The sequence below is a fragment of the Lepidothrix coronata genome, unplaced genomic scaffold (assembly GCF_001604755.1).
Source record: "Lepidothrix coronata isolate B3197 unplaced genomic scaffold, Lepidothrix_coronata-1.0 Scaffold6, whole genome shotgun sequence".
Classification (NCBI taxonomy): Eukaryota; Metazoa; Chordata; class Aves; order Passeriformes; family Pipridae; genus Lepidothrix; species Lepidothrix coronata.
The window spans coordinates 5451068-5523156 of NW_016690186.1; the positions used below are offsets into that span (position 1 = coordinate 5451068).

Consider the following 72089-nt stretch of genomic DNA (forward strand, 5'->3'; position numbering starts at 1 on the left):
ACTGAAACGAAAAGTCACATCTGATATTACACAGAAGGAGCACTTGATTACTCCTTCTGACAGAGATGGTTAAACTCTTCCTGATTTCAAAGAGTCAGGACACCAATGAATTTTAATAGAGAGGACTGACAGCTTCTGATAGATCTCCACAGAGCATTTCCTGGGCAAAACACAAGGCTGCCAATAGACTCTTCACCTTGAAAAACAACCTTTCCACACCAATTTAGAGGCTAGAATATTTGCTAGAATAGCATTTATTAATCTTAAGATTCAAAATTCAAAAGATTGTTTTTCTGGCAATCTGAGGTAATTGGAGTGAGTCCAGAGGCGGGCCACCAACTTGATTAGAGGGATGGAACACCTTTCCTATGAGGAAAGGCTAAGAGAATTGGGATTATTTCAGGCTGGAAAGGAGAAGGCTTTGGGGTGACCTAATCATGGCCATTCAGTACCTGAAGAGAGCCTTCAAGAAAGATGGAAGGAGACTTTTTACAAGCGCTTGTAGTGACAGAATAAGAGGGAATGGCTTCAAACTGAAAGGGCGTAGGTTTACATTAGATATTAGGAAAAAAATTTTACTGTGAGAGTGATGAGGCACCGGAACAGGTTGCCCAGAGAAGTCGTGGATGCCCTATCCCTGGATGTGTTCAAAGCCAGGTTCAATGGAGCTCTTAGCAGCCTAGTCTGGTGGAAGGTGTCCCTTTCCACAGCAGAGGGGTTGGAAATAGGTGATCTTTAGGGTCCCTTCCAATTCAGGCCATTCTATGATTCTATGATACTACCGAAAATTTATTTAAACCTGCTGTACACTTCTCACAAGGATTTGTAACACTTTGAATAAAATGGACATTTAGAAATCTTGGTAGATGTGCCACAAACTACACTTTTGTTTTGAAAAGCCCTAATATTCATGTTGATGTATAATGTAACAGGCATATCTTCATATATCAAATGTCTAAACCACTCTGTTGCATATGTGCCAGTAAGTTCAGTGTGTGTGGGTATGTTGATGTGCATATGTGAGTGTCACACGAATGGAACAGTATAGCTTACTTTACTTTACAATACTTTACTTGCCAAGATAAACATTTGTTTTGGGAATATACCATAAAAATACTTATTTTTATGAGGGTTGCAAGTGGAGATTTCTGTCATCTTCAAGATTTTCTTTATCAAGTAGAGGACACCTTTCTCAAAGGTGTTCTTTTTAAACATAGCCAATTCCAGAATCACAGAATTGTTAGGTTTGAAGGGACCACAATGATTCATCTGGTCCAACCTCCGTGCTCAAGAAGGGTCATCCTAGAGCACATGGCATATGATTGCACCCAGTCAGTTCTTGAATATCTGCAGTGAGAGAGGCCCACGACCGCTCTGAGGAATCTGTTCCAGTGCGCAGTCACTCTCACAGTAAAGAAGTTTTTCCTCATGTTCGGGTGGAACTTCCAGTGCATCAGTTTCTGCCCATTGCTTCTTGTCCTATTGCTTGGCACAGTTTCTGCACAGCTGCTGAGATTCAGAATAATATGACAGCCAACAACTCACAATAGGACAACATACATTTAAATGTTGAATATGTAACATTGCTTATTAAGAAATGTGGAATAACTTCATCCTTATTAAAAGCAGAGTGCAATTGACCTTTTCTTAGGGGGCAAGGTAGATATTACTGTGTGGCTCTATCTCATGCCTGCAATAACCATGTTCCCAAAACCGTTATCCCAAAAACTTTCAACATGCTATGTGTATTTCCAATTTTAATACTGGACACATTTCTTCCCTTCTGTGGTGAGTGGGCAAATCAAAGGCCATTATTGCTTCCTATCATGCAGATATCAGGGAGTGTATGGGACTACTTTTGTATAAGAATACATGTCTTTTTAGGAAAAAGTTATACATTTAAATATACTAATAACTGCCTACTTACAACTGAGTATATAAGCAGATAAATGTTATAAAGATCAAGAATACAACTGTAATCTGACTTTGGTTTCTGAACTCCAGTTCTCCAACCAAATGCAATGCAAGTGTGGATTAGTAGAGTAGACAGATAATTTTCTCATTAATCCTTAGATAAAAGGAAGATCTAAGTTTTGTGCTGTGCATAATATCGCCAATGACTCCATTTACATTAACGGTAAAACTATTTGCTTAATTCACAATACTCAGATGATGTGACAGCAGTGCAGTGCTCTTGTCTATCCAAAAGGCAGCTAAATTATTGATCAAATACTTCTTCTAGTATTACATTAAAAGCGTAATCACTTGCCTATTTTTTAATTGAAAATCCATTCTTGACTGTAACCTCTAGTTTACAAGTAACTATACCATGGCAGATATCTCTTCACATTTCTCTAACAGTGAGAAGAAAAAGAGTTTCTGGAGTTGTATGTACCTAATTTCAAGGCACTGCAGAATATTTCTCATTCTTTTGTTATTACTAGTCATACGAATGTGAAATGCAACTATTTTCAAAATGTCTCAGTCCCTCTGTGACATTTAGGTTATGTGTTCCACACAACATTTTTTTTTTTCATCACTACTCATTTTTTGATTCAAGTCATGATAAGAAAGGCAGATATTTCAGCATGGATTCTCACTGGGTACACATGTTCTGCCAATATCTTATTTGGCTTTGTATGTTATGCAATATAAGAATATTTGTTAAGCATATGTAAATAATCTTTTTGAATTCCCTAACCAAAAAAATGTCCTAATCTTGAAAACATTTAGTGATGTGCATAAGAACTATTAGTAATCTCAATGACTTACAGTTTAGCACGTGAAGAAATGTTTTTGAAGCTAGAGGACAAGAGTGTGCTTGAATTTAAAATACATTAATATTCATGGCATATAATATATGAAATGTATAAATTATATAATGGACTATGCATAAGCTTTCACATGTGTGAGCTTGCAGCTCATGGGAAACATCAATAACAAACTTTCTACCATACCATGGGGCTGGTTTCTTGCAGGAAAAGATCCTCAGCATATTGTGATTCTTGTAACTATTCATCTGACACTGGAAAAAACTTTCAAATCAAGAAGGTAGTATGTACAAGCATGTAATTGTTGGACATTGTTTCTTCTTAGTCGATAAAAAGTGTAATTTTTCATATTAGGTTTTTTACATTAAGTCTTCACTCCTGTCCCTCAACAATAAATCCATAGAATGTTGAAGAAACCTCAGTTCTACAAAACTTCAATGAATTATAAATAATGGCTAAAAATGTCTTGCAATGATAGATTCACTATGTAAACCCAGTTGCTGTGCATATTTTTTTCAAAAAAAAAGAATATATCAATTATGGTGCTTATACTGACTACAGGAAAAATTTTCTAAAACTCCTTCACAATTTCAGTTTATTCATATTGCAGTTTTAAAACCCAACCAAATAGAAAGAAAGCAGCAATTGATCTTTGATCACAGATCCACTTAAATTCAAAAAGTAGATTAAAACATGAATTATCACACTACGTTTTCATCTTGTTTAGAAAAAAATTTTAGGAATTTAGGAGCATGACTGATTTAAAGGCATCAAACTATCATAGATTTTAAGGTCAGAAGGGACTATTATTTCACAAAGGTCAAACTCTGTAATCTGCATCAAGCCCATTACTACTATTTGAAATATGTTAGTGTCAAATAATCCTTAAATTAAAAGCACAGAAGGTGCTGGCTATTAGGACTAGGACACACTGAGTGCTTTAATCACTAAGCTCCCGCTTGATTCCTTTCATTGTCCATTCCTGAACAAGTTGGGCCCAACCTCAATAGGAAAAGTAGCTCCACCCCAATTAACCTGATATTTAGGACAGTTGCAGAGGAAATAAAAAATATGTGGCCTTAATTGTGCTAAGGCTGGGCAAGGCATTAATTTAGGATTCCCTACTACTATTTTAGTTAAGTACATGCCTACTTGCCTTGGTCTTCTGTGGGTACAGTGTGTTGTCACCCCTGCTCAGGTCATCCATGGAGCACTTAATGTGCCTGCTCCCAGATTCATCTTGGCATGAAGGGTACATCACATTTGAAAGCTAGAGTGTGACTTTATAAGCTGATTTATTTATACATAGCCATGTGTTTATTGCATAGCCAGCAACTTTAGCTATGGTTTGTTATGAATGTTTTGAACTGGTGACTGAGTGTCCAATAACAGGAATTCATCATTTTGTTTTCAGAAAATACTGAATGCAAGAAACAGTACTATTTTTTAAATTTATTTTGTGTGAAGAGAAAGCTCTCCTGAGGGCATGCAAAAGTAATAATTTAGTATTCATACAAATTATTTTCAAAGCACTAGCATTTTCAGACTATTAAAAGTATTTACAGACATAAATGAAAGCTATTTGGAGAAAGATGATACTGAACTACCTATTAATAGAATAAAAAAATAAATTAGAAATATGCGTTGCATTGAAATAATGTAAACTCACGTACCTTTCCTCTTCTCCCCTTTAATCACACAATATTATAGCATGCATATTTCTGTGCAGGTATATAGTCTTTAATACCATATTTACAACATAAACAATTTTAAAATTGTTCAGATCTCATAAGAGACAATAAAAAGAATGATGATATTAACTTTTCTATTTTTGGGAAAAAAACTCACCAAATATATTACTACTCCGTTGGCAGTATAAATGTGCTATTTTAAAACTGAACACTTCCAAATGACTACATTTTTCCTAAAGAATAGTTCTTCTGTTTAGAGTTATTTTTTAAAGAAAGTAAACCTTATATATTTTGTCAATTAGGAGAACTTTTTTGAAACTTTTTTTGCAATGGAAAGCTATTCAGTGCTAAAGAGTTGACAAGAAGGAAGCCAATGAAGAGATGGTGGTTGAAAGGCAAATGATTGTGGTATATCTGATGCAATTATGTATTTTCCATTCAATATCAGATTTTAACTGTTCCATTTCTATCCATATGCTAACCTGGATATGCAACTTTCCTTTCACTGAAAGGTATTTTATAATTTAATCCAAGAAGAAACTATATAGTTCAGCCAAAGTTTTAAAGGGTACATGGATACTATCATGATAACTAATGGAACATTAATACATACTAAACACAGAAGACTTCATCCAAAAATCTGTACCAGGTGGTCTAGCCTTTGCACTGAAGCATACTACTGCCAGGTAACTGCTTAGCAGCAGCATTTTAAAATAATGATGCTGATGGAAAAAAGAAACAAAAAAGAAAAAATAATAATAAAAAAAGTTGCTTTCAAATTACACTCTTGTTATAATTCTGATCTTTAATAAGCATTTGCATTCACCTTCTTCCTGCAATCAACTCCATGGAAAGAGCCTATTATTTTGAAGTGGCTTTTGAGATTTTTCTGCCTAACTGTAGTCAAACAATTGTGTTTTTATCTCACTTGAGATAATACTATGATATTCGATATTGCTGATATTAGTAAGGCCTTGGAATGAACCTACATCAAGCAGTTACACATTTCATAGGAATGTGATTTACTTTAAGTCTTAAGGAATGTTTCTTAATACAAATATATTGAATTTATTTTCAAACAGATATGTCTGAATATTAGCTTTTGACACTGAAAACGTGAAAGGATGATGACTCAAAGATTTGAAAGATGACCCAAAGAAGTGAAAGTTAAGAGAGTATGCATTAAACCAGGTTTTTTAATTCTGCCCACTCAGTTATATAAGTCAAAATCATAACTACCTTGCTCTTATTTTTCTTAATAACATTGCTTGACTACTTTGTTGATGCTGACCTGTAAATACTTTTCTTATGTACCTACGTGATTGCCCTGGAAGAGAACCAAGTGTTTACAGGTGTTTAGGTAGTTTCCACAAAAATTCTAGCTGCACCTCAAAAGAAGGACTTAACAGATAGGTTAGTAGTTAATCATTCAAGTGAAACTATAAATCACTGGAAATATGGCAGCTCTCAAAGATATGCTTTGGTCACATTGCTCTGCATTTGCAGTAAGCCTCTGCTAAAAGTTACTTCTAAGTGCCATAAATACCTGCCTGAATGTTTCATCTTTTTTTTTTTCTGGAGGACTACTTTACCACCAGACTGCATCAAAGTCAGCCTTCAAAACAGGGAAACTTGGCAGCTCTGCTTCTTACTGTTTTTGTAGAAGGCTAGCTCTTAGAACTGTTAGTGGCGCAGACTGTGTTTACATGCAAGCAGGTGTCTTGTAAGGAGTTGGTGCTGTTCTTGCACCAGAGTTGTGTTTGCCTCCATTGCCACAATCTGTGCTGGTCCTCCCTCCACTGCCACCACAGGTGGGGTGAGCCAGGGTGGCTTTGCAGTGGGAGAGCAACCCCCAGCCCCTCTTGTACACCCATGCAAATCCTGGGCATGTTTCATGTACGCAGAAATGAATGCTTAGGGTAAAAAAATAACCACAACATTTAAGCTAACTTTAAGTAGATTGTTTTTTCACCCATACCAAGTATTTTGCTGTTTTAGCTACAATGATTGCCCACATTCAAATGTAATTGCTCATCATGCTTTGAGGTTCCAGTGCAAAATCTCACAGCTGGGTGAGGTTCAGTTTTCTCACCCAGCTGGCATGACTGAGCTTGCCTTGCTGAACTCATCAGAAATCATATCACTTGCTGCAACTCTCTTAAATTTATTCAAAAAATCTTTTCACCAATTGGATGCATTTGTTTTAAAATGATATATTTTAGACAATTAAAATAAATAATACAATATACTTATAAAGTCTTATCAAATTATTCTGCTGTTAAAGAGTGGAATATTCAGATGCGACATAGCACATTCAAAAAGAAGATAAGCTTATGGGAACCATCTATATATTTTCCCAATTCTAGTAAGTGAGATGACAGGTTCACTTGCATCCACACGCCTGAGGTATGTGGGGAGTTTGACGTTCTTATGTGACTAAACACTGTTCACATGAAGATCAAGCAAAAAAAACATGAGAAAACCCACACAGTATCATGTCTTTCTTTTTTTGTTTGTTTGTTTGTTTGTTTGTGTATTTCTGTTTTGTTTTTTACCTAACCAAAGTCATAACAATATATGCATGTACTAGATGAGGGTACAGACCCTTGAATTTGCCTTCTCTAGACAAGACAAGTCTAACCTGAACTTTGTTTTCTTCACAGTCTACTTACCTGCTTACAGACTGGAAACTACTTAAACTAAATCAGTTGGACTGTTGAATAATGCACAATCACTGTGTTGGCCTAATTCTGCTGTGCCCCGTTAGCCAACAGAGGACATCAGTTGAAGCAAAAAGGTAATCACTACCACAAGGACAGCAGTTTTATACCAGCTGAGAACAGCACAGGTGATGAAGAAAACTGGGCCTCCCCATTCCATTTATAAACATGCTCCAGGAGTCAATGTTAAACACACACAGGAGAGAAGTATTGAGAGCTTTTTGTGGTCTACCAGCAACTCTAAGCCACCTTTTCTTGATCCTGTTTAGAACAGGAGGGGAGCATGAGTTTTGGTATGGAGGTGTCCACCCCTTCTTCACGCTGTGCATGCGTTGGGGTTCTCCTGGAGTCTCTTTCCAGTCTGTGAATACCACTCCTGAAATGGAGAGAGGTGCTGGCTACCGGGTGAGCTGAGGCACTCCTGTCTGCCCTGGGGCTGAGACTCCATTAGGCAAACTCTCCTGGCTCAGGGAGTGACAGCTTATTACCAAGGAAAGGAGGAGGAACAAACATTAAAAAGGCCTTCACTACTCCTCTACCTTCCATTTTACCTTTTTTTTTCCACCTGTGCAACTTTCCTCCTTGTGTTTTTACAATTTTCCTGCTTGTTTTCATATTTCTGTGTTTATGAATCATGTTTGTAGCTTATGCTGTGACATTTCTCAGACTAGTATTTATTTCTACTTTAGCACTGGAATAAAAAAATATTATTTCTTTTAAAGCTGGCTTTTCAATATAGCTTTATTTTTCTTTGGTTCATTTTCTTTTTGCTTCATAATTATTTTTGTGTTTCTATATTCTTTGATTAATTTCATTATTTTATTTTGCTTCTTGCCCAATCTTGTTACCTTACTGCCTCCATTCATTCCTTTTGTCTCTTTTATGGATTTCTTCCCCATCTGTCCATTCAGCTCTTCCCTCATGTTCCTCTTTTACTCTTTTACTCGTTTAACTGTCCTCTAACTACTCTGTTTTTCATAATTTTCAGGCAGGGTCCTGGATGGCTTGCTCAGCCTTTCAAGCCCTGGGAATGGGAAGGGAGAGGACTGGGAGGAGAGAAAATGAGGAAGGAGTCTGACTTGAACACACTGTTGTCCTACAGAAAAAAAAAAACAAAACTGCTATCTTTGCAAAGTCTGTAAACACAGTTTGACTGACTCACTGTACGCCATACTGAGTAGCAACCTCCTTTCCTAGGATAATGAGAGCCTTGGAGGGATGGTGGTTCCCTGAAGTATGAAAACATGAAAGAGGACTTCCCCAAAGCCATTGGGTGGAGCACAAAGGATGTGGAAAGACTGGAGGGCTGGAGAGTAAAGATGATGATAGATAAAAATGAGGAATTCAAGCACCATGAATATCAACAATTGAATAAGTTGGCACTATAAACATTTTGGCCTCCATTGAGTATCAACTGGTGAGGCTGTTTTGTATCTGTGAGTCTGAATAAGTCTAATGCTACAAATTCTAGAATGAATACATAAATCAGTATACAATAGCCAAGCACAGGATGAGTCTATTACAAACTCAGTTCATATTAGCTTAACTGGAAAAAAGACTTTTTTATTCTTTAATGTCTGAGAGAAAAACTTTACTGCAGGCATAGTTTTTACAGGTGGATAAGTGATACTGTATAAAATACCTCAGTAATACTGATAAGTCACTTCATGAATCTCTACTCGTGTTTGAACACCACCATTTATGTCAATAATGTCTGACTTCTGTATTCATAATTTTTATTTCTTTTTCCCTTTTCTAATACCAGTTCTTTGGATGGTTTAATAAATCCAACTGGATGTTATTGATTACCCACCCATATTTTCTTCCTTTCCTTCCTTCATGCATTCTGAGTAGCACATTTTCATTGCAGCTTATTGTAATGGAAAATTATGAAAAAATGTGTCTCCCTTTAAAAATTGTTTGCTAATTTTTTGATAAGAAAGAAATGTGTGACAAGACTGTACTCTTCTGTGACCACCTTCGTGTTTTTACTTAGTGTTCTAAAAAGTGAGGACAAAGTCATAAAACAAGGAAGTCTAATTTGCATTTATTTTACAAATATTTGAATTTCTATTAAAAGTTCCAAGAAGCAATGTTAGGCCCATAAGGAGGATTGTCATGACCATACTTCTGATTCCGAATTCCAGCAAAATAGTAGTTGATGATATCACCTGAAATCTGTAGGACCAAACCTTTGTTCCCATGTTTAGCTTAATTATTCAGACAAAAACTCAAGAAGAAGTTTCAAGATGGAAAACCCAGGAAGGTTTGCCCTGTAATGGACAGCTCACGCTCTCTGTATAGTTGTCCACCCTCATAATGCGGGGCTCTGTCTGCTGGATCTGCACACATCAGTGAGAGGTATATATGCTGGCAATGCTATAGATCGTATATGATATTCTGATATAATAGGAACTTCAGTCTGCTTAATTTTCACGAAATTAGCTAACAACAATACAGTGATGTACCAAAGATAAAAGCTTCTTAGTGTCATTTGCTCATTGCAACACAAAGAAGGAAATTAAAACTATTTAATTTTATTCTTTTTTAATAAGATGCTTTTTCTTTTGAATATCAGACAAAAGCAGAGATCAAATGTAAGAGAGAAAAGATACATAAACCCAACTGATTACAAGAAAGAGTATACTATACAAAAAAGGGTATATAATATATATTAATTAGACTGGAAAGTATTTTGGTTTTGCAGCCATCTATCTTCATAACCTCAAAAAACATCTAAAATAATAAATGTTAAACATGTGCCGAAACTAATGTACATGTATCAACTTGTCTATGCTTACAAATGGAATAACTTAAACAGAACATGGCAAGGGAATTAGAGAAATAAAGAAACAACCACACCTATCCTTGTAAAGCATGTAAAACTGAATAACATGAAAGAGCATGAGTGAGTGAAAAAAAATTGTATGAGCGTGTGTATAAACTACTTAAGGTGGTGATACTAAATTAATGTATCACTAATGCAGGGTGGATGAGGTGGACCTGGTCAGCTTCCTCTTTCCCCAACAAAATAAGATCTGATCAACGCATTAATTAGACAAGCGTTTCATCTGTTAATTACTCTGTTATTGTCAGAGTTTTAACATTTCTTGTGAATGCAAGCCACAATGCTGAGATTTTACAGGAAAAATCCTTATGACATCAAACTGCTAAAATTTCAAGATTTTAATAATCGACGCAGTCAGGATGAAGAAACTCAAAGTGAATGTTTTTGGGATTATAAATTTCTCCAAAATGTACTCTACAATATAGAAATCACCAACTACAAATCTTTTGTAGTTTCTGTAGCCACCAAAGTAGAACCTCTTAACAAAATTATACAGAGCTTGAACATGATCTTAGTAGGAAGAGTGTGTCTTCACCAATGCAAAAAGATCAAGCAGACACTGAGATACTTAATTCAAAATTTTTCCCTAGTAATGCAAGGCAATGTTAAATTTTTTTTTAAGTTGGATACATATTTGCAGATTTTTTGAGCATTATAAAGTAAATGGAAAAAAAATTACCAAATGTAAACGATCTGGCAGCAATATGCAAAGTGAAATATGTGAAATTATCAATAAATATATACTTACTATGCAATTTGAAAACATCTTTTGTAGTCTAACAATTCTATGTATATTTTAGTACATATAGTGAGACTTGAGAATGTTCCAACATCAAGCAGAGAAGCTCAACCACATCCTGATGAAAAAAAAGCATCCCACCTTCCCACCATCTCTTCTCCTCCTCCGTGTGCTGATTTTCACTGGATGAGAATTTGTGTCTGTGCACAGCCCCTTGTATGACATATGCTACATAATACTATGCCACATATTTCTTTGGGCAAGCCCAGGGCCAAAACTGCAGGAAAAACTGTGAACACCCAAGCTCACCAGTTAAATCATAGAATCATAGAATGGCCTCGGTTGGAACAGACCTTAAAGATCATCTAGTCCCAACTCTCCTGTCGTGGACACGCCAGGTTGCCCAGAGCTCCATCCAACCCGTCTTTGAACGCTCCCAGGAATGGGACATCCACATCGTCTCTGGGCAACATATTCCAGTGCCTCATCACCTTCACAGTAAAGAATTTCTTCCTAGTGTCTGGGCAAAACCTAGTCTCTTCCAGTTTGTAGCCATTCCCTCTTGTCCGGTTTGTAGCCATTCCCTACATGTCCTTGTACAAAGTCTCTCTCCATCTTTTTTGTGGGCTCCCTTCAGGTACTGGAAGGCCGCAATTAGATCACCCCAAAGCCTTCTCTTTTCCAGGCAGAACAAACCCAGTTCTCTCAGCCTTTTCTTGTTAAGAGAGGTATGCCATCCCTCTAATCAACTTGGTGGCCCTTCTCTGGACTTACTCCAACAGGTCAATGTCCTTCCTGTGCTGGGAACCCCAGAGCTGGATGCAGTACATAGGGTGGGGTCTCACCAGCCATAAATGTTACCAATGCAGCCATAAGTGTTACCAATGCCTGCAGAATTGCATGTGGATTTTTACTGAACAATACAGAGAATGTGCTGCTAAAATTATGTCAAGCATAAAAGTGTTTCTTCTTTCTGCAATTGTCATTAAAAGTTTCAGTTGGGGTAATTTTCTTTGGTGTCATATAGTATACAGAACCAATCTCCATTCAGAATTAGAAGAACTTAACCAGAAAACTTTTACAGTATCTGATCTTTTGACCTTTCCTACATTATAGGTCAACTCCTCTACCAACAGGCTCAGTAATTTGTGTTAGAGTAATACTTAGGCATCCTTTTGGGCTTAAGAAGCAATTATTCTGAAAAGTCTCTGGTTTTGGTTTAAGATCTTCAGCAGCTTGAGTCTCCAGCTCCTTCACTCCTCTTTTTTTAACATGATGAGCTTTTACAACCTCTCATTGTGTACAGTATTTACCAATTTTCAAACCCTATGTGCAGCTCACTTTCTGTCGCCTTCAAATTCTTTAACATAAGAATTAGGTACTTCGTTTTAGTACTGTTCTCACCAGTATTGGATACAGATGTAAATTTTCTGGCTTTTTTCCCCCAATCTCCATATATCTGAGGATCATATTAACTCTTCTTTGTTGACTCCTAGCATTGGAAACTTGTGTTCAGTTGCTGCTTCTGTATATTTCCCCTACCACAACATGAAAAAGGCCAAGGTGCTCCACACTTCCTTTGCCATTGCTTTTGTTGGTAAGACCTGCCTTCAGCAGTCCCATATCCCTGAGACCAGAGGGAAAGCCTGGAGTCAAGAAGGCTTACCCTCAGTGGAGGAGGATCAGGTCAAGGAACATTTAAAGGTACCGAACATGCACAGATTCATGGGACTGAGCGCTGAGGGAGCTAGCTGATGACATTGTAAAGCCACTTTTGATAATCTTTGAAAAGTTGTGGGTATTGTGGGAGGTTCCCTAGGCTTGGAAGAAAGCAAATGTTACTCCTATCTTCAAGAAGGTCAAGCAGGAGGATCCAGGCTATTATAGGCTGGTCAGACTCACCTCAATGCCAGGGAAGCTCATTGACTATGTAATCCTGGAAGGCATTTCCAAATATATTAAGGATAAGAATGTGACTGGGAGTAGTCAGCATGGATTTACGAGAGACATCCTGTCTGACCAACCTGATGAAGTGACTACCTTGCTGGACAAGATAAAAAAACAGTGGATGTTGTTTGCTTTGACTTTAGCAAGGCTTTGGACACTGTTTCCAATAAAATTCTTTGACAAAATATTTAAGTATGGGCTAGATAAGTGGACAGCGAGGGAGACTGAAAACCGCCTCAGCTGATGGGCTCAAAGGGTTGTAACCAGATGCACAAAGTCCAGCTGAAGGCTAGGCACTACTGGAGTATCTCAGGGATCGACACTGAGGGATGTGATACTGCCTGGCATCTTCACTACTGACCTGGATGGTGGGACAGAGTCATAGGTAAGATGGAGTCTGTATCCTCAGAAAGTTTCCAGATGACACAAAACAGAGGAGTAGCTGACACAGGAGGGTCGTGCCACCATCCAGATGGGATGGGCCAAGGTGCAAAGGAGTCCAGCAAAGGGCTATAAAAGTGATTAATGTGTGGAAGTATCTGACTCTGACATGAAATCAGAGGGTGAGAGACTTGTGACTTCTGAGTCAGGAGAAGTCTCAGGTGGGATCTTGTCAATGTATATAAATACCCAATGGCAGAAACAAAGAAAGTGGACCCAGGCTATTCTTGGTGATACAAGAGACAATGAGAAAATGAAACAAAGGAAATTTCACTTAAATGAAAGAAAAACCTTTTTACTATGAGAGTCGTCAAGCACTGGCAGAGGTTACCCAGAGAGCTGGTAGAGTCTGCATCCTTGTAGATATTCAAAATCCAGATGGACACAGTCCTGAGCAACCTGCTACACCTGGTCCTGCTCTGAATACAGGGTTTGGATAAAATGATTTCCAGACGTGTCTTCCAACCTCAGTATTCTGTGATTTTGTGGTTCTGTAAATCACCACTTGACAGGGTATAGTGTTACATTATTAGGTACAGCATAACTGTGTTCTTTCAACAAATAGGCACCTTTGATTTTAATGAAATTTTTTTTTTATTATCCAGATATGGTTCAAGTAGAAGAAACTTTAAAAGCCTCCCAGGGGAATTTCCTTAGTCTTTATTAGTTGGTGATTCCCTTCACATACCACATCTTATATTATAATGTTATTCTAGCCCTGGAAAAATTGTTACAGAAATACATGGAACAGTGCAAAACGATCATGTTAGGGCCAGAATGAATATGATAATGTCTTTATCACATGATAGTGATAAAGACAGAAGTTTGAAAGAGCTTTAAAGATGGGTACCAGATGCTTCTATGTAAAGTGACAGGGAAAGTAAGAGTGATAAATTACTGAAAGGGAAAAAAAAGGTTTATACTTTCATTTTTTAAGACTGTATCATTTTATATACTGCTCCCTCTCCCCTTCCCCCAATAATCAAAGACAGAATTGCCTGGTTTTATATCATGTAATAAAGGACAATAAGATGAGATCCCTAGACAAGCAGTGACTAAAAGTAGAGAGGAGCATCTCCCAAAGGCGAATCCCCTCATCGCCAAACTTTTTTGCAGGGGGACCATCTTACCCTCCAGAGGAGTGAAAGGAACTTCATAGACTGTGTTCACAGCTTACTGTGAATTCAGTATTTAAAGTGCAGAAGACTCTTGGAAAGTCTTTCAAACCAACACGCACTGGAGTTTAAAGCTTCTAGTAATTTCAGGTGATTGGTAACAAAATAAATGATTCATAGTTCTATGAATGCCGTTTTGAGATAATTATTTATCTGAGTTATGGTAGGATAAAGACTGGGTAGTAACATGTTTCTGGGCATGTATATCTCAAAACTAATCTCAGAACTGGCTTGAGGCACCTCAACAATGTAGGCAAAACTAGATGGGGGCAAAGGGCATTTCACATGAGAGTGAGCTGGGATAGGGGAAACTGGGAGTTCAATCAGACATTGGATATCTGGTGGAGTAGGAAGGCTAATGGGTTACTCAGGAAGCAGCAAATGAGGGAACAGGAAAGGGCTGTGTGGATTCTGGGGCCTGGGAGAGCTCAGCGACTTTCCAGGCTATGAAGCTGGGAGAGGCCTGGGAAAGGAAATGGAGTTTTCAGAAGGCTGTAGTGTGTCAAAAAGTTCTGGAAACTTCTTTTTTCTTCCTATTTTTTCCCTTGAAAAATATCTCATTTAGAAGGTGTTTTGATTTAAAAATCACAGACAGCAGCCAACTTAACCTCCTACAGAGTTCCATGGGAGGGTTATATGCGTTATCGTCCTGTACTGGGTGCCATGTTGTGCACTGGAAGGGTCTGCTGAGGGCCAAGGGACAGAAGTGCGCTCCTGACCTTCAAACAAAACCTGAGAGATGAGCAGAGCAAGATGAAACAGCTGTTAAAAGAAGGAACCAAAACCACATGCCGGCCACTGATTTGGACTGATTCTTTGGAGACAACTGTGCAGCCACCATGTTCAGTGTGAGTACACAGGGCTGTACACAAGCACACATCCATTTCCTCTGTCTCTTTCAAAGGCTGTCTAACACTGTCCCAGAAGTGTACCTGCTTATTTTGCTCTTTGCTAAAGTCAGCTGTGCAATAGCATTTGTAAAACTTAGAAATAGATGCAATTTAAAAAGAAAATCAGCGGAAAAACAAATATGCTATATGTACTCCTGTGTGTAGCGAAATTTGGCAGGAGATCAATACGGTCTAAACACCAATGAAGTCACCCAGGTATGTCAGTTAGGATATTACATGGCTTTCAATGTAAGCTACACAACACAATACATCTTTATGTAAATTTCTAAGAATGTATGCAGGTTTCAAGATTCCATTTTATTGACTCTGAATACTTATGACAGCATTGTCTTAGCTTCCGAATAATTTCTACTTTTCCTTAAATAATGTTAAAGAGATATGCCTAAGGAAAAAGAATTTCACATTTCAATACAATTTAACTTTTTTTTTCATACTGCACCCCTTTCTGGACTAGTGTTCATCATGTATATATGACTAGTATCAGTTCTGGCAAACTCTACTTTGTAATGTTGAAGTCAACTAAAGAGTCAGGTAAATATATAGAGACAAAATTGTAAAGACTTAAACAAATTCTAAAAGTACATATATTACTGGTTATATCCAACACCAAACCATTCAAATCAAGATTAATAAAACAAAAATGATATATTATGTTTGCCTTTCTTCAATCAATACTGTAAACAGTTTTTTTGTTTGAAATGAAGTACTCTCTTTAAATATTTTAATCACTTTTATTCTTTATTGGCCACGGAAAATTGAGAAGAATACAAATGTAAAAAATATAAGTAGGAAGTTTTCAATTAGAAACATCAGCTGATCAGGTATGCAATTTTTTCATATGTTGTGGACACTGTAGTAACCCTACTGAGATCACAGACAATATACATCGTCTTAAAATGTTCATTTCAGAACAAAGAATGAAACTTCACATAGTTCAGATTAAAGAAGGTATTATTTAAAATTTTATGGAGTTAAATCCAGAAGGTAATATATAAAAACTTTCTGAAACACTTTCCCCTAAAACTTGTCACATAAGAGTTTGACTGTGAGTGTATACTTTCAAACAGAGATAAAGAGAGTGCTCATCTCAGTCATTATCTAATCCATACTCTAGGAAAGTTCCAATAATTTCATCCCATATTTAGTGAAACAGCACCTCTTTTGCAAACCTTGTCCATGATTTTTGGTAGCAATTCTAGATTCATACAGAATAGCAGCAATAAGAAAGCCAAAGTACTGGCAGTTTTTTAACCTGCCACCTGTATCTGTACGATTGTGTCATTTAATTGTACTCACAGAAGCTCCAGTTGTCATTTGATTAAAACAAATTTGCCACTGGCATTTTGCCTGCGTTGCTATTTCAACTAACTGAATTGGCCTAATTAGTCAGACTAACAGACTTACAGAAGTTCATATCAGCTAAAAGAAAAAATATTTAGGAAACAAGGAACATTTTGCAATAAGTCAAAACTATATTTGTGAAATGAAAGTTCACAGCTTTATTTTCAATTTCAATAGCACAACTTTGGAAATTGGGTTTCAAAATTTTCTGTTCCCATCTTTTTCTTCTCCTTGAGTTTAACAGTTATCCATTTCCTCATTTACAAGAAATAATACTGTCCTTTCATAATTCCCAATCCTCTGCACAAAGACATTTTCAAATGTTGCATTTCTCAAAAATCTTTTGTATCTGCATTTTTTACTACTCTCTAGGAAAAAAAAAAGTGAGTAAACCCTTGGAGTTTACATTGTTCCCAATAGGAGGGCATATTCAAGGACACTTTGGAGACATGTCCCAGGAAACTTTTAAATGCAAACATCTGTGTGAGACGAAAATGAAGAAGTAAGCTAGAGCTGTACAGATTTCTAAGTCAAGAGAAGCCACAGGAACATTGGGACTTACCTCTTTTCTTCTAACAAAAAATGAAATGCTGTAAAACAATTCCCTACCAACATCTCCATTTGCTACCTTCACCTATATACGAAAAAGCAAGATTAACAATTAGTGAAACAGAATGAAAATAGAATTAAAATGTCTATGCACAGCCATCAAAAGAAAGACCTTTCTGGGTTTCCAATGCAAATGACTATTTTAGAGTCTCAAGGCTAGTTTAATGCATGTCATTCATTAGCTGAAGCTTTACATTTCTGTACACATTTTTAATTTTCTTTATACTGTTTGCGTATTTCTCTCTAACACACTATAAATTCCCTTCCCTAGGATATTTGTATTCAGCAAAGGAGAGCAAGGAAGCAGACTAGATGTACCAGCAAAAGATGCAGTAATAGAATTACAAAACAATAAAGCTACAAAACTAGTACGAGCTGTAGTAATATTTTCAAAACCTGTTTAGTCATTCTACTTTCTTCCTTGTGTCTGTAATACTATTTAATTTTTTTCTGACATGCCATAGTGTAAAAATACCACCAAAAGCCTGTTTTTATTCCAGTATTCAAGTTTTATTTTTTGATTATAAGAAAATTAAAGTTTGAAGACATACTTATTTTAGATTCATACTTCCATTTGTTAAAATAACTCTTTGATTTTTTTCTAATTAATCAGATGAACACAAACAATAAATTTACACAGAAAAAGAAAGGAGGGAAAACCATTTTCAGATCATTCTCTGTTTGTATATAAAATCCCAAATGGTTGTGAATAATTTTTGTTCTGGCTTTCATTCTCATTGGCAGTTCCTGAGTTTTTTCTTATATTACTGATGTATATAAAAATGTTGAAAGTTGTCCTAGAGAATTTCCCTTACAGGAATGTTCATCTTCCAGAAAAAGTTTTCATCTGATGCTGTAGGAAAGAGAAGAGAGGAACATGTCTACAGTTCAATCACTTTCACATAGAATATAGCTCTGTCTTCAACAGAAACTTGTCTGAATGATAGACTAATGTATTGGGAACTTAGACACATCTTTTACCAGAAAAATAGGAACATGCAACTTTGAACCAGAGCCTCTCATTTGCCTGAACAACTTGTGTTTGAGTCATTAATTGGAATTAAACAATAGCTATTGTGGACAGCTTTCAATGTCAGAATGCCTCTTTTGCCTTTTGTTGTATTCCAGCAAGGTTCTTTCATTGCTTCTATAGCAGTTATCACACATATTCTGGTCAGAACTTTGTATCATTAAAATAGATGTAGAGATTTAGGTCCTTGATGTTATATCCTCTTACCCTCTGTTCTATTTTGTCCACATCACCATACTTTATAACTACTGCATCAATTACTACATTGCTACATAGAGTATAACCAAAGAAAAGCAATTATAAAAAAAGTGTTAGTGAATCAATATTTTCTATTAAAAGTGATGCCCTAATATTTACTGTCATGCTTCAATTGGAAAATTTTCTACGATGATCTGCATTCTAAAATCATCTTTATTAATATAATTATATATTTTAGGTCTAAATATTTGCCCAAGGTTTGTTAAGATTACAGAAAAATTTTAATGTTTATATGCATAGATATATAGATATTAACTCCAAAAAAGTACTGTTGACTTAATTTTTGCAGAGCTGAGAACTAAAGAAAACTTATATCAGGTTCTCCTCTCAGATTTCCTGAGTTTTCACCATTGCAAAAATCAAGGTATTGGAAATCACACTAGGCTAAATGACAGAGGAATACAGTCCTTATCTTTTATGTTGGGAAATTTAATGAAGCCCAGAATACATATAATGTCATGAATGCAAGACAGATAAATCTCATCTTATTAGTGAGCTGAGAGGACACACTGCCTGATGTGGTACCATCAGCAAATGAGCAAGAATATGAAGTCAAAAGTGGAGGAAGTCAGAGGGAAAGAAAGAACATAAGGTAGGAGTCAGATTTAGTCAGTACAGAGTAATTGTTAAGCATAATTTCACAGAGGTAGCATAACAATGTTCTATCACAGTGGTAGTATTACATTCCTACTGTTTCAGTCCCCTGTCTCAGTTCTAAATCTGTCCCGGTAAAGCTTGACTTTCTATGGCTTTTGGACCCAAGGAAACTCTCAGAGTTGCTCTACCATATCACTGTGTTTTCCAAGTGAATGCTACAGTGAAAGCACAGGAGAGAAATCCTGGGATTTTTGCCACTGATTTCAGCAGGGACAAGTTTTCACATCGGAAGCTATGCAGAGTCTTAACCATTGAGACACGTGCAGCTGGATTTCAAAGTACAGAGAGCTTAGGGAGCCATTCCTTCACCTTCTGTCACTGGGCATGACTGAAAAGAGTCTGGTTTTGCCCGCTTTGCACCTTCCCTTTAGGTGTTTATATACACTGCCTTCTCTTCTCTAGGCTGAGCAGTCCCAGAACTCTTGGCCTTTCCTTGTATGTGAGGTGCTCCAGTCTCTTTATGACCCCTCAGGCCCTTTGTTGAACTCCTTCCAATATGTCCATGTCTCTCTTGCACTGGTTATCCCAGAACTGGACACAGAACTCCAGGTGTGGTCTTATCAGAGCTGAGTAGAGGGGAAGGAACAACTCCCTCAACCTGCTGGCAATGCTTCACCTAATGAAACCCAGGATGCCATTCACTTTTTTTGCATCAGTGGCACTGCTGGCCTATGTTCAACCTGGTGTCTGCCAGGACTCCCAGGTCCTTTTCTGACAAGTTGCTTTCCAGCTGGGTGGCCCCATGCATGTGTTGTTGCATGGGGCTGTGCTTTCTCAGATGCAGGACTTTGTGCTTCCCCTTGCTAACTTCATGATGTTCCCATCAGCACATTTCTCTAGTCTGTCAAGATCTCGGTGGCAGCACAGCCCTCTGGTACATTAACCGCTTCTCTGTGTGAATGATGACACTTCCAAGACTCTGAAACTATATATTAAGGGGAAAAAAATATCAGTATCAGATGTTATATGGGTAAAATATTTTTACAATTATCTGACATATATAATACGTACTTGGTCAACTCAGTACGAAAAAATCACTCTTTTGTGTTCAAAGTAAAGCGGTAGGTTCTTCATGACTGAGAGTAGCAGATAGTGCCAATGAAGTCTTTTACTTTAATAACAAGGTGGCTTTCCTTGCTATCACTATTTTCACATGCTCGAAAAATTCAGTAACAGCAAGGTCAACAATTGCTGTTTACTGGTTTTTTTCTCTCTGCCCAGATCTGTTGGTTTCTTTCTCACTTGACTCTCTTTGAAAGTTACAGCACATTTATTTTGATCTTAATTCAGTCACAAAGAGGAAATTGGGGCTTGTTGGTTTCTTTTCATTATGAATGAAAATGTAACTACATGATCTTAGAAACTGTCAAAGTAAAAAATTGTTTAGCAAATATTTGGGCATCTCAAAATTACTTCTGTTAGTTAACAGACTTTTAAAAACAACATTCATGAGGGAGGTGCAGCATAGAATTGCAGAGACTCGTTTATGTTATAAACTCTAGCTAGCTCTCCAGTATCACAGTGGAGAATGGTATTATAGTCTGTAATCATTGGTAACTCCAAAAGAATCCATTAGAAAATGTAGTTCATCTACCTGACCTTGCACATCCATTGGAAAACACTACAGGGACTTCCTGGCATTTGTTACAGAAGATTTAGATTTTTAGTAAAAAGTTATGTCTTGGGATATGCTCTCTCTACATAGAGAGAGAAGGAATATTGCTTTGGTCTCTGATATAAGAAAGATTCAGAGCATGAAATGTTTTAAATTACCTGATCCAAAGAAATAAAATATCAAGCATTCTAGAAAAAGATGCAAAAACAAAGAGAAATTCCAAGACAAGGGCTAATGATACTCTTATCTGAAGGGAATTTACTTTCTGATTCTAAGTCAATGATTATGGATGTCTTATCCCTGGCTGTTCCCTGTCTTTAATACTTTTCAAAATTGGAAGAAAGGGAATTAGAATTTCCCTGCAGCCTATGCTGTGCATCAAAACTTGTAAAAATTCCTTCCTGTCTTATGTACGAATTAAGTGAATCCGTAATCCATGGGATAAGCTCAATTCCATAAAAGACACCACAGCAAATATTGCCAACATATTAAAAGCAAGTATGAGTCTGTAAAACACTTCATAAACTTCATGAGCATCGTATTTAAACAACGAGGGTTTCTTGCCTATTTTACTCCATTTGAAAAGTACATACAGTTTCATTCTTTTAATAGTTACTGACCTTATACATCCAATGCCTTCTGTATGATCATTATGCCTGAAAATATCTCCATCTCTAATGATTATCCAAATGAATTTTAAAGAATAATTATAACTAAAAATAGTAATTATAATTATTTTAAAGAAGAATTATATGTCCTCTAAAACTTCAACTTTGATAGCTTAAATAGCCTTTTAAACTTTCTAAAATACCTTTTCCTATTATTATATTAGCCTTTCTCTACTTCCATTCAAATTTATATTACTTTAGAAGCATGTATGATAAAAAATTGCAATGACATCTTTAAAGAACATCTTGCTAATACTATGCACTATAATGCTAAAATTCTTTAGTCCTTACTGAAAATTATTTTTGTGATCTTGAAATGACTTCCCGTCATTCTAAACAGGATAGTTCTCCTGTGATTTTCCAGTAAACCCAGTTCCTTCTCTTCAAGTGCCAACTCCTGTTGATAAGCCTACAATTTAGAGCAAAAATTCTGGATTTAGTCTCTACATGCTTTACTTTCTACTATGCTATTTTATCCTACATTTGTAATTCTAGTTCATAACGTGCGACCCACCTGTTCCTACGGACACTGGCTGGATTTTTCAAGTGTTGCATACCATGAATTAATAATCCAAACATTGAACTAATTGGTTTTTTAAGCAGTGTCATGAGTAAAGATATTAAGCGGAACTTGTTCCAAGACGTGCTCTTGGAAAATATAAATTCTAGCCTTTATCCATGTGGACAACTTTCTTGTCATTGTAGTCTTTCCTTCAGCTATCGTGTTAATCATTCTATAGTGCTTGTCTTAATTTCCACTTTCATTTCCTTTCCTTTGATATCAACTTCAATTCCTTTGAATCGCTGTTTAATTTAAACCTACATTATTGTTTTCATTGATCCCATCTGAAGGCTATAAAAGAAAGCTATATTATAACATGGCAATCTACTTTTGCCAAAATAATATTGAATTTATCTTATTTAAACTCCATATTCTTGGTTATTCTTCCTTACAAAATTTGCTATAGCATGTTGTATTAGGGAGAAACGAAGAATTCTTTTGGGTATTCTACTTATCCTGTTCAGATACATCTATCTCATCTAATCTTCTTTAATGGGAAGTAACAAATTACCACTTCCCAGAATGCAGCTTCTTTTAAAATAAGTGATATTGGACATTATTCAGGCTGTTCAGATTTCACACAATATAAGCTTATTTTTGTATTCACCATGGATGCGATCATTTCAATTTCCTATCCTTGTTGGATAATCTTTCCTTAATTGTATATATAATTATTTCCGTTAAAAAAGATCTGTGACATCCAATGTCCCTTAATCTCTACTTGCTCCTCACAGTATGGCCCCAGCAGTTGCCTTCATATTATCTCTATAGCACTGGGGTTAGAAATCTTCTTACCATTTCCTTAGTCACTTTGAAGAATCTATTTCAGACAGATATTTTGCCTTTTTCACAGTAATTTTGTACTTTCTGACCCATAGACCAACAGATAACCTAATTTCAGTAAATTGTCTGATTACCTACAATGTCCTGCATGAGGCACTTAATGGTCCAGGCAGGTCCATATTTTTTTCCTATCTACGTACTTCTGCTTGAAACTCATCTCAGATTATTGACATTTTATCTTCATATGATTCCACGACTCATTCACATTTTAGTCCATAGGTGCCTCTTAATTGCATTATGGCTTCAAAATTTCAATCTGAAGCTTTAATTATTACCAACCTGTTTGTTTACCCTGTAAATGAACGTACTGTGGGAGTTTTGAACCTATCTGTGCGCACTCATTCCAAGAATACTGTCTCAAATTACTTTTCTTTCCCCGCAGCACCTACTCTTAAATTAAGATTCATGGCTTTTAAAGTAAATATAACATGGAGTTACATTCTTCTGCTTATTAAAGAAACCTGTACGGCATTATCTCCAAGAACACCTGAGCTGCTATCATGGTATGATTAGTATTGTAACCTATTAGTCCTTTTTTGCCAAAACTGTGTTTAGGAAATCTAAAATTTCCCATAACTCAGAATACTATGTAGTTTTTTCATAGTTTCTAAGACTCTTCTAAACCATATCCAACTTTGTTTTGTAGATTATAAAAAGTCTTAAATGTGTTGGTAAGTGCTCTTGGCTTTTTTGAAAATAACATCATCGAGTTCTTTCTCACCAATTCTTCTCTTACATGAAAGGAATATGAATATAGGAAGTTTCAGTTTTGATACCTGACATGAGTAAAAAAGGAGTCATAGCATTAGTAAAGATAGTACATGAAAAAAAAGTTTGATGAGTAACACTCAAGCAACTCCCACATCAGCCCCTCCTATGCAATTTTATTAAGCATCTTTGATGTAAGACAAAATAAAGTTGTGCAGAAGAAATGCTTCCTGTTTTAAAATGTTTGACAAGCTATTTCCATTCTGTTTTCCATTTATATATATATAACTAGGAAAATAGAGAAGACAGCATGATGCAGAATTAAATCCAGACTTAGATGTACCCAATATGCTCTTTAAATAACAAGAAAACATTAGTCTCATAACACCTAGCACCCTCACCTCTGCTAGATTTCTAGGAAGATTCAACAGAGAGACTTTATGAGAAAAAATAAAATTAAACTGCTTTACCATGTCCTACTGAAAGTCCATTACAATCATAGTATCTCTCACAGGAAATTGAAATTGATGTTTAGGTGGGAAGTACAAGAAGTAAAGCATTTGTGGCATGCTCTTTCCCCTGTATACTCTCCAACTCTGCCAATCAGCTTTTAGGGACTTCCGAAGTCAAGCGTTCAGACCTGTGTCTCTAGCAACCACTGATGAGCACACTCTGTGTTATATTTTTTCTTATCATTTTTTGTGACATATTTATTCTTCTTTCCTTCATAATATGACAGTAGTGAGTACACCATTTGATCATTTACTGTACAAATAAAAATGCTTTTATCTGTTTTATCGTGATTGTATCAGCATTTCCCTTGATACCTTCTGAATTCTCAGCTTGCAAGAAACTGTTTAGTCAAACATTATTATTTTTCTCTATATGTCATTTGTTATGTTGCAAATCTCTGTCATAGTCCTTTTTCTCACATATCTGACCTACTACCCACTGCCTTCCATTACTGGCACTAGACTTAGTTTCATTATATGAAAACCAGTCATTTTTATTTCCATTCTTGATAGCTTTCTTTGCCTCTTGTAGGTGCTTTCTGAGATGTTTAAATTCCTGAAAAGATCTTTTAATATAAAGATTTGGAGGCATATATACTTTAATAGCAAAGAAAGAAATTATCTAACATTTGTTTGAAATTGCACAATGAAACATCTGATTATTTCCCCATTTGAAAAAAGCATATGAAAATCAAGATCTGCTGTGACAAGAGGTACACTCAGATGATGAAAAGTGCACCTTTTGCTAAGCAAATAGTGGTTGTCATATAAGAATAATACTGAGAATTACTAAGTGCAAACAAGAAAAGCTTGCCTAAGTACAGAAGGTGCATTTTATTATTCTGTGATGTAAAACTGATATAAATTAAAATTTAGATATACATTTAAATGAAAACAATTTCAAAATTGGAGATTTAATCTTAAATTTCAGAGTAGGCTTGCATTTTCTTATGAGAAAAAGAGAAGTGCAAAAGTGTGAGGCTGTAGGCTCCAGTGTCTTATTCAATCCAACCCTCCTGTGGGAATGAGTAATGTGTAAAGCTTCAGACCACTGATAATAATTATTCTCTAAATTAAAGATGAGCGTTAACCCATCCTCTTTGATGATTAAGAAAGCCAAATTTTCAAAGCTAATTAGTTTCTCAGTAAGGGTCATTGTTGTTTATTGTTCAGGCACTCTTAAGGTAATTAGAATGCCTGACCTAAATTAAGCACATTTTGCACATTTTATTAACAATGCACAGTAACAGGAACCCCTGGCCAAAATACATGCTGTGCCTCTATCTTCTGAGATGGCCTACCAAGGAAGCAAATTTCACATCCAAGGATGCTTCCAGCATAAATATCTGGCGGCACGTTCTTAGTGGCTTGAATAGCAATGGTTGCACCATCCCGCTGCATGGGGAAAAGTGGCTTCTACGTTTTCCAAATCCTTTGTTGGTATTACATTGCTTCATGTGTTGTGAGGAACTGAGCACAGACAGACAGGAAAGTACTCTGAACTACCTGAGGAAGCAGTAAGGACTGGTTTGCCCTTCTACCTCAATAGTTTGCTGTTGCAGCAGTAGAAAATAGGTGATTTTTACAGAAAAAGACTAGAAATCATAAATTATTGAATGATTCTTGCTATCAGTAAAGACATATAAGATATACAGGTTCCAACCATAAGCATTTTAGAACTTTCTGAACCAAAGTTAGAACTGCTTTTAATATCCACAGTCTAATTATTCTGATATTTAGATTATGAGAAACAGTAAGCAGTCCTTCCCAGCTCATCTTCTCTGTATTGTTACCAATTGTGTAACCATACTCCTTCTTTTTCCCAAGCTCAAGAATCCTGCTCAACTTAGTCCTCATAACTACGGTCTCCTCTTGTTGCTTTTTTTTGTACATCCTTATAGAGAATATAAAAAATTAAACATGAAGAAGTTTATGTTGTTTCTTTCAAAATAATTACTGCTGGTTTATTTCCCTTTGATTGACATTGGTCAATGAGCTCAAGATATTTGCAGAGAACTATCTCAAATGTATTCTCTCTGAGGTAGCAGCTAGGCTAGAGCCTGAAATTCTTTAATTAACTTTAGTTAATCTTTCCATTGTTACATTAATTTAAAATTTCAGCTATCAATTCTGCACCTGTTCACTCAATATGGTAAAATTCTTGTGTAACTTTGGGTAGTTAGCCTTAGATATGGCTGTCATGAACATGAATTCTTCATTGTTACTGTGTTACTATTAATCTCCTTCCCCACATCTTTATGAATAGATGGTCAGGTTCCAGCTGTCAACCTCTCCTACAACACAACTTCCATAATTCTTCTTTTCCCCATTTAAAACCGCCTATGATCACAGCAAAACCTCTCCTTCTATTGCAATTTTAATTGAGGATTTTTTTTTTTGGTGATAGGCTTCATCAAATGTTTGGAATTTTCCTGCACTGACTGAATAGGTGAAACTTACTAATATGCTTATTGAGTCCAGCATTACACTATGGTTGATTTTTAAGATATAACTTCCCTCTACAAAAGCCACGCTAACTCTTCTCCAATATTTCATATGTATTCATGTGGTCACCGAGCCTACCATTTAATAATCCCATATACCAAGTGGGCACTAAGATAATCAAATTACAGGTAAGGTTTTTTCTTGTTAGATTTTTTTTTCCCCAAGACTATCATGCATATCAATGCTATAAAAGCTTTACTTAAAACTGTTGGAGGATTCATTCTGCAATTATGTGACTCTGTTGTGGAAATTTGTAGGGTCTCTGTGCCCAAAGCAGCATGACAAAAGAGATGCTTTTCCCCCTTACATTCTTATTGCTTGGCTCTAGACCTAAGAATGCACTCATGGGAACTTTAAATATAAGCATATCCATGCAAGCCAATGGTCAAAAGCACGGGAAGGGAAGAAAGTTAACTTAGACCTCTAGCCATGAGAGGTTCCTCACGATCAAACAAAAGCCTTGAAATCTGTCTGTAAGCTCATGGACACACAGCATATAGGGCAGGGATTTACTGCAGTTACACAACATAACTCTTCCAATGAGCAGGCCAGCCCATTTTCAAATACCTCTCTGCTGTACAAATGCTTCCTGGTGATGAAGAAGGTGTGAATGACTCTAAAAAGTGCTGCGACGAAAAGGCATTTACTCACTCAGGTGGAATTTCCAAATGGATTTTTGAACAGCAGGGCAACTTTGATGCAACTGACACTGAGGGAGGCTCAAGACTTTCTGGGAGAACATCTTGGTAGCACAGGAGTACACAAGAGACAAACCATGTTGTGTCAGAGGCAATGGCCTATCCAGCCCAGTGTGCTTTCTCCAGCTGTGTCTGTAAGCCAACAACCAGGAAAAGTAAGAAAGAATAAGGCTGCCAGCTGACACTTCCAACAGCCTTGGGCTGAGGGTACCATGATCCCATCTCATTACTATTCCTGTCCGTATTTGCCCTGTCTCCCCGTGAACTCCTGCAGGCTTTTTGCAACCACAGCAGCAGCATTACATTCAGTGTAGGGGTCCAATGTGTTACTGCAAATACTGATCGGCATGTAGGAGGAGGAAAACACGAGTGGTACGAAGCCAGGCCAGACTTTTAAGACTGTTAATTAGGGCTTTGAAAGAGACAGTCTGGGTCAACCCACTCTAGGCATCTATTCTGACAGATGTGGGTTTGTCCCACACTGACACTAAATAAAGAATTAAAAAGTTTAAAAATGAAGTTTTTACCACAAGGTTAGTATTATGGCTTATTAGGTTTGGATGGAAATTATTGCAGGTCCAGACAATTCATTCCTTTTCTATGTCCACAATTGCTTGAATGGAGCATAACGAATTAAAATAGTTAGAAATTAGGCCCTGTGCTTCCCACCAGGCTGCAAACCCCACTATGGCAAAGTGAAGGGTCTGGTGCAGCTGCAGGGGACTGTAGGGTCTTACCGTGTGCTTATATGAACACCTGAAGTGGGACATGCCAGGTGAAGGTAACTGACAGCTGGGGATGTGGGGTTGCTTCTTAAGACAAATTGGGCTTTACCAGTTATAACAAAAAAATAAAGCATTACTGCCCTTTTTCCTCTGGTCCCACTGAGTCTGTGTGATGGAATTCAGTGCAATGTTATTATGTTTATGGTGCAACCATCAGCAGAGCCAGCCTACGACACCAACATGCCATGGGGTTCTGCAGCACATAGTTGTGAATGTTATCGCAGGTCATCGTAGATTACCACAGGTTATAACAGTGGGCCCAGAATGCACTCATGTGTAACCAATCAATTGGACACACACCTCTATGGATTGCCCACATGACTAGAATGGGGGCATGGCCGTGTTTTCAGACATTCTAGCATTCTTATGCCCACACAAATGTGCACGTCCCACTACAACCGCCCCATGGTTTCACCTCTCCCTTTCTTGCCACCTACAATCACTACTGGTGACATCCAGCAGTGAATGTCTCACACTTTCAGATGCAACAAGTCACCGATCACCCTCATTTACGTGAAATTGTAAGAAAAAGACAGGACTTCTGGGAAATTGTAAGAAAAAGACAGGACTTCTGGGAATTTTTGCCAGAAATAATGACAAGTAGCTACCAATCCACTTGATCTTCTTTTTGAAGTGCTTTGTGACTGGCTGATAAAAAAGCTACAATTCGGTAATAGTTGCTTCTGAAGCAGAGCGTGGAACAAAAAGAAACATTACACCTTGCTTCAGGCTGAAAAGTCTTTGAGTGCAGGCTGTTCCCATGGGAAGCCCACCTTCTGTGTGTGCAACCTGCGACTCTGCGCTTGTTATTGTTACTTCGGCCTTGATTCACCTGAGCCACTCCGAAACCCAGGAGTCATAGGTGAGGACCCGCGGCCTCAATCGGACCAGCACAACCGTGCCGAGAAGAAGAAATTCCGCTGAAAAGCCGAAACTTTGCTCGCAGTCACCACCCGGCAGGGTCTGCGACATGGCGGCCGCAGGCTGGAGCCGTCTCAGCGGGACGTGACCCGCCCGCGCGGAACCTACGCCCCGCGGGGCGCGGCCTGGCAGGGAAGGGAAAGGAAAGCAGAAGGGAAGAGAGAAGGGAGAAGGGAGGGGCGGGTGCCGCGCCCAGGAGCGGCACGCTGGGGCGGGGGGCAGAGCTTCCCCGGGCGCGGCCCCGCTCCGCTGTGCGCGCAGCCAGCGCCGCGGCGGGGCGGGGTGCCGTGGGGAGGAGAGGGGAGGGGAGAGACAGCGCCTGGCCGCGGAGGTGGGCGGCGGGCGGGCGGGGTGTCCCAGAGCCGAGCCCGGGACGGGCATTACCCAAAAGGCGGAAAAAAAAAAACGAAGGAGTAATTAAAGTCGCCGCTGCCGCGCGCGGTCCCACCCTCCCCACCGGCCGGCTCCTCTGGCAGACGGGAGGGGACAGCAGAGACGGGCTGCCGCGGAGACACGCCGCCGCCTCCACCTCCTCCGGCTCCTCGCACTCGCTCCCTCGCCCGCCGTAGCAACACCGACGGCGGCGGATCCCCCTTTCCCGCGCAGCCCCGCGCACCATGGCCCCCGCAGCCCCCCGCCTCGTCCTCGGCCTCCTGGTGAGTGAGGGAGAGAAGGTAGTGGGTGGGTGGGAGGGCGCCGGGGTGAGCGCAGGGCTCCGGCCGCTCACTCACCTGGCCGCGCCGCCGCGCCTGCCCTCCGCGCTGTGACTGCTCCACTTGCGGGTGTGCAGCGCCAGGACAGACTTCTGAGCTGGTGGTCTCTGCCGGGCTCTTTATTCCAAACCAGCTTTCCCCTCGGCGCGGTCCTTGCCGCGGTCGCGGAGCAGCGCGGAGGCTGTGCGGCCCCGGGGCGCACCTCGGGGGTCTTCGGCGCAGGGAGGAAACCGGCGGGTTGCGGCGTTCGCGGCGTTCGCTTTGGGACAGGTCGGGTCGGGTGGCTTTTGGACCGTGAGGTTACGCGACGGGCACACGCTCGGGTCGCTGCGGCTGGTTATTCGTAGAAAAAAATTAAACCGCGGTTGGTTTTATTTAGATGTCCCCCCTCTGCCTCTCCCCACCCCGTTGTCCTTTTTCCATGGGAAGGATTGTGCCACAGTGGGGAGCGTGCTGAGCTCCTCGGGAAGAGTTAGCTGTGCATCGAACAATTTCAGCGATTTCCTTTACCTTCAGTTTATTGTACTTGTGCATAATTACCAGCTCTGGAAAGGCCATTGCCGGGGAAAGCCGGGGAGTTTTCTCGCTCGTTTTCTTTTTTTTTCTTTTTAACCTACAGTGGATGAATAAAAGTGATTTTTCTTTTTTTTCTTACCCTCTTTCCTCCCTATTATCATTCTATTCGCAAAAAGTGGGCAGGTGATCATTTGAGCCTGTGAAAGAAAAATACTTGGTAGTGGTGAAGCACTGAATTTATTAGTTTTATATTAATTACGTATGTATATTTTAATGAAAGTGTTGCTATTCCAGACACTATGCATGCCTGCCTTTGCAAGGATATTAATAGCAAAACCCGAAGAAATGCAAGCAACTTTACTCATATATTTAATAAAAAAAAAAAAATTCTCCTGTTAAGCAGAAAAAAAAAACACCCAAAGAAAAAAAATTCTGAGGTGTCTTCTTTGTGTAAAGGACATCACAGCTTCTTTTTACCTGATGTTTCCTTATGTCTTTATGTCCGTGAATAACTACCACTTACTTTTGTTTAACTTATTGTTCTTTGTGCTGACATCAGACTGAACTTGGCATTACTATTTCAAAATTAAATGTCATTGATTCTTAAAATATTTTAGAACAGTGTAATAAGATATGATTTCAATAACTTAAAAGTCGCTCAGGAGAGAGTGTTTTATTAAGTGCCTATTACTAAGGAAAGTGCCTACTAATACATAAGCAGAGATGTTTATTTGTATATACACATATTTTTATATCTGCATATATACATATCTATAAGGAACTGTATGAAGAGCTCTTACGGTGCAGACACAGCATATATTGTTTTTAGCTGATCACAGTTTTTCTAAAGGTTCCTAATGTCTTAAAGTGTTTAAAGTATTTTATTTATTTAATTTATTCAAAACATTTATTCAAATGTTTTCTTAATAAGCATCACAATTAATTTTCAGAATTTCAATTAGCTATTTACTCCTTTATACCTTTAATCCCAAAGGAATGTGCAAAATAAAAATTGTTTTTCTTTTTTGCTAGACTTTCATCCTGAAAGAATAAATGCACAAAAAAGGGTGGATAGATGTATTTAAATTCCTCTATGTGATTTTTGGATTACAATTTTAAACATAGGGATAGAAACTAGGCAAAATATTTACACATATGATCTGAGATCAGGACTCACTTGCTCTCTGCTGAGGAAAATGTTTGTACCTCTGTGTGATTCTTTTTAGAAAAAGGTCTGGTTATCTACTACTCATTTGAATTTTGAGGAGGACCCCATTTTGTAACTGGTTATATGGGAGTGGACTGCTGTAATACTTGACGTTTTATGTCATATCTAATTGCTGAAGCTAGATTTAATTAGTTTGTTGAGAATGTACTTTGAAGATGCAAAGTGATATGTAAGTGCAAGTGTCGTCATGTGGTTTTAATAAGACGTTTGTCCCTTTAATGTTCAGCATCACCAGAGTTCTACCAAACTGAGTGTTGATGGATTAAACTTAATACTTAGAGACCTTGGATCTAAATTGGCCAGGAATACTGTTGGAGGGAGTGCACGGGGAAGCTGTGTTTTATCTTTTCTCTACTAAAGGTGAAATTTTCTAGTTAAAAGAAACTCTTGGTGTTAATGTCGGTGCTGCAGTGATTTTAGAAAAAAAACTGAACACAAACCATGGACAAATCCAGGAGCAGTAGTCAGACCTTGTTTCCAGTTTGAAACTTTATATGCTATGCTGCACAGTACTCAGTTTTTTTAGCAAGGAGTGCTTTCTGTGCTGTTTGACTTGTTTGTCTTAACAAACTCAACTTTAGTGTCTAGTTATTATTCAAAATATCACGTAATTATGTGGGGTTTTTTTCCTGATTTCTTAATTTGTTTTCTAGGTACTGAGTTTGTGCTGTGAAGCTTGCAAGAAAGTAATTTTTCATGTTCCTTCTGAACTAGAGGCTGACACATTAGTTGGCAGAGGTGAGAAACTGTGAGATGCCCATCTTAACAACACAACATTGCACCTTTGCTGGAGATGCTATGAACAGTGGAGGAGACTTTTTTAATGGAATGAATGGATGACTGGACAGCCAGTTAAACAGCTGGATCAGCCTTTTTGTGAAGGATACGCCCTGTGTTTGTTACGGATTTGAACACTGGCTCTGTACATCCACTTGACTTTTGCGTAAACAGCTATTGTTAGGTTATGGTATTTATCCTAAAACTAGAATGCCAGAGTTTAATGTTTTCAAAATGTGGAGTCTAAGGCTTAGTATTCAAATAAGTGGCTTGGTATTTCGAGGCGCACCCCTCACCCACAGTCATATGAAGAAGACAGTAAGTCATTTGGACAATGGAAAAGATAAAAAAAGAAGACAAAACCCACATAACCAGGCACCAAGAAGCTGTTGCTCTGTGAAACGTGGATGTGACTGCTCAGCAGTGCTGGAGCATTCAGGGCATACAAGGGGATGTGTTGCAGAGGTGTCCTGCATCGTATCTGACTGGAGAATGCTCCTGTCTGACTGGTCGGTCTGTCTTGATTTAGAGCAGTGTACAGGTGACTGAGAGGAATAGGAGAGACCAGAAAACACCCCACTCTTTTTTTTTTTTTCAGACCAGTCTTTGAAAGGCAGCTTTAAAAGGTGTGGCATAGGAACTGCTACAGGGTTCTGTTGTGCCTGAGACTGAGTTTGAGGATTCAGAGGTGCCCTTTATGAGTCCTACCACAACAGAGGAATATGCTGCAACTCTGCAATCTTAATCCACATTCCTACAGAAGGATAATATATAAATAATAAGTGGATTGGTAGTTCATCACAATGCAAGTGCTCAGAAAATCTAGCTGTATAGTGGAAATTCATTGACCTTATTTTTAAATTTTTAAATGAAGAAGCTTGCTATAGCTGTGTGAATTCTCATAGACTTCAACATTTCTCTGTGTAAATAAACTTGGATTTATATAAAAATAAAACTTCATGTTATTGCACTGCTTTGAAATAAATTGCATAGCATTCAACTGAAACTTTTTTTTTCACCCAAACATTTAACAAAACCATTATAGCTCAAATGACATTACTTAAACATTTATTGAGAAGTATTTTGCATTTATACAAGGACTATATCTTGACAGTGAAATCAGTCAGGATTTTCCTGGTTGTTGTAAGATTTTTTGATACTTTTAACTTAGATCAGAGGCTTTAAAAAAAATGCCACAAAGCTATAGCTAACTGAACGTAGTGTTGACTCATATAACGATCAGAAAAAAAAATCTTCAGTCTGGTATTTTTGAAAATGCAGTGATGTAATATGCAGCAGTATGAAACACATTTCAGTAAGGCAGTGCTATTCTTTTCAATACTGCATTTTCACTGTACAGGTGAAAAAGGACAGGAGTCACTGCTACAGTACCATAGAAAGTGTAGCAAATATTTATTTAAACAGATAAAGGTCAAACTTAAGAGAAAGAAGAAATCATATCATATTTAAAATTATGCTTCACATCTGTCCTTGCAGTTTTGAAAGAGAAATGGAATATAGTTTATTGAAAATATCATCTGCATATATGGGATGAAATTCTGAATCTACTCTGGGAATTTTGCAATCAGCCTTGATAGAGTAGTGTCCCACCCACTATGATAACATTGAAGAAGTATTGAAAAGTTCTGATTTGGAGAACATGACACTGAGATCTCTTGTACTCAACAAGGATCATTTGTCTGGAGTTTGGTCTCTGGCTTCCATCTTTTTCAAGGTGCCAAATCATTCTTGCTTAGTGCTGTGGTCCTATTGCAATTCATTGGAAGTATCCTGATTTTTCTCCAACTGTAATGCTGAATTACTTGCTGGTAAACCAAGTTTATTGCAGCGTGTAAGAATTTATTTTAGCCACAAGTGATAGCAAATGCAGTGAAAAATATCTTGGAAGTATGCTAAAATTACCTGGTACTTTCTATAAACCTGGGATTCTATCACATACATATTAAAAATTTGCTAATAGGTTGTTCTAGAGTTAGTCTTTATCTCTCCCATCTGTCTGCCTCATAATTTAAAGGCCTTTGTCCTCCCAAGGCTATTAAATCACACAGTACCAGTCAGTGCTTTCCTCCTGAGGGCGAAACTTCCAAGATGTAATGTCTCCATTGGGTATTTGCATTAATTAATCGTGTTCACTGATATTGTAGGGCATGGAGCACAAGGCAACTGTAATGGCTACTGATCAATAATGGACATGTCTACAATGTTTTTTGCATTTAAATGTATTAATTCATCTCCGATGCTTCAGTACTTTTACCAATGTAATAGTGTTTTGTTGAGAGATATCCATAATGCACCGATGTTTTTTCGGAGCCACTTGTGAACACAAGGGTGGAAATTAATGTAAACTGGGTCAAATCTGAGTGCATACATGGGTTCTAGAATCTGTATTTGTGGTGCTTAAATACTGAATGAACAAATACTTGAAGACTGTGTCAGTAAATGTAATTTTTACATTTTAATTTACATGGGGCACGTTTTGTTGTTTTATGAGGATGTTATTTTTTTTGTGTTTGAGTTATTGTCCATTTTTCTTGTAGTTGATTTGAAAGAATGCCTTCAGTCTGCAGAGTTTATCAGTACCACTGATGGGAACTTCAAGATTCTAGAGGATGGTTCTGTGTACACAACATCTGCTCTTTCTTTGTCTGCTGAGAAAAAAACTTTTACCATATTACTTAAAGACATTCAAGAACAAGTTGAAAAGAAAATATATGTTAGCTTAGTGGAAGAAGAAAAGAAGGTGAGCTTCTGATTTCAAGATACCTTACTTATTTGAAATTCTGTTTCACAGAGTACAGTTTCATGCTGAGTAACTGTAGTTGACTTTTGGAATTCAAATAATAGGGCAAAATACTGGAACAGAGTATAATTTTATTTAGCAGATGTTGATTACTGGGTTTCTTAAGTCAGCAGATTGCTTTTCTCAAAGGGGAGATACTAGCAAGTAGCTTAATCAGGAATGTCAGGAATCTTAAAAGCCATGTTTGAGGAATTAAAGCAGATTTTATTCATGCAAAGTATTACAGCAAATGAAAAAACTTGGAATACTATCATAGATATAATCAAAAATTAAGACCTTGGAAAAAAAAAAAGGATCAGTAGGAGGACTGCAACGGGGGGGGGGGCAAGATGGAGACACAAGACGGCAGTTAAACAAAAATATACATGGTTAAGAATAAATGGATATATTCTTATCTGTCTTTTTATCTCCGAGACCCAGACACAGAAGACCAGGCATGCTAGAGATACAGTTCTCAAGCGAACCAAAAGAAGGTGGGGCCCTATTCCATCTGTTATGATAGAGAACTCACTGGGACCTTTTCCTCTACAAATTCAGCAGGTACATTTTATACAACCTCCAATTTTATGTCCCAAGCTAGTTTTTTATGTGACTTTGATGATGAAGAAGAAAATGAACTGTCTTGTGTTCCCTACTGATGTTCCTGCTATTACTCCTCTGTCTTGTTCTGTCCTGTTCATTGTATGTCTCATGGTCTTGTAGCTGAGTAACTTGTGATCATAGTTGTTGGAGCAAACTGGAATTGTGCAAGAGTTGAAAAAAAGGAGAGCAGCATACTATCAAAGAGAGCTCTTTTGTCCTGGAAATCAGTGAAGTGTATAATTACAAAAAAAACCACCAACAAACAACCCTCCACTAAACGTTGCCCAGAAAGAGGTTTTGTAAACACAGACTGGGGTAAATTTTAGCTGCATGTCTTCATCCTTTCTGGAGCTTGAGGTGTATACCTTCAGCCTTGAAGACTGAATATGGCCTGTGTTATTTGGAACAGTACTTACTGGAAGAAAACAAGTAGGCGTGAAAGAGAAATGAAAGAACTGAAGTTATCATAGATCTATCTAGCCTTCTCTAGATTACAGAGTGGCTGGGAGCAGATGTGTAGAGACAAGTGTAATAACAGAGTCTGTGCAGAGCAATCATTCTTCTAATCTTACCTTCCTAACTTCTGGCATCCAGTAGGTAAGGAAAGTATTTTTGTAGAAGAGTATTTATAAATAGATAACTAATGTTACCTCCTTAGTGCTTGTAATGAGATGCAGAGAAACTGTCTGAATTGGCATATGTCTGGACTATACTCTAGGTTGTCTTCCTTCCTCCTCTCCTTTCTCTGCTTCCTCCACTTTTTCTTCTCTAGTTGCAAACCAGCTCATTGTCAATGAATGCAATAAAAGTAAAATCTCTTGATCAAGACAAGGATGTACCTCGTATATGCAGTATTCTAGAGAGATTAGATTTCAAAAATATTTTTTTTTGCATACTGTCATTTCTTTAATTGTTTGATAGTTCTAAACATTTATGAGTTTTATGAATTAACTCCCCTTCTCATGTACACACATTATAAAGGAAGGCAGTTACATGGCAGACTGTTCTCCTATTCTGTGAAATTTAAGCTGCTACGGAAGTAAATCAAGTTTGGTGGTTTTTTTTTTAAGAATTCCTGTTTGTGCTAAACGTGATAATGAAAAGGGGGAAATGTATTAAAATGATCCTGCTGGTTTTCCTTGGGCTTAAAAACATCTTCTTATAGGTCCAGTCAGACACAGCTCAGAACTACACAATTTATTATTCTGCAAGTGGACCAGGAATTGATCAAGATCCAAAGGGTTTATTTTACATAGAAAGAGAAACTGGAAATATCTTTGCTACTCGTGCAGTAGACCGGGAACAATATCCAAGCTTTCAGGTACAGGCCTAAGTTGTGTAAATATGATTACTTTTTTTTTTTCTTTCTGTCATGCATTTATTTGACAGCTGGGTTACAGGGGAAACTAGCAGCAGACAAGATATGGAATCAGCTCTTTGTTCTGAGTAATATCCTTGGTGTTGAAGAGATGAAATCAGTGACCAAAATAGCTGGTCATCTAGACTTTGAGAATAGTTTTGCTTTTCACTGCTTAGACTAATTACAGCATAAAGGTAGTGGGCTATTCGGTTTACATCACTTTTAGGAAGAGTTTTTAAGGGGAGGTTGAAAAGGTCTACAAAACCCAAAATGATTATAAACACTAGACAGCTGTGGTTTTTTGTCTCTCTCAAGCTGTTCAGTTCTGATATTTTGTTAGCAAGGTACACTGCTCTCTCTACTGGCTGAGAAGTGTAAGAAGGCAATTAGTAGAAACCCCTTCTAGTTAGGTAATTTCGCTGCATTTTATTGGATTATGTTATAATGGGCAAATTGCTGTCACTCTTGGTTTTGCTTTAAATAGCAATATTTGTGTATAAATTCTGGAAATGCTGAGATTGCCTCATAAACACTCGGAAAAAAATGTGTTCAAGAGATTTGGAAAAAGTCTTTGATAGAGTTGGGGGGATGTCAGGAAGAAAGTGATTCAAATATTTGTAGTGTGAGGAATGGAAAGGGGGAAGATTAGAAGCATTTAAAGGTTTTGTGTTGCTGTCACTCTAAGATACCTGTCACTTTCCCTTCCATGTGTCTGAAGAGCCTGGTCTTGAAAAGGGTATGCTGTTCACATTGTATTTTATTTTATTGGCTCTTTCATTGAAGTAAAAGTGTAATAGTACTGCCTGTTGCTTAAGCACTGAATTTACATCCTCCAGATCATTTGCTTTGCAACCACTCCAGATGGTTATTCACCAGAAGTACCACTTGTGCATACAATCAGGATAGAAGATGATAATGATAATGCTCCATATTTTACACAAGATCTGTTTGAGTTTTGTGTCCCTGAAAATTCCAAGCCTGGTAAGAATTGTTTTAAATCTGTGAACACACCACTACTCAGCCTTTTAATGAATTTCAATGAGATTTCCTGAGAAGTATTTTGTTACAGCAGAGACTGAATTTGCAAAAAGCAGCTCAAGATTTCTTAATTATTAGAAATTCCAAAATGTCATCTCCATCATAGTGAAAAATATTGTTAAAAGAAATTTTTAAAAACTGAGATGATTCAGTGTTCTGAAATGGTGTAAGAATTTCAGAACATTATTATTTTTATTTTATACAAAAAATCTGTTTCCCTGAAAAGTTTTTAGAAGTTTCCTAAATAACTAAAAAGACGGTATTCTAAGGTGTAAAATGCCTTTGGTTAAGCTTGCAGCATTTGTGCAAGCTAATGAACTAAGGTGAGACTTTTCCTGGGAGAGGTGGAGAAAGTCTTGCTTCTGCCCATAGCTATAAAAGGCTGGCATTTGCCTGTTACTGGCTTCATGTGTCTGTGTAACAGGCAACAAAAGCAGGGAGAAGAAAGGTGGACCCCAGACAATAAGGAATGTGGAAGCCATGGTTTGCCATTCCTCGCCCATCTCCTAGGGTAGGGCTGTAGGGTGGGGAAAGTCTAACTTGCTTCACAAAAAAGGAAACAAAGTGTCTTCCCCGTCACCCCAAAAAACCACTTGCATTTCGTTCTCTGAGCTGCTTTACTTCTTACTGTGTGAGTTACTGATTTAAAGTGAAGTTCCAAAACCAGTGGGGCTATGGGGAGGAGGTATAGCAGTGTTCGTGTGATGCGGTAGTGCAGTTTGAATTAGGTCAGAAAGCTCCTGAACCTCCTCGTCCATCCCCTGGCAACACCTTTTCAACTGTTTTAGAGATGCTCAATTAGAAGTCACTGTCAAAAACACTAACTGAAATGTAAACTTTCAGTGTTTCTTTGGATTGTTCTTTCTGACAGCTGCAATAATCACAACTTTGTCTAAGAAGGCAAAAAAATACCCGGAGGGTTAAATTAGATAATTTTACACTAATACTGTTTTTTTACTGCTATTTACTGTGTTTTAAGTATTATTTTAATTTATAGCTAAATGACCAAGTAGCTATTTTCATGTGTTTAAAACAGAAATACGTGTTCAAATAGTTTTTTTTTATTATATGCAGATTTTTCTGGAACTAAAAATTCCTGTATTGTGTTTACAGGTGTTGTTGTTGGACAAGTGACTGCAGAGGACAGAGATGAGCCTTATACTCTGCATACTACCTTGAAATACCGCATTGTGTCACAAAATCCACCAATTACTCCAGCATTTTCTTTACATGGTGACACCGGTGTCATTTCTGTATTGCTACCGCAGCTGGACAGAGAGGTGATCTTTCCTGAAGCCTCTTTAATGTCTTATCTAGTGCACAGAGATAGCTTCTTAACCCCTCTCTGCTCTGCCCTTGTGAGACCCCACCTGGAGTACTGAATCCAGCTCTGGGGTCCTCAGCACAGGAAGGACATGGACCTGTTAGAGCAGGTCCAGAGGAGGGCCATGGAGATGACTGGAGAGCTGGAGCAGCTCTTCTAAGAAGACAGGCCTGGGGAAGAGAAAACTCTGGGAGACGTCATTGCAGCCTTTTATTACTTAAAGGGGAGCTTATGAGAAAGGAGAGTGACTTTTTCCATGGGCAGACAGTGATGGGACAAGGGGAAATGGTTTTAAACTAAAAGGAGAAATTTAGGTTAGAGGTTAGGAAGAAATTCTTTACTCAGAAGGTAGAGAGACAACTGGAATAGGTTGCTCAGAGAGGTTGTGGATGCCCTATCCCTGGAGGTGTTCAAGGCCAGGTTTTACAGTGCCCTGAGCAAACTGATCTAGTGAGTGGAATCTCATGGTATGGGCAGATTGGAACTAGATGATCTCTATGGTCCTTTCCAACCCAAGCCTTTCTATGGTTCTATGAATTGCTTGCATGAGAACCACCGTATACAGCTTCTGTTACCCACTTTTGTTACCCTCTCTAAGGAGCTTCTGAAGCTTTTCAGAGACCTGTAATTAGTCCAGAGATTTCTGCATAGATCTACCGTATTCTATCTAACCTTGGCAGGGGACTTCCCATGGCTCTACTGTTTGACCTATGGATTTTTGCTCTTTCTGTGTCCATGAATCCTGTAAGCCACTCTTTCCTCCTAGTTAAGTTCCATTTGCTCTGCCTCTTGCTTCCTTACAGAGATGAACCAGTTTCTCTGGAAGTAGTCACTTATCCTATATTCGACAGAAATATCTCCAGTATTTGAAACCTAAACAATAATATAACATTTCCTAAAATTAGGGTGCCAGCCATTTATTCTTATCAACTAGCTTTTGAGCAAATAAAATACAGGATTTCTTTTTTTTTTTAGAATGTCATGTGAGAGATTTTTTACACTAGAAAAAACTAACAGGCGCGTGTAATTCAGAATAATATTTCTTGCATAAGACAGTCATTCTAGAAAAGAACATTGCTACAGGCATATCTTTTCTGAAGATAAAAAGAGTTACTTTATGACATATTTATGTTGTTTTGTTTCATGGCTAAAAATCCACATAAACAGCATGTTGCAAAATTTGCACTTGCAGGTACAGTGCTCAACTTTTTTAGCAAGAGAAAAATGCAGTGATCAGAAGCATCACTGTGACTACTAAAGCTGTCACTAAAGCTCAACTTTTTTAGCAAGAGAAAAATGCAGTGATCAGAAGCATCACTGTGACTACTAAAGAAGCTGTCACAGTGACTACTTGAGGGAAGGAGGGGAGGATTGAAAAATTAGTCCACTCCGTATCTTTTAAAGATAAACTTATGAAATTGAACAGGAGATTTCTTTCCTGCACCAGAGAAAATGAATGGTGCTTCCAGGCGTTCAGAACTGGAGTCACTGTCTTGATTTACAAACTCCCTCATTTTGTGCTTCATCTATCTTACTGTGTTGTGTCCTGTCCCCTGCTCCTCTGCCTGCACCATTTCCCCTCCCCGGTCCTCTTTTCTGTGGTTGTTCAGGTACTAGTAAGGCTAAAAAAAGCTTTCTGCTGTTGACTTGTTGACTCAAGTCAGTGATTTAAGTGAGCTGCTTATCAGAGAGCCCCGGGAACTGATAAGGACACTGACTCCTTCAATGCCAGACCTTGCCAAATGGCAGGCATTGCCTTATCATGTATAGCCCAAACAGAGGCTTGATTGCAGCACTGTTTTTGTTCATCCTTAGTGAAACAAGGGGCATACATTGAAACGCATTACCTCCTGGCAACCTAAGGGAGTACTCTTGCTTCAAAGGAAAGACATAAATAGCAGGTGAAGGTGCCTCATCTGTATTTTCCAAAACTTCAGGTTTTGGAAAATAATGCTGACATTGTGAGAAGCTTTATTTGATACAGGATATATCCTGCATGTTGCCCACAGATACTGAACTCAGTGCTGCTTAGCCACCGAAAAGTATTTTGCTGCTTAGCCACCGAAAAGTATTTTGCTGCTTTTCCTTTTGGAACTATATGGTAGAAAGCCCCAAAGCTAATTGCCTCATTTTGTTGGGGAGTGCTGAATTAAGAGCAGAGTTGTGGAGCAGGGGTGAAATATTTAGTTCTACTCTTGTATGTAACTATGCGATTAAAAAAGTGAGCATGTCAAACTTCTGTATGCTTTTATTTTTCTTTTCAGCTCGTTCCCAGTTACACTTTGTTAGTTGAAGTGAGAGATATGGCAGGTCAACCTTTTGGTTTGTGCACTACAGGAACAGTGGTTGTAAAAATCGAAGATACAAATGACAATGCACCATCCTTTAAACAGATACAAGTAAGTGCATAAATGAATTGTCAGTATAATGATTAAAAAGAAAAAAGGACTATTTTCATCCCCTTTCTAATTCCCTGATGGACTGTCCTTCAGATGAAGCCTAATGCCCTAAGACAGTTAATGCCAATACAGATGTTTCAGAATCCCCTGTTGGTTGTTGTGCTGTTTGGTAATTAGACCTATTGGTATATGAGTTGTTTTGAGTCATTTACCGCATGCATATTGGGAGAAAGCAGATGTGACTCTTTCATTCACTTCTCCTGCAGTGCATGGTTTTAGAAATCCCATAATTTAACCAATTTTTTGTGGAGGAAAAACAGATTAACTCCTAAGCATTGTCATGACTGCATTACCATTTGACCAGCTTTTGGCTACTTCTGTGTTGCAAATGAAAACGCACTTGTCAGTGAAGTAGATGCAAGGATTTTCACTGAGATTCTTGTGATTTTCCAACATATTTTTTTCTTCTACAGAAGTATTTAAGCCACTTCTTGTTCACTAATAGCTATAACTCAGCCTTATGGCTTTGCTTATTCCTGCCATCTGTATGATTCAGGACAGAGAGAATGTCTCAAAAACCATGTTCATAGCTCAAATACCACAGGAGATTTTGTAATATGAAATTTATGAAAAATAATTCATTATTCCTGAGGAATACATGTACTTTACCTTTTGCCTTCACTACTGTAGAATATCATCAGTAATATTAATTGATATTTTTTCTCTTATTTGCTCTTCTTGACCTCGTAGAGAATAACAAAGCTCTTTAAAAAGATAAAAATAAGAAAAGCCCTTTTATCCTTTGCCATCTAAGTAGAGAAGATGTATTTCATCCTTCTTGGCTTTCCTTCAAGTTCTTGTGGTTAGTTTGGATATATATATATGTGTGTGTGTGTGTATATATATATATGTATATATGTGTATATATATATGTGTGTGTATATATATATGTGTATATATATATATATTTTTTTTTTTAATTTGCCCAATGCTCTTTCTAATTCTCAGCTTGATCATGTTGTATGTAAATTAGAATCTATAGCTTGTGTAAGTGAGGGGAACTGTGCTAATTTACCTTTCCTGGAAGAAGAATTCTAGAATTAATTATGTCAATGACAGTTTGAGTGTATGAAGAAGCTGAGATTTCAACTGTGCTAGCAGGAAAGGGTTACTGTTTGACCTAGGGTGTAAGGGAGGAGTGGGGAAGATACGATAATGCATGAAAACAAAACAAATCATTATAGCACCTTGGTAAATTGACCCCTTGGGTTTAAGTAGTGTTATTTAAATATGGTGTTCTTCAGTCCTCCATCATGGAACAGTATTCTCTGATTTAAATTATTTTTTTTTTTTGATATTCCAAGTATGAAACGCGAGTGGAGGAAAACAGAGTGAATGTAGAAGTACTGAGAGTCTCTGTTGTTGATCTTGATGAACCTGGTTCACCTGGCTCAGGAGCAGTGTATGAAATTATAAGAGGAAATGATGATCAGGCCTTTGAAATTACAACAGACAAAAACACAAACGAAGGAATACTATGTGTTGTCAAGGTAAGTAAAAGCTAGAGGGAAAATTTATGTTTCTTCAGGTTTTACTTTTAATAATATAGGAATCATTTTTATTCAAAGAATGTCTGTAACTGTAAGGTTTATCAGACTTCTGAGCTGAACACTCTTCTAGAGCAGATTACACACAGCGATTGAGGCTTGTGTATGGTACATAACCCGCAAAGTTCGCCTTCCAGACTACTCCTCAATTTTGTGTGCTCAGAATCCAAGGAATTTCCTCTAGTTTGTCATTTCAGAAGAGCTTGGTGCTTTTGCCTTGTTCCACAGTTGTTATTTAGACTTAGGGATGTAATTTGAGGAATGCTTCGTGGCTGTTTTTTTTAACAGAGACAGGAGAGTGGCAAAGGAGGGGAAGGTTGAGCACCTTCTCCAGTCTTGTTCTCTCTTGGAGTTGAATTAAACTTATTATGTCAGCATAAAACTCTCCAGATTTTATTTTGCAGTGTAGTGACTTCTGGTTTGCTTTTCTGGGGTGTGAGAGAGTACACATACGCTATTTTGTGTATTAGTTTAGTTACTTGTTATACCCAGTACTTTACAGATGTGAGGTAAAAGATCCATGGCATCTGTGCTCCAGCACATCCCTTTGCCTTTTCATGCCTCTTTTTCATCATCTGTTAAAACTGCTGTAAGAGGTAACTTCTCAGGAGCAGAGAATATTAATGTTAAAATTTGAAGATGTGAGTTATAGAGGTAGAGATGCCAGTAATATTTTTTTTAGTTATTTATTATGGGTATTTTTACCAGTAATCATTAGAACTTTTTCTTAAGCTCTGTCCCTGGTATATGAAGACAGTTGAAATTTCTTATCTTTATTGTAATGCTGTAGTAGAGTAGAGAGTATTGTGACTTCTGGATAAAATTAGCTCTATTAAAAGCATATGATGACCTTGGAGAAAAATGGTAGGTCTGAAGAATAAATGGTAGCTACTTACTGTCAACCCTGTAGATTCAGATGTATTTGTAGGTACTGGGAGGAAGTGTGATTGACTAGTGGTGGAAAGGAAATGTATGTAAGCTAAAATAATGGCCAGCTAGATATGGAAGAGGAAAATACCCCACCACATCTAATTGTTTTCTCAGTTCTACTAGTAATTCAGTAACAGAATATTCATATAAAATTTGGCAGGGGTGCTGCTTGTCATATTAGGGGTATTTCCTCAGGCTCTTTTCTTTGACTAACTTAGAACTTAACATTTTTTTTCAAAAAATCGTGTCCCTTTACTGTGTCTCAAAATGGATGTTCAAGAAGGATAGCTGGTTTCTTTTGTAAATAAGCGTGGTACGGTTTTATCTATTTAATAATTCAGCAGTGAAAGCAATACCAAGTTTTGTATTTGTTTGAAGGAAAAAAAACAACACCCCACCTTTGTTACAGGGACTGGACTATGAAAGTGCCAAGCAAAGGGTCCTTGTCATTGGAGTCAACAACGAGGCACCCTATCTGCTGGCACCACATTCACAACAACTTTCCCAGAGCACCTGCTCTGTTACAGTGCACGTCCTGGATGTGGATGAGGGACCAGTGTTTAAACCATGTCTGTTGCGCTTAGATGTTAAAGAATGTGAAGATATTGGGACGGCTATTGGGAGATATGTAGCAGAAGATCCAGAAACTGGAAATAGTGAAGGCATAAGGTATGAAACAACTTTACCTACTAGTTTTTTTGGAGTACAGCATGAGTGGGATACAGGAAAGGGGAAAAAGTTGTTGGTGCTGTATATATGTGTGTGCACCTGCACACCTGTGAGAGTGTATATGAATATGTGTATCTAAATATTTATGTCTGTACATATGCGTGTGTATGTATGTTTGGGATCTTTAACAAGACAAATTATTCTTGACAGATACCGGATACCACCTGGACAATGTAATTGGATCAACATAGATGACAAATCGGGTGAAGTCAGAACTGTTAAAGTCTTGGACCGAGACATAGGAGAAATGAGACGAGGCCAATGCAATATCACAGTCCTTGCAATAGACAGAAGTGAGTACTAAGTGTTGTTGGCATTCTTTGTGGTCTGTAACAGATGTTTATGAGCAAATTTAGTGTGGGGACAACTGTAGTGGTTCCGACTAATGGCCCGCCTAGTCCATTGTTGTGTCTTTGGGATAGCTCCATCAAATGCTTAGGGAATATAACACAGCAGAGAAAGCCTTTATAAAATCAGGGCAAATTCTCAGTGTTTTGGAAAGTTATCTGTCCCCATTTAAAATCCTCTAGTAATTTTAAATTGAGAGATTTTCCTGTGGATTGTATTCTTCTATTCCTCGACTGTTGTTTTTTAAGTGATAGCACCTGGCAGCTGTGAACTTGTCAACAGGGAAAGTTGAGAAAACTTTTTGAAAAGAAATTGTTGACATTGCAGCTAAAAATTCTATGTCCCAGTTTGCTATTAAATATAAATAATATGAATTTAAATTGTTTAGAATTTCTGTTGTTTATAAAGATGATATATGAATCTGCAATCAATTGTTTCTAGAGAAAGGATTAAAAAGTAGTCTTGATGTAATTTCACTGGAATGCATATACATGCATTGAGCATTTGTGTATTGAAAAAAAATGTAATTAGGAGGAAGAGCTCATTCAATTCTTGCACGTAGATTTTGGTGGCAGTGCCACTGATGAACTCTGCTACTGCATGGTGACTTAGAGGGTAGAGGACAGAAAGAAGCCCCACTGTTTCTTAAAGTGTTTGTATTCCCAGAAGAGGTGAGAGCAATGAAAGTGTAATTTATTTTCTCTTTCCAGAAGTTAAAAGGCTGGAGATCTTCACTTTTTGCTTTTTACTCTGATTGTCTTAGTGTCCTTTACTCCTGGTTTATGGGCTCTTCCGCCTCTATTCCTCCTGTTAGAACGCCATGTATTCCCACAGGGATACACATGGTCAACAAAATACATTGTCTGCACATGCAGAATATTGAGATTTGGGAGCTGTTGATTTTTCTGCATCCAGCCAAGCAAAGAGAAGCAGCCAAGAGAGAGCCCTCTCTCTGGCTAAATCAGCAGTTGCTTTCCACCTTACTTCTAAACTTCGATATTACAGTTGATGATATTTTATTGTGAAAGTTTGGACTAGAAATTAATAAGCAAATGTTAGAAGTAGGTGCTGAAACTAGTTATTTTTGTCTCACAGATGGTAAAACAGGCACTGGAACGATTCAGGTTTGCATCGTGCCTGGGAACAAGAATTTCCCACGAATCGCTCAAACAGACTATATAATGTGCAGAGACAGAGAACCAATCTGCCTTACTGCACAGGATGATGATGAGGCTCCTTACAGCACACCCTTTGTGTATCGCATAACTGACCGTAACTTGGCTTCCATGTGGAAGATAAATGCACAAAACGGTACGTTAAGACTTGTTCTCCTCCTTTAGCTATAGGTTAAAAGGTGCTGAAAGTATAAATCCTTCCACGATGTAGTTTTTTTGTCACCACATTTAATCTAGCTTTAAACTAATGCGGATCTGGTAGCAGTATAGCTGCAACAGAAGGGAAGATTGTGGTTACGGTCATATTTGTGACAACTGAGTTGCAGGTATTGTTGACACTAGATCTGCTTTTGTCATTTTTTTTACAGATAATTGTGCATATCTTTCACCAAAGGGTGATATTCCATTTGGAATTTATGATATTCCTGTAAGTGTGATGGATAACGGAGGAAAGGTAGGAGAGTCCACTGTAAGAGTTAACTTCTGTGATTGTGTTACCCCAACCGAATGCGATGGCAGGAGCCGTCAGCTTTCTGGTGGAAATGTTACTCTTGGTCTCTGGGCCATCCTTGCAATGATCTTAGGATCGCTGTTATTGCTGCGTAAGTACACTTTTTTTTAAACACAAAATGCAAACCACTTAATTTTTAAAATCAGCTTAGAGAAACTGATTCAAATTTAATTAAAACATTTTTTATTTTGACAATTGTGTAGCTCTCATCACTGATTTAATGTACCTGCTCTATTTGTGTCAGTATCACAGGCTTCTTGCTCTCATCTTGTGCTGTAGTTACTCTGGCTTTTTGTTTATTCATTTAAGTATATTTTGTGTAAGATGTTCTGTATGTTTATGCTGTTGAGGCCAAAAATCCTGCATTCAGCACTTGAGCCAAAAGAGGATGGTATTATAGTGCTTATCAGGTCAAGCAAAGTTTGTGAGTTCTAGAAATATATCTGTTTCTAGAAATGCTGAAATCAATTTCCTAGAGCATTTTGTGATCTTTCTTGTGTTGTGAATTAAAACGTGGAATATCTGAGACATTGGATTTCACAAAGGATTTTGCAAGAGCCCGTATTATCATAGAATCATAGAATATGCTGAGTTGGAAGGGACCCATCAGGATCATTGAGGCCCTGTGTAGGACACCCCAAGAATTCCCATATTCCTGAGAGTGTAGTTCCAAATGCTTCTTGTACTCAAGACAGGCTTGGTGTTGTGACCACTTCCTTGAGAAGCCTGTTCCAGTGCTCAGCCACCCTTTGGGTGAAAAACGTTTTCAGGGTATCCAGCCTAAACCTTCCCTGATTCAGCTTCATGGGGTTTTCTCAAGTCCTATCACTGGTCATGAGATTGAAGAGATCTTTACCTGCCCCTCCAATTCCTCTCATGAGGAAGTTGTAGACTGGGATGAGGTCTCCCCTCAGTCTCCTCTTCTGCAAGCTGAACAGACCAAATGACCTCAGTCTCTCCTCATACGGCTTCCTCTCAAGGCTGTCTTTGTTGCCCTCCTTTGGACACTCTTTAATAGCTTTGTATCTTTTTTACATTGTGGTGCCCCAAACTGCACACAATATTCAAGGTGAGGCTGCATCAGAGCAGAGCAGAGCAGGACAACCCCCTCCCTTGACTGGCTGATGATGATGTGCCTGCTGCCCCCCAGGACAGGGTTGGCCCTCTTGGCTGCCAGGGCACTGCTGACTCATATTTAACTTGCCATCGACCAGGACCCCCAGGTCCCTTTCCGTGGTACTGCTTTCCAGCCTCTCATTCCCCAGTCTGTATGAACATGTGGGGTTGCCCCATCCCACATGCAGAAATGTTGAAGGACAGGTTGAATACTTCCAAAGCAGACTAAAACCTTAAATATATGTTGTGCTACTGGAGTTGCCCAAAACCTAAAAGATTCTGAGAAGGGTAATATTGCTGTTAACCAGTGAGATAGTGACAGTGATATGCAAAAGAAAAACCAGATAATTTTTTTTTTACCAGAATCAGATATAACATCCTTTAAAATCACAGAGGACATGTTACAGTAACTAGTATTTCAGAGTTTGCATTGGTTTGGTTTTTTTTTTCTTACCTCTTTCTTCTCTGTGCTTTTCTGGTAGTAATTAAACTGTCCTGCTCCTGTTGAATCTCAGCAAGCTGTTCTTACTCAGGTAGATAGAAGACTGGGACCTGGACATGTTGTGAAAGCTAGATAGATCAATGTTTTATCTCAACAGGGCAGGTACCCAAATTTGTGATATAGCCCGAAGGTAGAATTTTCAGATGTGGGAACTCTCAGTAGAGGAACTGTGTGAAATGTCAGCTACCTTTCTGTCATTGCCTCTTGACTGCATCCCTTTTAAATGGATCCTTTATTTTGTTGGCTAGGTTTTACCCTGTGTATCCTGTACTCAGTGCTGTCATGGATGTCTTCTGTCCATCTGTCAGCATCAGGAAGCAAACTACCAGAATCACTGGTGCAGATCTTGCTGACAGCTGATGCTACAGAAGCTAAATTAGCTTGAAAGTGGCTCTTGGCCAGTTTTCACAGAAATTTTTGTTTTCAGACATCAGATTGCTCAGTGGGCAGTTAGGCAGAACTGTTCTGTTCCTTTGGGCTTCTTTATTTTTAAGCTAACAATTTGAAAAGTGAAGAAAAAAGAATGGTTCTCTGCATGAAGGGTGTTAGTTGTACATGATTCTTTTATGCAGAGTCATTTCTGGGTGAGTCTTCATGACAACAAAAAGTAGTATTATAGGAGGAATAAAATGAATGCGAGGAATTAAATAAGATTGTTCTGTAACATAATGCTGGAGGCCCTCCAGGATTCTGCTGACCTTTTGTGTGAAACAGAAGTTTCTGGTATTGAGACCTTTAGCTTACATATTAGTTCCTTATGATATAATTTGACATCTGCATATTCACAGATGAAAAACGTCTTATGTACAACCTTGTTGTAGGCATAAGACATGATTTTTCACCTGGATTTGGTCTAAAGTTTTTGTTACTGTGAAATTGTGAAGTCACAATGCTTTCATAAAGGATACTTGCCTTTCTTTTGGGAAACCAAGATGTGTTTTAGAAGAACGAAATAGTTCAACAAGGCAGTGAAAACTCTATATACTTTTTGAAAAAAATGTGTATATATACAGCTTTGTATATGGGCATTTTCGGAAATTAATTATTTTTTAAAGAATTAATGCTTTGATGCTTAGGCATCTAAAATTCACTATGCAATGTAAATAGATACCATAATGAGGTGAAGGTTATAGTATTATTTCCTTTCCATAGTAATCCTGATCACAATTTGTGGCTGCTGTGGCCGTGGAGTAATGCACAGACAGGTGACTGATGATTGTGCCAATCACAATTTAATCATTTCAAACACAGAAGCTCCAGGTGAAGAGGTGATGGTAAGTTGTCTGTTTGCTTCAATGTAGAAGCTTGTAATTAAGATGTCCGAAGCATTGCAATTTAAGAACAGGACCATATGCAAGTGAGTGATTTGGTAAAGGAATTAAGCAGTCAATGCAGGGATCATTAAATGCACATCGTCGTTTAACAAGAATTTGAAAATTCTTACTTTAGGCAGACTTGGTAGTACTATACATTTAAACATACCTTGTAGTTGTTAGCCTAACTTAAATTCTTCCAGATCTTAAGTGTTTGGTAGGAAGTTTCAGGTGAACCTTTTAACTACTTCAGTCACTTTCCACTATGAGATTAGATGGAAACTTGCTGTTTTGCTTATGTTGAATAGTGTTTATGGCAAAACATTATTGTTTTTCCTTGGAGAAGGATTTTTAAATTTAGAAGGTAGCTGTTGTAAATTGCAGGTACAATTTCTGACCTTCTCCTAAAAAATGACCCCAAATACAGTTGATTTCATGAACTGTCCCTGTTCATGAAATTTTTTTCTTCCTTTTTGGCATTTCAGTCTGCCATGAACATCGTTTGGTCAAGGACTGTGTTTGTACACAAGAACTTAGCTCTTCAGACTCTTCCTCTTTTCTGTTGTTCCCCACCTCCTGACATTGTCCTCCCTAAGAAAAGGAGATAAGTTTAAAACCAGTAGTTTACTTCATGTCGAAACCCAAGAAACCCTAAGAGTGCCAAGTGTCAAATTTTCTGTTGCCTATGAAGCATAATGTAATGCTATTATAAGCTAGTATATGGATTATAGCACATTTCACTGAGATTAAAACTCAGGTTTTGGATCTCATATCATATTTAAATGCAGATTTTCCCTCTTCCCCCTTGTCATTGTATCCTTTCCAAAGAGGAATTACTGACCTTTTTATGCTAAGTACTAAGGATAGCCTTTTATTCAAAATATCACAGTGCAGAGATGGAGACTTCTTAATTTTCAATTTTGACTGGTTTTGATTGCTGTTTTGACTTTTGAGTTGAAAAAAAAAGGAGGAAAATGTATCCCCACTATTGTCTTTTTTTTTTTTTGTTAGGATCAAAATATAATTCCTCTACAAAATACATGTGATCAAGGAGGGTATGGAGTGAAAACAGGAGATCAGCAAACATTTGAAGTGGTAAAAGGAAGAGGGCATACCTTGGAATCAGTCAAGGGAGGTGGACACCAGACTTTGGGATCAGTTAAAGAAGGAGGAGGACAGACTATGATGGACACATGTAGATACTCCTACTCAGAATGGCATAATTTCACACATCCTCGTTTAGGCGAAGTAAGTAGTCTGAAACGGATTTATTTTTTGAAGTGTAGGTTATGGTCAATATATACAGACTTTTCAAGGAAGAGATGTAATTGTTCTAGAAAGGTGGCTTTCTGGTTTTGGTTTCATTTAATTTTTCCTCTCCTTTGCTCGTCTGCATCCCCTTTGGAATACCACCCTTTCAAGAAGTCATCCTTGACATATTTCAGACATTACTGTAAAATACTTTCTTTTCTTGGCTTAAACTATAGGCAGTGTGCTATTTTTCATTTTGAATATTTAATAATTTAGAATAATTACTGAAGCTTTTGTGAGTTTTTCTGGGAATGTGTTTGCTTTTATTCTAACTGCTTGCTTTATACTAATTTAAACCTCATGCTTACCTTAGCAATGGAGCAGGAATGAATGTACAGCATTAGAAATGCAGTCATTCCATGCCTTGGAGATCAAAAAACTCTTCACTACTTGCCTAACTAGTTATGTGTAAATCAGTTGTTTAATTTCGAGTGGATTTTAGTGGCTTGACAGGTTATTTAAACAGGTTCTTCCTCTTTTATTGTACATACATGACTAGTAGAAATGATTTCTTTATTAAATACTTATATTTTGTAGTCTTAATGATATAGACCAATCATGTGCATTTTTTGTATGTAGGAATCCATTAGAGGACACACTCTGATTAAAAATTAATCAATGAAAGGTAAATCAAAAAGAAATTATTTTTATGCAATATGTTTAGGATAACAATTTAAGAAAATAATAAGATATGTTCTCTTCCTATCCAGAAGGTGCACCTATGCAGACAGGATGAAGAACAGAAGCATTCTGAAGATTATCTCCTTTCATATAACTATGAAGGAAAAGGATCCTTGGCTGGCTCTGTAGGCTGCTGCAGTGATCAGCATGAGGAAGAGGCACTTGACTTCTTAGATCAGTTGGAACCCAAGTTTAGGACATTAGCAGAAACATGCATAAAAAGATAAATGTGCCTTTCACAGTGCTGAAAAAAACCTGTAAATAAGTGGCTGTCGTACTTTTGTGATATTAGGTATTTTTGAATTGACGGGGGAAGAGGTTTATAAAAATTTATATAGACTGGTGAGAGTGTAAGTAACTCTTGCTTTAAATTTACATTTTCTTATACTGGACACATTCCATCAAAATAAGAGACTCAAAATATTTTGTCTTTAGGTTAATATAGTAATGCTAGTTCCTACTTAGATGACATTTTGCATTCTTTGTGATTACTTAAAATGCAAACTTGGTGTTCTTTTAATTAATTGTTCAGCTTCAAAGTTTTACTATATTTGGCTTTGGAGAAGGAAAGCTTTTTAACTCACTGTTTCTTTGTTTTCTTTTAATTTTATAGAAATGAAGCAAGAACTTTATTGGAGGATATCAAATTCCTTGTTAATTTTTAACTTATATGAACTGAGATACAAAATATTTTTTCATTTTGGACATAATACTCATAAATATATTAGAAAACTTTACATTTTGGTTGAAAATTAAATATATATATATTGTATATATGTAAAATAATATTCAAAAATATATTTTTCTCCTAATGGGTTACCACCCATCAAACTTGCTATCCTAAGGGATTTATGGCATCACCACATAGGGTATCAGCATTGTATGCAAGTATGTATTTTTCTTTTAGAGAAATAAAAGATTAAAAAAAAAATCACAAAATAGAGGTAACTATCATATTTCAAATGAACGCAAAACAAATCTCATGTTTACTTCACCTAAGTTTGTACCTCAGTTTTTTGTGAGTTTTGACATAGTATCATTGCAGAAAAATGATGACCATTGCTGAGAGTTTTGTCCAGTGTAGCTACGACTACCTTTCCATTTGCCCTGTTATGGACTTCATTAACTGTTTCTTTTTGTAAGCAGAACTTGACAGAAGATGCAGCTCAAATGGATTGAGCATATTATCCATTAATAATGTGCTTTAGAATATCTTTTTATTGAGATGCAAAATTACACTGGGATAAACTGTCTGTTTTGAGTGTAATATGTGGTAGTTGTAGAGGTGAGCATTTACAAACATCTCTGGCAGAAATCATCTGAATCCCATTTCTTATTTTACTAGATTAAGCATACATATACACTATATATACATATATATATACACACACACAAAAGTCTGAATTACCTTTGGCAGATGACAGTAGTGGGACCTGAATGCTGTCGTAAGCAGCAGGTAGAATTTCACCTCTGCTTCCCAGATTTTAAATGTTTCTTTTTTTTTTTTTTTTAATATTTGCACTCCTGGTTAAGTAATTTGTCCTCTGCACTCTGGGAATTCTGTTGTGCCTTAAAAGAACATCTCAGTGCCTATGAGAAACTTGTGCAATTACTTATTTCTGTTGCTCTAATTCTGCTTTTAGGATTTGCTCTGTAAACATATGCCTTAGGGATATTTTTAAATATTTACTATAGCTAATGATCTGTAAAAGGAATAATTACTAACAGCCAAGAGTCATGATGCTCTAAATCTCAGTTGCTGCTGACTTACAGTGGTTGCAGTTCATTCCACACAAATTATGGTCAGTGAAAACCCATAATAATATAAAAACTTACCAGTGTTATAAAATAGTACTTTCAAAACCTTATGTTTCACACTGTAAATGGGTTTCAGTGTATTTCTGGTAAGAACTGGCTGTGGTTAAGAACTTCATAGACCAATGCTCAATGTATTTTAGTGCATCATTTGAAAGTGGTAATGAATTCATTCTGAACTAGGTACACTGCCAGTGACAAGAGTGACAGTCATCAGCAGCAAAATACTAGATGAAAACCATAGTGTTATGAACTTACTTTATTAGTGCTAACACTACTCTTCTGAACACTGCTCTTCTTTATCACTAACATAAACATTTTTTTCTGTACGTGGACAGTCAGATCTGTGACTGATGTAAGTCAAGATTGCTCTGCTGATGCCAGTGAAGCTATGCTGACTTTATGCCAGGTGAAGATCTGTCCCCTGGTGATTATCTTGCTGCTTTATGTCCTGCATCTTTATGTTTAGTTATTGGCTATACACTTTTTAAGGTAATATTAATGTCTCCCCCTTCCTCTCTTAATGTTTGCTGGTGTTTTTGTTTGTTTGTTTTTTTTAAATTATATAAAAATCCTATGGTTCAGAAGGACCTAGGATGAATAACAGACTGCACTCTTTTGAAAATTACTTGGAGGATGGTGTAGAGGAGCCTCTGGGAGGATGGTTTCTTTCCTCATGAAATATAATAGTAATACCGTGCTAAAAGAACAGACCAAATTTTTATGAGCTGAAACTGAATTGGCATTGGCTGTTTTAAGTGGATGGTTGCTAACTTACCACCCTGGAATTAAAATAATAAATTATTTAAATCAGAGTAATGTTTTTCTAATCTAATTTGCCTTAAAAATGTTTTTGTTCTTTTTTACATTTCAACAAACATAGATAATTAGTTACTTAAATTTTTCTCCATTTTTAAACAAAGTAGAAATCTGAAATCACTTCTACTTGTTTGGCTCTTTGAAAAATTAAGCTTCTGAATTGAACCAGCTATTTCTGTAAAACGAAGAGTAGAAATGAGATGCTTTAAAAAATGAATTGTAGAATGTTATTTTCATTGTATCTTCTAAATATGTGAATGGGAACTTTGTATAAAGCATTAAAGTTTACAGATACCAAGTACCAGATAACATTTGTGTAAAGCTTACAAATGGAATATGTTAAAATGTATAATTCACTTGTTGTTACTGTCTTGAACCGCCTTAAAAATTGTGATTTCTTCTCTTCAACTAGGTAATTTGCAAACTACCTAGCAGTGTCAAAATTGTCTTAACATCATATTTTTAGGTATATTTTGTACAACAGTGAGTAATAAATTTTTTTCAAAATAAAAGGATCTTCTACAAAAACTGTTCATTTCTTGTACATGAACCAGTTTATGAAGATAAGCATGCCTATTTCTGAAGAGGATTGGATTTATAAATTTTAATTGAAGTGGTTTTGTGACATTATACTGCTGTAATACTAGTAGTACTTGTCCTTGCAGCAGGAGCAGTGGTGGGTTCTAGCTGGAGTTTTATGGCACAAGCTGGTCAGCTGTCTGGGTCTTTACTAGTGCTTCCAAAATGTTCGCAGAACGATCGACAAATTCAAGATCTTAAAAGTACAAAGCATTACTCTCTCATCTCACCCATAAATTGTAAAAAGTACGCAGCTCCTATTTTCAAAACCTTCATAAGGAAAACCAATGGCAGCAAATAACACAAATTTTCACATTTGGAACATAAAGCTGCAGAATATCAGTATTGGGCTTCAATATCTGGCTTCAACGAAAGAGGGAAATTCACAATTGGCTGAGGTTGAAAGGAATTTCTGAAGGTCCAGGGTGGGTCCAACCTACCTGCTCAAGCATGGCTGCTTACAGCTGTTTGTCCTGGAATACGTGGATTTTGAGTATCTCCAAGGATACAGACTCTACAACTTCTCTGGGAAACCTGTTCCAGTCCTCAGTCACTTTCAAAGTAAAAATGTGTTTCCTGGTCTTCAGATGGGGCCTCCTGTGTTCTGGGCACCCCTGAGAAGAGCCTGGCGTGCACCTTCTGTTCAGGTATTTATATACATTAATAAGATCTCCCCTGAATCTTCTCCAAGCTGAACAGTTCACATGCCTCAGCCATTCCTCATAGGAGAGGTGCTCCAGTCCTTTCATTGTTTTGTGGCCCTTCATTGGATGGGCTCCAGTATGTCCATGTCTCTTTTGTATTGAGGAGCCCAGAACTGGACACAGCAGATGTGGCCTAACCAGTGCTGATTAACAGGGAAGGAACACTTCCTTCGATCAGGTGACAAGACTCCAGATGCAGCCCAGGATGTCATTGGTCTCTTTTTGTGGCAAAGGCACATTGTTTGACTCATGCTCAACATAGTGTCCACCAGGACTCTCATGGCCTATTCTGCCAAGCTGTGCTTTCAAGCAGCCATGCTGCTGCTTATGCCCCTCCAGCTGGCATCAGGGGGAGTTAAAATGCCCCATGAGGACCAGGGCCTGCAGATGGGAGGCTGCTTCTGGCTGCCCACAGAAGGCCTCATGGTCAAGGGACCCAAGAGCAGACACTCACTACCTTGTCACCCATATCACCTGCTCTTTAATCCTTACTCATAAGTTCTCAGTTGGCAAGCAGCAAACTTGTTTGTAGAGCAGGTCGGGTTGGCAGCTGGGTGTATCTGGCCCCTGAGGTGGGACCGACCCACTGCTGTATCCCACTCGCTGCTTCCTCCTGGTGCTTCTGCATGGCTCAGGGTCAGCTGGCGCAGATGTTTTTCTTGAGAGCACACCTGATTCCTCCTTAGCTTTGAGGATAGTGAACCTGCCTCAATATTCACTCCTTGTCAACATTCAGGCCATTGATATTTTTCAACTCCTATAAAGAGTGCTCCTCCTTTCAGTCCTGTGTTGTCTTGGACTGTGGAACTGTAAGGGGAGGAGGAGTGTGATCACATAGGCAGCAAAGAGGGTCTGTGGCACTCCATGTTGCCTCATCGAGTGATCAGCATCAGAGGGCTGAGCTCAGCATTTATGTGCTGGCCATAATCATGAGATGAAGGGCGGTTACATCCACTGTTCTGAGTGCTGGGGTGACTGAGCTGTGGAGAAATGGGTTGGGAGGGGAAAGAAAAAAAGGCCTGAAACTGAGCTGAGTCACCTCAAGTTGGGACTATACTTAAGCATTACAATGAAAATGGGATTCAAAGTTTCCCACTGATCTTGCATTTTTCCTGGTTTTGTGTATTTTCCCAAGGGGGCAAAGAATTATTTTATGAGAAGGCAATTACACAAGGTGCCATTCTTGCTCTTTTAATCCCACTCAGAGTCTTCTGAATGAATCTAAGGCAAGCTTTTTAGGTTAAAATGACTATGTTATTAGAACAGAAATGTACTGAGATGAGAAGGGCACCAGTCTGTCTAACACAATTACTTATATTGAAAAGGTTATGTATAAAAGTCAGATTTGCTGGATTAAAAGTTGCCTGGGTAATACTGATGATCAGTGAATCTAAGCAAGGTGATCTAAAGAAGTAATGCATTGTTTGGAATAGTTTTAAAACATCTAGAGTTTTATTTTGGCTTAAGCATGTTGAAAACTTTGTATGCAATGCTTTCCATCTGCAATTACCTTTAAGAAATCTGTGACTCCAAAGTAGTAGATGCATAAATTATGGAGAACCAAAATTATTTATGTTCAAGCAAGTCTGCAAGCAATTTGTTCTGTTCTTTGATCCCAGCCTCCTCATACTATTTTAGGACTTGTCCTATTTAGTCCTAGCCTCTAGACCCCTTTCTTACCCTAGCTTTTCTTTTCCCCTTTACTTTATTTGTTCTCAGCCCTGGCTTTGGATCATGTCTTTGTGTGAATATTGGTATAATTTCTTACCTCCCAAAAGATCTGGTTTGTCTTTTTTTTTTTTTCATATGTCTAATATCTTTTTTGCAATTTACCCTCTTTTCTTTCAGTCCAGCTTTGATGTCAGGTGAGTAGGCCATCTACACACCAGGAGAGGCAGTACAAGATTCGTGAGGAAAAGGCAGATAGCTTAGCAAAGGCATCTAAAAATGTAGACATCTACAAATGAGGTAATCATCATGCAGTAAATTTCTAGTTAGGAGAGATTCAGACAATGGAGTTTGGATCATGATTCATTTAATCTGAAGATAAAGGTCTCTATTAGGTCAGATGACCTCTGTATCTAATTTCAGTTACAAGGCCTACGGTTACAGTGAAAACTGAAAGGAAAGCCTTGGTCAGCTTCAAAGTTTTGTAGATGAAGCACACTTCAGAAAGGTCATTCTTTACATATGAGCCAACAGACACTCATAAGTTGTCTGCAAAGTGCAAATCAGACTCATGATTTGATCAAGTGTGACAGGCATGATACCAATACACATAGACTTAACAGCAGAATAATCCCTGGGAAATAGTCAAACTTTTACTTATAAAGCTAGAGACATAGAAAATTTTGAACCAGAAGGCTGTGTGTCATTTTTTTCCCCCACTTTCTAAGAAAGCATTATATTCTTAAGCTAAAGTTAAATATGCTGTTGAAAAAAAAAACAGCCTCCACCCGATCTCAAACAATGTACATTTTCAATGCAAATGATCTTTATCTATTGAAATTACTATGAATGATTGAAAGTAGTCTTGGGCAAACAAGGAAGCATTATGCAACTTTTTAAACACAGGTAACTTTGCTGGATCAACCTATAATTAAGTCATCCCATAACTACAGCCAAACCATGACAAACTTATCACAGAAATGCTAAACCAGATCAAATAGGCCCATAAAGTCCCATCTCTTTCCCTCCACTTTAAGGAGGCTGTAATTTGACCAGATCAAAGAGTATATGGTGAGGTTTTATGACCCACCTGTGCTCTAGAACACACAAGCAATTGACACCTTTTCCTTGCCTCCCTAACACATGGTTTTAAGATTGCCTTGTATCTTGGGTTTTGTTTTGTACGCAGTTCGATCAGTCACTATGTCAGCAACAAAACTAATGGGAAGAAGTTAAACATATAACACTAACATGAAGCAAATACATTAAACCTTTAGATAATAGTCAAAGGATATGTGATTTTCTCACGCTACTGTTAAATTCTTGTAGTAACATGATGACCAGTGGCTGTCTATGTTACTGAAGGTAAAGTTTTAGTTGTTTCCTCTCAAATTTAATTAACTGCATGATATCTAGAACTCCAGACTCACAGTGCTGTTAGCAGCCAGCAAACATTTACACAGCAAATAGTCTTTTACAATTAAAAATCATGAAAAAAATAACAGTACCAAAATGAAAATTCAAAGATCATACCATTATGTGAAGTAGCACTACAGACAACCATAACCTCTGCAGTTTTAGGTTTATTAGTTTTTATCTTACAGAAATTGTATGGGAAAAAAATTGTTTGATAAAATATTAAGCCTAGTGTTCGGTGTAGATTCAAGACAGGAAACCCCAAACTTTTTCTCAAACTAGTGATATCTTGTATAATTAATTTGTTTCCTGGGATAGCTGTCTTGTTTGTGTACTGGGGACATTATGGCATGGGTCACACTGGTCTGTAACACGATTATCAGGAAAAAAGAAAGTGTGGTCCACTCTTACCAGAAAAAATGGTGGCAGGGAGGTGTTAGAAATAGTTATGTCCTCTTTGTTCACTGTAAGGCTCACTTGACTTAGAATAAAATTAGGTGTAAACACTAACCGATGAAAATCTATTTCCCTCTTCATATTTGCATTGGCACCCCATTTCAGTGCTGCAGTTCCATGTAGTAGAGTAAAGTTTAATACACAGTGTGAAGATCTCTGAGCCACAGCTTTTGGAGGAGTATGCATTTCTTTCTAAGTACCCCACAGAGTGCTTAAAAGGACATGTCCTCTGCTCTTGGTACTCCTTTTACAGTATTCACCCATTGGAAGCGTGCAAGAGGACAGACCAGCTGAAAGGCTTACTTAAGTATGACCTGTTGGCTGGAATGAGAGTTCCTGGCAGCAATATCTGTGTCATTTCTTTCATCCTTCCCTGTAGCAAGGGTGCACATCTCTGCACTATTCCCAGTCTGCACCCTGGCTGCTGAGCCACAGGCAGGCATGGAGAGAGGTGCCAAGCCTGGGAGAACATGCCAGGTCAGCTCTGCTCTGCCTCATGTTTCTGGAAATGGGTTTGCAGGGAAGAGCAGAGTCCAGCCAGCAATGTAATATGTGACTGTCAAGAATGCAGCAGTATAAATTTTCTGAAATTTGATACAGTAACAGAAAGGCTGAATCTCCCAGTGTTTCCTGTGACAGTTTGCTGGAGTAAATTGCAGACTGCCCTTTGGATAAATATAGGGTTTGGAATTCATTTTCTAGACCAATAAATACTTTTAATCTTTTTCTGGGGACATATACATGCGTACAATAATCGATACATAAGAGGAAAATATGTAGATGAGGTGAAGAATATCTTTGATGTAATTTTGACAGGAAGGATGAACCATGCAAGCTATTAGGCAGTTAAGCAGTTCCAAGGCAGTTACTTCTGCTTGAAAGATAAGAGATGATTTAATTGGTCAAAGCAGGGTAGGTGTTGTAATAAAATAAATTACTGATTGGTTGTTATTGCAGTTGAAAAGCAGTTTGATTTAAGCAGGAGATAACCTGTACAATCAGCTGGTCCTGGAAGCAGCGGTTATGTTTTCAACTGCAGATATGTAACAAGGTGAGGGACAGTGGCTATCTGTTTCACACACATTATGTACATAAAAATCTGTGAGTGCAGAGACTGACAGACATGACTGACAGAATACTCCCTTTCCTGGCATTTGTGCATGAAGCGATTAGTGCTGTGCTGTTCACTGCTAACAAGGGCCACAGCTATGACTGAAAGTTGTTTTCATTAATGATAGGAAGACAAATAGGGTAGAAGCAGGAAGTGCAAAAGACAGTCAACAAGAACAAGAGCAGAATATTATTCAGCAGTTGGTATGATAGAGAATGAATGTACTGTGATGCATGCAAATTCAGACATTAGAATAACAGATTGATAGTCAGCACATCCATCCCAGGATATATAGAGTATATGTTTCCTCTCTATGGCCCACACTGTGATGGACACTGCAACAAAATATAGCAAATCATTCAACATTTTTGCCTTAATAAGCATGTACATACAATCTGTTTTAGAGAGAATGAATCAGAGAGAACATTGATCAATAAGTGTCATAAGAACAGATCTAAATTTGAAACCATGATTTACTCTTTTACTTAAACTGAAACATTTTTGTAGAAGTAAAATGTGGAATGAGATAAACACTGCAAGACAAGACTGAAATGGAGCAAAAAAAAATTTGGAAGTTTTTTGTCCTCTGGATAAATCTGTTGATTACAAGGGAGCAATTTGTCCCTTTTAAAATATCATTTAAATTCCAACAACTGGGCCATTTGCAAGATAGTGTTGAAAATTGCTAGCACGAGGTAGGTTCTCCAGAACCTCCCCGCACACTCCATGAAAGAGTGACCAGAGTCCCACAGGCTGATCCAGCAGGGGCTATAGGAGTCTCAGACTACTTTTACACTACCAAACAATCTGTCACACCAACACTGGATCAGTAGGTTAAAACACTTGGTGCCAAGGCTTCTACTTATACGTCAAAGATGATTAAGGCAATTTCAGGTGGCCTTAGTCAAGATTTAGCCAGAACATCCTCTTCGTATGATTAAAGGCTGTTCTGAGGGCTGTTCACTGGTTGAGGCTTAATGTCTTCATTAGGAGTGATGAGTGCATTTGATATATGCATAGAGCAGAGATTTTTGTTGAGTTTCCTCCAAAGCAAATCCAGCTTGCTGGTACCAAAACTGGTTTGAGAACTGCACCAGCATGCAGTAAGTGCGGGTGACTGGGACATTCATGTCAAAATGCTCTAGAGAAGCATGTCAATGTAGACCCTGCTCTGATGACTGGGGCACTCTTGCCCAATGCAAGGATTGTATGACCCAGCAGTTTGTCAAAAGAATGTGAGATCTGGCATCTGCTATAAACCTCTCTTCTGTCTGACACAGTAAGAAGCTATCCCTAAATTAACACTGCATGAGGTTCTTCAAGGACTTCTTATCGCTTTTCACTAAATTTAGAGATAAATGAGGATATCATATTTTTCTAGTTGCCTTCAGCAATAGCTACCATATTTATCTGTGGCACTCCACATGGAAAGACAGGCTCATTCCAATAAAAGCAGAAAGAAGACAGGTTTAATGTTTTAAAAGCAGCAAGTGACAAATTTGTTGTCATAATTTAAGGTCATATTCACCCCAGGCTGTGAAACTCAAATGCACAAGGAAAACAGGATTTGTTTGTCTGGATCAACTAGTAAGCCTGTAGCTGTGCAGGGACTGGTGAACATCTTGCTAGCAAAGCACAGAAAACTTTTGATGACATAGTAGGTGCAGAATCTGGGACAACAGATAGCATCATACTAAGAATGAAGAGAATATTAAAAGTAGTTAAGATCAAGGCAGAAGGCACATATCAAAACGAGTTAGCTTAAATGTAGATAATGGTTGTGTGAATATGAGTTGTTCAAAACAATTTTCAAGCCAAGTCTAAAAAAAATTTGAAGATTCTCATCAACTACACCTTTGAGCCTACATAAAAAATCATTTTTAATGCATTGACAAAGTAATTATTCGTATTTAGAGAAGAAATACTGTGTTCTTCTCTTGGTATTCTGAAATGAACATTTTCTATTTTTTGAAATGGTATTTCCTATCTATTTGTCTTCACAACTTACATAAAATACTCCTTTCCCTTCCAGGTAAACATGGGAAAGAGAAAAGCTAAGGCAGGAAATGAGCAGAGACAACATGTATTCCAGCAACCTCTTCAAAATGCTAAAATTACTAGTTGCTCAATGAACAAAATTTCTGAAGAGACGAGAGAAGGGAGAAGTGAGATGACAGGTGAGAGAGGAGAGAAATACATTTAAAAGCGTTACTTCCACCTATAGATTCATCAGCAGATGTACAAATATTCAATTTACATCAACTTGCTTCTTAGTCTCTGTTTTGGTCATTCAACTGCTTTAAAAAGCAAGCTGAAATTCAAATATCTGTTTGTGAGGTTTGCTACTTGATATGATTTGACATTTTTACTGAGTATTGTTCTGCTGCTACAAGGCAGTTTCCTTTTACTGTCCAAACATGTCTTACCAACATGATTTAATTGGCTCTCAACAAAATTACTATGATAATAAAAATTCTCAAAGAACAATGATTGCAAAATTTCCCACAACAATGACTCAGTCGTGAACAAGATCAAACATAAATGCAGTAGAAGAAGACAGATGTTGAGCAACTAAAGCTGACTCCTGCCACATGAGACACCCAGTAAAACTAATTTTGCCAAAAGACATAAGACTCTTGCATTTACTCTTCTGGAAAGAAACATTAAAATACAATGTCCTGTGAGGCAACTGGGCCAACACAATCATCAGAAAATCATATGTGAAAAGAAGATTAAACTCTAAGGAAGATTAAGCTCTTCAAAGTGAATAACCTATTGCAGAACACCAAACTACGGATGTGATCAGTGAATGCCTGGAAGCAAGTGTTCAGAAGCTGAGGGGTGGATCTTCAGTTTAGCTTGCTTAGGTACACGTCACCAACATAATCTCTGTTTCTTGCTTGTCAAAATTTTTTGTTTCTCCATTTTATCTTTATCGTCATCCTCGTTTTGGCTGTCACCTTGAAGAGTGAAACACACAGGAACACAGAGCCTGTGGGATCAGCCATGGTTGAATATAAATTCCCCTGAAACGCCTGCAGTGTGGACACTGCTCCTCAATATCAGGCAGTTTTCTTTACAGATCTGTTCCTATTTGCCTGCACTGTGCTATGTAGACAGAACTGCTATATCACTTTATTCCCAGTGCTGTTCATATCAAGTGCATTCCCAAATGCTTTATGATGTTCATATGTAAAATAATAATATTGTGGTATAGTAGCTATCAGAGGAACGCAGACTAGAAACAAAAAAAATTATGGCAAAAATCCCTCTTAGTGATCAGTAGTAACCCTCAAGTTTCACATGAAAAGTGAACCAGGCTGGAGTGCATACACTTCACTACTACCTAAGATACAAATGCAGGGAAGAACAAGTTGGCACTATATGTTTTGGACTCTTTCAACTTTGCAGCATTTATCTCTTGAGCTGATTCCCAGTTAGAACAGCAGTGACCGAGACAACCTCTTTAGCCAATGTATTAGTCTAAACTATTCCAGTTACATGAAAAACATTAGGAAAGGAACTCACACCACTGAAATGAAGGTTAGGAGTAAAAAAGTGTAATGGTGTTACATGCTAGAGAAACAGTTTTTATCTCTTTGTATTGCAGCAGATAATTTTCTTTGTCTCAATCATTTATTCCTGTAAGAGGGCTGATGCCAGCTTGGTAGCCAAAGACTTGCCACTTCTGTGAAGGATAACAAAAAGTCCTTGTACAGATACATCAATAGTAAAAGGAGGGGCAAGGAAAACCTCCATTCTTTATTGGACAGAGGCAGGAATATGGTTATCAAAGATGAGGAAAAGGCTGAGGTTTTTAACACCTTCTTTACCTCAGTTTTCAACAGTAAGACAGGTTGTCCTGAGGACAGGTGGCTTCTGGAGCTTGTAGAAAGAGATAAGAATCTGAATAGCCCCCCTGTAATCCAGGAGGAAACAGTTAGCAACCTGCTGAGCCACTTGGATCCCCACAAGTCTATGGGACCAGATGGGATCCACCCAAGGATGATGAGGGAGCTGGTGGAAGAGCTCACCAAGCCGCTCCCCATCATTTACCAACAGTCCTGGCTCACTAGGGAGGTCCCAGATGATTGGAAGTCGGCAAATGTGCCCTTCCACAAAAAGGGCTGGAAGGAGGACCCAAGAAACTACAGGTCCATCAGCCTGACCTCAGTGCCTGGCAAGGTTATGGAGCAGATCATCCTAAGTGCAATCACACAGCACCTACAGGATGGACAAGGGATCAGACCCAGCCAGCACAGATTTAGGAAGGGCAGGTCCTGTCTGACCAACCTGATCTCCTTTTATGATCAGGTCACCCACCTGGTGGATGAGGGGAAGGCTGTGGATGTGGTCTACCTGGACATCAGGAAAGCCTTTGACACCATCTCCCACAGCACACTCCTGAAAAAGCTGGCAGCCCACGGCTTGGACAGGGGCACTCTGTATGCTGGGTTAGGAACTGGCTGGAGGGCCGGGCCCAGAGAGTGGTGGTGAATGGTGCTGCATCCAGTTGGTGACCGGTCACTAATGGTGTCCCCCAGGGATCAGTGTTGGGCCCAGTCCTGTTTAATACCTTTATTGATGATTTAGATGAGCCCATCATCAGCAAATTTGCAGATGACACTAAGTTGAGAAGGCGTGTCGATCAGCTGGAAGGCAGGAGGGCTCTTCAGAGGGACCTGGACAGGCTGGAGAGTTGGGCTGATTCCAACAGGATGAGGTTCAACAAGGCCAAGTGCCGGATCCTGCACTTTGGCCACAACCCCCTGCAGTGCTACAGGCTGGGGACAGAGTGGCTGGAGAGCAGCCAGGCAGAAAGGGACTTGGGAATTTGGATTGACAGGAAGCTGAACATGAGCCAGCAGTGTGCCCAGGTGACCAAGAAGGCCAATGGCATCCTGGCCTGGATCAGGAGCAGTGTGGCCAACAGGTTCAGGGCAGTGATTCTTCACCCATACTCAGTGTTGGTGAGGCCACACCTGGAGTACTGTGTCCAGTTCTGGGCCCCTCAGTTCAGGAAGGATATTGAGATGCTGGAGCAGGTCCAGAGAAGAGCAACAAGGCTGGTGAAAGGACTCGGGCACAAGTCCTATGCGGAGAGGCTGAGGGAGCTGTGGTTGTTCAGCCTGGAGAAGAGGAGGCTGAGGGGAGACCTCCTCACTGTCTACAACTACCTGAAAGAAGGTTGTAGCCAGGTGGAGGTTGTTCTCTTCTCCCAGGCAGCTATCAGTAAGACAAGAGGGCATGGTCTCAAGTTGTGCCAGGAGAGGCTTAGGTTAGATATAAGGAAGAAATTCTTTACAGAGAGGGTAATCAGACATTGGAATGGGCTGCCCAGGGAGGTGGTGGATTCTCCATCCCTGGAGATTTTTAATATGAGACTCGATGTAGCACTTAGTGCCATGGTCTAGTAACCACAGCGGTAGTGGATCAAGGGTTGGACTTGATGATCTCAGAGATCCTTTCCAACCTGGCTGATTCTATGATTCTATGACTTCAGTGTCTTAAGTTACTCTAGCTAATAGTAAGACTCTTAGGTCAGAGGTTCATCCTGCTTAATCTGTACAAGCAGACAGCAAACAAGAAGAGCCTACACTACACTACACTACACTAAAGAAGCTGTACTGGTTTTGTTTGGAATAGAGTAGCATGTATGGTGCTATGGTTAGGGTTTGGGATGATATCAGTGTTGGTAAGTTCAAGGTGTTTTTGTTACTGCTGAGCAGCACTTACACAGAATAAAGGTCTTTTCCGCTCCTCATCCCACCCTACCACTGTGGACTCTGGGGGTGCACAAGGATTTGGGAGGAGAGATGAGTGTTTCCACAAAAAATATGTGATATAGTAGGTATAGCCCTCTCCATGACTCAGGGAAAGAAGATGAGGAAGATCTTGCATGTGGATTCACAAAGGAAAAAGCTTTGTTTTCCTTAGGAAAGAACTAAGGAAAGCTTCTTAATAGGTCATTTAAGTGCTTTTTGATTAATCAATAAAATGTATCTTCCCAGTCCCTCCATTCTCATCCTCCACTCCTCTCACTATTTCATCACTTAACTTTAATACCAAGTGATTTTTTCTTATGGTCAAACATGCACTAGAAATTGTGTGCAGCTGTGAAGGTAACTCATCTCCTCAAATTCTAGCATTTAGGACTCAACGATATCACTTACAGAAAGGTAATGTATGATACAAAAAAAAGCAAAGAATTATCGTATCTGGGAAAATCATATTCATCAAGTGAAAAAGTACACCAAATTAACCTTTCGTTGTAAGAATAGTAATTTGCAGGGTTTCAAACCAAAAAATATAACTCAAAACTACAAGAGAAGTTTGAGTCCTTATTAAAAGGGAAATTTAATTTACCCACTTGGAATGAAAATAAAAAATTATCTTGAGCTGACTCTGAAACTGCGATGATTCTAAACAGACTCAAATGATGATCTGGGATCGTATCTCAGCAGGTGCTTGTGCATCCCGGCACAGCCAGCCCGCCAGCGTGCGCGGCTCACAGGCGCTGCTGGAACTGGCCTCAGGATGGCAGCATGCGATGGCAGAAAAGCAACAGCATCTAATAACCAGTTCCGACCTGAAACTGCATCCTGGGCTACTGCAAACAAGCGAAATGCGGACTAAACACTGCAGTAACAAACTGCGAAAATCTTCCTCAAATAATTTTAGGATAAAATAGGATTAAAAGGCACTATAATCTCATATCCGGACAAAGTGATGTATTCACTTCTGTTTCTAGACTGCTTTTTCATTTTGAAAGTGTTATGGTTTTTGTATTTTCATTTGTTGTGTGTTTGTCTACAATATACTTCTTAATCGTTGACAGATGAAAAAGGAGAACAAAGTCAGACGGCCAGAATTAAGCTTGGACAGAAAGGAAGTTAAAAAACTAAAGAGGAAGTTAAAAAGGAAGCAGAGAAGGGTACCTTGTTCAGCTTTCAAACTCATCCCTTCTTCATCACAGCTCCGAAGCCTCCCTGCAATCAGGTTTCAAAATTATAGCCTATTTTTCTTCCTAAGGCTAATTTTGCTTTTCCTTTTGAAACACGAAATCTTTGAAATGGTGCCAGAGATAGCTGTATGTGGAAAGCAAAGATTTCTGCTAGAACCACTCTCTGCTGTCAAGTATTCCCTGTCCTGCTAAGCCATAACCTTGTGTGGGTGGAACAGGCCACAGGATGCGGTAGTGCATATTGAGCTGAAGGCACTGCTGTTTAAAGAAAGCAGAGAAAATTTGGGGCAGTGGAAAAGTAAAATGTCACTAGAGATGATAAACTCCTTACAATTCTGAGAAGAAACACCTATACTATCCCAAGAAGATGGTTTTTACTGGAAAAGTGATCTCTACAGACATGACTAGTGTACACGAAAAGCTCTTTTGGCAGCTAGTTGCGTTCAGCAATACCCTATCCCTCAGAGGCATTTGCAAGACAGGAGTCTCAACGTTAAATTTGTTTGTCCTAGTTATCGTGTACAGCAACTCCTTTGCATTTTGCAGCCTGTGCTGCCATCGTGTGGCTTGTTAGGTATTTATTCACTGAAAATTAAAAGCAGAAGCGTGTTTTCCATCGTTTCTTTCTTTCTCTTCCATTTGCTGCTGGCCTGGCACTGCCTGACAGAGGAGAGGTTGAAGACTGGAATCCCCTGTAGCACCTTGGAGTTTTCTTCTGCTTCATTCCTGGTTTTGTCTTTTGTTTGGAAAAGCAGCAGGAAATCCAGCCTGTCATGCTGATCAACACCTGCCAAATGGTAAAAGGCACAGAAGCTGCTGAGCCTTTGATATTTTCGGTCATTTTCTGCTTCACTGGTTAGCCTTACACACTAGCAACCAGAAGCTAGTGAAAAGAAAGTTTCACTCTTCTAATTAATCATCTTTTTTTTTTTTCTTTCACCTATGATGAAGGAAAATTATGTCTTTATTTGGTAATAAAAGTTTCACTTTCTACTTCAGTTTACATAAACAGTGTGTTCTTTTCACTGTTATCATAAAAAAAATTGGAAAAAAGTCCTCTCTTGATCCTCTCTCTCTATGCCCAAATCACAGAAGAGATTTGCCTACAGTGTTTTGCCTCTGCCTCAGTAGAACTAAAATGACAGGACTTCATATTTGTTGAAAAATAGTCACCTAAGGAAACCATTTCTAGAGGATTTTAGTAATTCATTCCAACTCTGACCACCATACTAAGACATTTCCATCATCTGTTTTCTATCCTACCATGTTTCATGCGTATTGCTAAGTACAAAATCAAATGCAAATCCTACTAAATGCAGGGAGAAGATCACATAAATTACAGAAATCCTTGGATCATATCTCCTGTGGTCAGGCAGTTTCTCTGCTGGTTAGACAGCAGAAGTTGCTAAAATTAATTTCTTAAATGTAAAAAAAGAAAACCCAAACCATACATGGAGCATGGGCTGTGATCAATCTGCCAAAAGTCATATAAACAAACTGCCTTTGTTGTTCTACTGAAGCAATAATTAAATACCCAAACACTGTTTAAACCCACAAAATTTCTAAACAGCATTGAATACCCAACTACAGAACAAAACTCAGCTTTATTTTGTGTAGTTTTATAAATATGATGACATATGGTTCCACTTTACATCTGGAGCCTGCAGAGCCTCCCATGTGCTCAGTGAACTGGCTCTTCTGGGATTCTGGTTAGAAATATGTAATATTTTCACTCACACATTTCCCTTTCACCTAATACTGATAAAAGAACTTTTCCAGGGAAGGAAAGAAAACAAAACAAACCAGAACAGAAATCCTACTGCCCTTGGGGACACAGTTAAAGGAGCTATTGTATTGGTATTTTGCTTTTTTCTTTTTTTTTTCTTTTCTGTTGTCCATTATTAAGTGACACTTGGCTGCAGTGAACTGTTTCTCCAGGCAAACTTTGCTTTTTCTATCAACAAGACTACTGAATGATACCAGCTGCTACTTCACCTAAAACCACTTTCATGTCATGTTTCAATTAAAATTAATTTTATGAGCTAAGGATTAGCTCCAGTAAAGAACTAAGACTCCTTTGAAAGTAGAAATTACAGTGAGCTTCTATTTGCCTTATTTACAGGATAGGGTCAGGATCCCGCTCCTTGCATAAGTGTCTACCTTCTCCAAAACCCTGGTTGTTGCATGAAGGAAAAACAGAGAGTGCTCCCCTGGGGAACAGGAGAGCCCTCATTGATTCGATCCACATCTTCCACTGACAACTGTCCTACTGACTCGTTCCCTGGCTCATGCTTTCCTTCTGCTGAAAGTGATCTGCAATGAACACAAAGTAAAAGGAGTTGTGTGCCTAGAGAAAAAAATTCTGTGCAGCATTTTTGCTGACTTGGTCTAGCTTGTATATTTGGTCCTCCACATAGGATGTTTTATTTACATATCGCAATGGCTGGGATGGATGGTGGAACCATCCATGGGTGCATGGATGTACACAGGAACCTTACAGCACTTCATTGTTCTGAGATGTAGGACATCATGCTATTTCATAGGAATTGACACATAACCTTCTTCTTACCTTTCTTTCCATGATGATCTGATTTCCATGATGACCTGGTAGGGAGACTTTGAACCATGGCTCATGTTAAAGCTGCAGAATACTTTGACCAAAACTTGGCCTGAGTAAGTAGCAGACCAAGGCCTTGATTGGTTTCTAATTCTGCATGATAGCAGCCAAAAAAATAAGCACTGCAGTGTCTCACCTGTAAATGCCTGCATTGGATTAAGTCTTTGTGGCAGTTTGAACCACATTAGAAATCAAAAAATCCAATTTCCAGGCTTCCCCCACCCCTTCCCACAATTTATCCTAACACCAGAGAGAAACTTTCAGACCAGAGGCTTCTATAGGAGAAGGGGGAAGTATATACATTTATTTACACAAATAAATATACTGTGCAAACTAAAAGCAACTATATATATATATATTACATTTCTGTCTGTCAGTCCTTTCAAGCCCCTCCTTTTAACTACTTTAGTCCAGGAGCAGCTTTTCAAGGCTGATATGTAACACAGTCTGCTGTGGGAGTGTTCTGGGCTCCTGAACGCAACCCCCCTCACCAAGTTCCAGTTGTTTGTTGCAGTTTCTCCTCCTCATGAAGTCCAAGAAGACAGCTTTGAGTCCTTGCTCTTCTGCTGCTGTGTGATTTCTCTCTCTTTTATCTCGGTTCGTAGGCTGCTGCAGTGTAGTTTAGCTTATCAAGCGTCCACATCATGGAATGTTGATTTCTCCTCGGGTTTTTGGTCGTCCTGTATTTTAGTTCGTGGCAGAGACATCCTCCGTGCCCTCTCTCTCTCTCTCTGGGGGTCCGTCTCCAATTTTTGCTTGGGACCTTCTCCCTAGCAATCGAGCCTCTTCCGGCCCGTCCCCTCCTTGGCTCTGCTCTAATGCTGAGCCTCACATCCACTCTCACTAAACAGCGAGAGGGAAAAACACAACCCTCCTCTACAGCTTGGCTGCAAAGGTGGGGGGGAGGAAAAGAGGGCCTGGCCGCAGGGTCTGCCTCCCTCTGTCTCCCACTTACCAGTTGTTTGTGAGTCGCATCCCTCACAAACATGCACTCATTCCAATGCTGTCTCTAACTCTGGCCTAAGCAGAGTTAGAGGGGCTGCAGGGCTCCCCTCCTCCCCCCTGGAGGGGGAGAGAGGGAGCCCAGCCACCCCCTGGCCTTCTCCACCTACACGCAGCAGACACCAACAGCAAAACAACCAAGACAGAACTTGCCAACCATTTCTGGTGCTGTGATATATGAGTTTGAGCAGGAGCGAACAACATGAGTGGTGATTGCCTCTCCAGGGAACACTGCCTTGGCACACAATCACCTCTGAGCCCCCCCCAGCCTCTCAGGGGGGGCCAATCTCAACCTCTGACAGTCTTCCAACAATTCCATAGGATTAAAACTCGTGTGAGGGAAAGGCAGTTAGACTACAACTCTTACTAACTGACTATTTTAGGGATTTTGTCTTCTAGCTCTACCTCTATCTAAAACTTTAGGTCCATTGAAATAAAATTTCTGTCTGTAGCTGTCAAGAAATAAGAAAATAAAACCAAAAAAAAAAAAAGGTTTCTAGGTAATATCTTCATTGTCTTAATATTAAGGTCTTGTGGGAAATTCTCATATATTTCTTAATGGACCTCAGCGAGAAGAAAATATGGCCCCAGAAGTTATCTTCTACATGTTAGAAAGGTTCAGCTGAGCAGAAATGACTATGTCTGTTGTATGCTGGAACTGATGAATTAGCTCTTACAAAGGTCTTTCCTGACTTCACATATTATTTCTTGACAAATTTTCTTATCTTTCCAATAGATGCTGAATGTAATAAACATCATATTAACAGCTTGAGTGTAAAACTGTGGCCACACTATCAATTGTAAATAATTAGTTATGATCATCATTTCAAGGTGTGTTTGACTTTCTTCTGCAAGAAAAATATACTATCTGCGTAACAAAATTGATGTGAAATGAAAGGAGTAAACAACAGCTTGCAAAATAAATATCATGAAGTAATTCCCCACCAAAGCTTCAGTAATTACTCCATGGAGTAGGCTGCCTTTAATACAACAATTAATTAA

The 72089-nt window shown here is 38.4% G+C and overlaps 1 protein-coding gene across 3 annotated transcripts; it reads left to right on the forward strand.

The window, feature by feature from the left end:
* Positions 1-29257: 29257 nt before the first annotated feature.
* On the forward strand, positions 29258-55124 carry LOC108506594 (desmocollin-2-like). Of its 3 annotated transcripts, none has more exons than XM_017833780.1 (16): positions 29258-29611; positions 32066-32150; positions 34748-34950; positions 35425-35550; positions 36758-36913; positions 37789-37933; positions 39104-39270; positions 41579-41713; positions 43078-43263; positions 44660-44919; positions 45130-45272; positions 46423-46638; positions 46871-47104; positions 49784-49905; positions 50956-51192; positions 51966-55124. In XM_017833780.1, exons 1-16 carry the CDS (start codon positions 29573-29575, stop codon positions 52161-52163), a joined length of 2652 nt encoding a protein of 883 aa, XP_017689269.1. In that variant the 5' UTR covers positions 29258-29572; the 3' UTR covers positions 52164-55124. The 3 variants fall into 3 exon arrangements, with proteins under 3 accessions (XP_017689269.1, XP_017689277.1, XP_017689285.1); XM_017833788.1 differs by having other exon boundaries at positions 35431-35550; XM_017833796.1 differs by lacking the exon at positions 46423-46638.
* Positions 55125-72089: the final 16965 nt, after the last annotated feature.

Excerpts from the sequence above, each read along its gene's own strand:
- LOC108506594 (XM_017833780.1), top strand. The coding sequence starts at position 29,573 with ATGGCCCCCGCAGCCCCCCGCCTCGTCCTCGGCCTCCTG. Across the intron at positions 39,271-41,578 it reads TACCGCAGCTGGACAGAGAG|CTCGTTCCCAGTTACACTTT; the intron begins GTGATCTTTCCT and ends TTTTCTTTTCAG. Across the intron at positions 46,639-46,870 it reads GAAGATAAATGCACAAAACG|ATAATTGTGCATATCTTTCA; the intron begins GTACGTTAAGAC and ends TTTTTTTTACAG.